Source organism: Dendropsophus ebraccatus, chromosome 2 (assembly GCF_027789765.1).
Source record: "Dendropsophus ebraccatus isolate aDenEbr1 chromosome 2, aDenEbr1.pat, whole genome shotgun sequence".
NCBI classification, from domain to species: domain Eukaryota; kingdom Metazoa; phylum Chordata; class Amphibia; order Anura; family Hylidae; genus Dendropsophus; species Dendropsophus ebraccatus.
This window is the reverse complement of record NC_091455.1, coordinates 57,638,977-57,711,065: the sequence shown is the minus strand read 5'-3', so window position 1 is coordinate 57,711,065 and position 72,089 is coordinate 57,638,977. Positions and strand designations below refer to the sequence as shown.

General features: G+C 40.9%; 1 protein-coding gene across 1 annotated transcript; it reads left to right on the top strand.

Annotated features, from left to right (window-relative positions):
* Positions 1-18,827: 18,827 nt before the first annotated feature.
* LOC138784460 (aquaporin-4-like) lies at positions 18,828-36,102 on the top strand. The gene is made up of 5 exons (XM_069960043.1): positions 18,828-18,856; positions 30,135-30,537; positions 33,402-33,560; positions 34,232-34,312; positions 35,824-36,102. Coding segments are annotated over exons 1-5 (924 nt in total). The 5' UTR covers positions 18,828-18,854.
* The last annotated feature ends 35,987 nt before the right edge of the window (positions 36,103-72,089 follow it).

Sequence of the window (72,089 nt, the reverse complement as noted above, 5' to 3'; positions counted from 1 at the left end):
TACTCGTGGTTGCCCTTAAATGTATACTCAGGCATTGGATACAGCCTTCGGTCCCCTTGATGGGAGAAATACAGGAATATATGGACTTAGTGTTACAACATGAGCTGCTTACCACCCTACAGAACAAGGAGAAGCTGACAAAAAATTTCTTTGTTAAATGGCAGTCATATATACAGGCTTGGGAGTCAGCCACGAAAAGACATCAGCTGATGCACCATTTCAAATTGACCACCTGGTACTGTCAGGCAGATCTCAGTGGGTCTCTAGGGAATCTTAAAATTGATGCCTCCAGCTAACAGAATTTCACTCTTTACTGTACCCTACTAGTGTCTCTCCTGGTGAATTCGCCCAGTGCAAACATCGTACTGTCCCCCCTCCCCTCCCTCCCATGACTTTCTACGCATTAATCTCCTTTTCTCGCATTTGTATCTCACTCACTCTGGGTCACTCTACAGCAGCAAATCCAGACTGGGTATAGATAAACATGTACTATGAAACGATAATTTACTTTAATGGCAGTGTGGACTGGACTAGGTTCTAGGTTTTATGGTTTATGTTTGTAGTTATTGTGTTTAGGTATATAGCTTGGTATTTAAACACCCGCTGGTGGCGGAATATATTTCTATATTTTATGGACAATGTGAGCTATTCTTAGTATCCGAACCTAGAATGAAGCCTGTATGCCCCCGGTTGGGAATCTATGTGTCTCTCGGTACCTCGAAGGGGTTTTTCCTCGCTAATGCAGACGTGCTGTACTACCATGAGACGGCTTATAGTATCGCATCACAAGCTATGGGCACTTTGCTAACTTTCTCTCTGTCAGATGTTATTTGTTGTTCTTCTCTGTCTTGACCGAATTATAATGGATATATGCTCTCTGTTATACTATTGTATCTTCTTGAAAACCTAATAAATTATGTTTAAAAAAAATAAAAATAAAATGTTTTAGTGCTCGCTCATCTCTAGTTGTTATCAGGGCCATATACAGAGCTTCTGCTGCCCTAGGCACTAAACCTGAAGACGCCCCATCTTGGGGAGCGTGGGCGAGCCTGGTTTCGGCCAAATTCATTTCTTTACATGTAGAAACATTGTCTGAATCGCGTTTTTCATGATTTTTAATTGTTTAAAACATAAATCAATTTCCACATTGAATCAATGATGAGAGCCATCAGCATATTGCCTGAGGGAATTCTCACCACAGGATTGGTAGATTGGTAGGTAATAGTAGGGAAAGAAACCTGTTGTGTGAAAGATGTATTTGTTCTAAGTAAATGATATAATATTATGTTATATTATGTTGCTTTCTACATTTATGTTTCTACATTTATGTGACTTTATTATTGCAGTGTTTAGCCTAGCATGTGTGTTTATATTTTGCAACCAAAGAAAGATGATTTTGCCCTTTCATTTAATTTGCTTACTGTATATTGTTCACATTCATCATTTCGTAGAGCTAATGGAATCCTTTTTATTTAATTATGTGAGTGGGTGTTTATTAAAATTGTGGGATGTAACTGATCGTTTTTATAAAGAACTTTTTTTTCAGGAAGTTATCTTGCAGGTATCCTTAAACAACCTTTACAATTCCTAAATCTGTTTAAAGGGGTTCTCTATGTTCAGCTATTTACATGCCATCAATTTCTGTTTGGCTAGGTGCCAAAACCTGTCTATCCCCACCTATTAGTTGTTGGTGCAAGTTGCAGTGCCTGGGAACTAGGGTGCAATGAAGTATTTATTACAAACACTATGGAGTATGGAGCCAAGGTATCAGATATTGATAGCTTATCCTAAGCATAGGCTATCATTATGTGAAGTGGGAGAACCCCTAATCTAATTACAATCATGCTGTCCACTTCTTGTAGATGAGCAGATGCTATTTTCTTAAAGCCCTGCTTCAGGCTGGCACATATACTTACCATTGACGATAGGTTTCCAGTGGCATGGCTTCATTCCAGTGGTACGGTGTCATTCGGGTCCCTCTGATGCCCATGTGACCTCTTTGCCGGCTGGCCCCCAGCTAATGAGGCCAGAAGTCTGACTCTTCAGTGCATCTCTGTGAGAGCGCTCATAGAGATGCATTGGAAACCCTGACTTCCGGTCTTCAAAATCAGTGGGGAAAGAAAAGAGTCAAAAGAGCCGTGACTTCACAGCCATAGCACTGGAAGGAAGCCGTCGTCAATGGTAAGTATATGCAGCAGCCTGCAGCAGGAGAGGAAATATTATAAAAACTGTACCGCTTTTTTAAAAAAGCCACAGGATGTGTAACTAGAAGCCTTATCTCAATATATTTGTTACAGGGGTTTTGTTTAGACAGTATTACTAAAAGAGTAAGGTATGATGCTGGACGTTGGACACTTGTCTAAATTATAACCAAGACTAAGTTGAGTGACTTAACCTCTTAATGAAGGATGACGGGTATAATTATCATGCCGCCGTTGAGAGGGTACAGAGACCGCAGCTCATAGCTGGCACAAATCGTTTGACATCAGTATTAAAATGGCCTGTAAAAGCCATACCTGGTTAAAGGGGAACTATGAGTAGGTTAGATGGATCTAACCTGCTGATAGCTCCCTATTACCCATGGGGCACTGAGGAGGAAGGTACATCTCTCACCTTCATCCTGGGTGCTGTTTCTGTGCAGTTGGTAGTTTAATCTCTGAGGTGACACCCCACTCAGCCAATCACTGACTAACTGAGACAGGACAGCTCGCTCAGCCAACATTGACTGTGGTGATGTGTGGTGAGAAATTTTTTGTCCGTGAGGTACACCAGAGACAAGGACACCGGAGGAGCATGGACTGGTAAGTATTAATGTTTGTTCAGGTTCAGTTCTTACGTTGCCAAATTTTATGCCAAAAATTTGCAAACCTGCCACACATCTTTAATCACCACCTCTTGGGAAAGTCATTACTGGTCAAGGCATATTCCCAGTGGTGTTACCTTGCAACACCAGTGCCTGTTTCAGGGATGAGTAGGACCTGCCTGGTCAGCCATTCACTCAGCCTTTGCTGTGGCCAGTCTTAAAGGGCTATAATTAGTGATATTAGACAGCCAAAGGATAGGACCAAGCCTAGGTGCGCATGTGGCTGATTTGCTGTTCTGGGATTTTTTAGGAATCTGTGCATCTGCTGCAGAAACTATTCTATTTAAATGAATGGGACTATAAATCTGCAATAAATCTGCCTGTGTAAATATACCTTATGTGGCAATTACTGAAGAGTGAAGAAAGTAACATCAGAAATCTTACATTAATATTTAAGGCTATGTTCACACTACGTAAAAGTACGGCTGTTGTTGCCATTGGCTACAACGCCCATACTTTGTACTGGTGAACAATGCCTATTGTTCTATGGGATCCCGGCCGGAGCGTATACACATTGTATGCGCTACGGACGGGATCCTGCACAGGGCCCCAAATAACTGACATGTCAGTTTTCTGCGGCCGCAATTCAATGAATTGCAGCCGTAGGAAACCCTGTCAGTTCACACAGTGAAGCGAGCGGCTCCGGCCGCAAGCTTCACTGTGTGCTATGGGAGGTTTTGATGCGGGCGCACGCTGATATCGGCCAGGATGATGCGTGCAGAGTCTCTCACAATGTGTGAACATAGCCTAAATCTGTATTCACATAGGGGTTGTCATTGCCAAATACAATGAAGGAGACCTGTATGCAGTGTGGTCTGTCCACAATTACATGCTTAACAAAAGATTACATGCTTAACAGTTATGTTAGATATCAGAGTGGAGGTCATGAAGCAATCATTTGTATTATAGAAAGAAAGCTCTCATTGATAATTTTTAGATTTCCTTTTTCTGAATGACTCCTACAGACTGGCCAACAGCCGGGGTCGTAGGATGATTTACGGCTAGTACTACACTGCCTCATTTATTTTGAGATAGCGCTAAAATCTAAAACAATATACTGAGTATATACAATCTAATGGACTTCACACCATGGTTCACAGTGATCTCTATCAAACTCCTCTGGGTGGTCCCATAATAAGTCTATGGGACCATCCAGAGTAACTGGCTGGGGAATGAAGCACATAAGCACTTGCTTCTTCCTGCTCCTTTTACTGATCAGTAGTGGCTTTGGCACTGAGGCCTCGACTAATCATTCAGTTTTTTTTTAACGACCAGGACCCATTAAAGTAAAATGATGTCAAAATATTTAAACGTGTACCCACAATCTGACACCCCCCCAAAAACTGCTTGTATCTTCAGATAGCTGCTTTTAATCCAAGATCTGTCCTGCGGTCCGTTTGGCAGGTGATGCAGTTATTGTCATAAAAAACAACTTTTAAACTTGCAGACCTGTGCCAACCTGGCGTGGCCTAGAGTGACTATGCATTAGGCTGGCATACCCTCTCTGTCCATCCTCCCCGCCCTCTTCATCATTAGGAATGCTCCAGGCAGATTTTCTCCTATTCATCAGCTATGTGAGGACAGCACATGGGCTGGATCGTTAAGGCACCTGTGCAGTGTTGACTACAGAGGAATAGGAAATATCCTGCCAGTGGCATTCCTAATGATGAGGAGGGTGGGGAGGAGGGACGGAGGGGTGGTACAAAGTTAGGGCACAGATACTCTAGGCCACTGCAGTTTGGTACAGGGCTGCAAGTTTAAAAGTTGTTTTTTAGTACAATAACTGCATCACCTGCCGAACGGACCCAAGGACAGATCTTGGATTAAAGGCAGCTATTCGAGTGTTTTGGGGAGGACAGATTGTGGGTACAGAGTCGCTTTAAGTAAAAACAAATATGGTCTGCTAGGGGTGTAAAATAAAGAAGTTCAGTACACTCCACTCTTGATCACTTCCTCTGACTTTTGGTGCTGACTCTCCTGATGATGATCCACACCCATTGTGCCAATCCCTGAAAGCAATTAACATTGCAGCCCCCCTATAAATAATGCACCCTAATGTATAAAAAGAAACATATATTTAAATATAATGGGAGTTTTGTTATTGAATTGATTTGGGGCAATAGCCTTTCCACTTGTACAACAGTTATAAAAGCAGACAGGCAAAAACTTGTATACACAGTAGTTTGAAATGCTCTGTACAATAAAGTCATGGCATCTATCACATCAAACAGTTAACACTGTAAAAAAATTTGAAAGTATTTTTTTCCATTCTAAATGATAATATAAATAATGCCATTATATGATGTCCTTATGCCTTAAACAGGCCCTTTTATAACAAACGCTGCAGCGTTTCATGGACAATATAGTTTAAAATGGAGTCAAACACATGGAGAACTGTCGACTTGCAGCTTCTCTCCAGCTTCTCCCTGCACCACTCAAATTTATTTACAGGTCTATCTCTATGTATATTATTACTATAGGAATAAAGTCTCCACTTGTTTTGTAGTTTCATGAGAATAAATACTGAATAGAACTGAAACCATTAAGTGCTGTGTGGTAGTTGCGCCATCTAGTGGTAGCATAAAATATTTTTATTAAGTGCAAAAAAATATCCTTTGTTGTCCAAAGATACAGTATATATACATTTTTGGTTTCAATATCATGGATATATGGGATTAATATTTGCCTCTTAAGATTTTTAAGCAAGCGAAACTGCAGCGGATTTTTGATATTCTGCTTTTACTGGATGTGTCCAGCATTAGTACCGACGTTCTTCTATGTGCTGCATTTTGCTAAAATGTTCAGTTTCTTTTGATGTTTACACTGTTGATTCTCTCCAATTCATCAGGATCCACAGGTTCTGTTAGAGTTTGCTGCGATCTGTATGAAAATCAATACTTCATAGGTCATGGCTTCATTAAGATTGGATTCAATTAGGAATGCCTAAGGACCTTTTTACTAGGCATATAGGAGATCAGGTCTCCTGTGCATCTGTTAAGATCAAAAGAAGAAGTGGAGAACATTTGAGAAGGAAAGGAATACATGTTTTCTAAGGAAATATCTGGGAATGTTACCTTTCTCCCTTGAGCCACACATTGGTCATTCTTTTGATCTGAAAAGACATAAAGGAGTACAGATCTCCATATGTGATATAATAACGTCTGCTCCTGTTTAGACTTAAGTTTAAGTTTTAAGGTCTACAATGAAATAAACCTTCACATTTTTGGAAAATTGATGGCAATTTTTATATTTTCCCCCCTATGGATTGAACTTGGTTTCTGGACAAATAGTCTGCAGCTGACTGTTTTCTTGAATATTCCATTTCTAGTTTTGACGGGAGACGGTCATGTAATATACTGTAAGGAGGTTAACTGAGGAAGCTAGCTGGGGAGTAGAGGCTACTTGTGATGACAGGCCACAGCAGTATATAGTATTATTAGTAAGCCAAAGCCAGGAATGAATACAAAGCACAGAAGAGCTCAGCCGGAATGGGTTGCTCTCCAGCATATTAATAAATCTGGGCCATTATGTATAAGTAGCTATAATTCCACAGTGGAAATGTGCCCTCATATACTAATGTTAGAAAAATTCAGAGAAGGAAAGGAATGAAGTATATTGAAATAAATTCAATCTTTCTTCACCAGAATGTTTATGGACCGATTGAGAGATTTCTCTTTTTAAATGTATACACATTGAGAAACAAAAGTGCAAATGACATTAAATACTCTTTGTAAAACATGGCGTGGGGTGGAAGAATGTCAGAGTTATATAGCAGTATGTATGTACTTTTCTGTGTTCAAAACAGCATCTAAAATTAGTTATGGAAATGCCTATAGTTTTGTATGGCATTCGAAAAAAAAAGGTCAACTGTGTTTTTATGGATTTTATTAAGTGTCACTGTCATTTTTTGTTGCAGAAATCAATAGTACAGATAATTTTAAGAAACTTTGTAATTGGGTTTATTAGGCAAATATGCCATTATCAAAAAAGCCTTTCCCCAAGTTTCTTAAAATTAAAAATTAAACGACAGGTACACTTTAACCTCTTAGGGACATATGCCGTACCGGTACAGCATATGCCCGCAAGAGGAGTTCAGAGGGGGACCGTGCCGTGACCCCGCTCTGAACTGCAGCGATTCTGACTGCTATCTGCAGCACGAGACCGCGGCTATTAGCGGGAGCGGTCTCATCGCCGCTGCCACTAATTAACACCGTTAGTTGACAGCTGCATCTAACTGTGTTTTTTGCAGCCCATCCCTGGTGTCTAGTGGCGGGATCCCTTGGTCTTACCGAGTCGGGCCTCAGCGTCGTAATGATGCTGATCCCGGCTTGATATTCTTTTGCAATGGTCTGCAGCAGACCAAAGCAATAGAGAACCGATCTCTTGGATCGTTGCTGTTTTATACAGCTACACTGATCTCTATGAGAGATCAGTGTAGCTGTATTAGAAGTCCCCGATGGGGACTTCAAATTACTGTGAAAGTGAAAAAAAAAATACAAAACCCCCTCCCCTAATAAAAGTCTGAATCACCCCCTTTTTCCCAATTTATGAATAAAAATAAATAAATAAACATGTTTGGTATTGCCGCTTGCGTAATTGCGCAAACTATTAATTTATCACATTCCTGATCTCTCTTGGTAAACGGCGTAAGTGCAAAAATTGCGCATTTTTGGTTGCATCAAATCCAGAAACATTGTAATGTAAAGCGATAGAAAAGTCACATATACGCAATCGAGGTACCAATAGAAAGAACACATCATGGCGCAAAAAATGACAACTCAATCAGCCCTATAGACAAAAGGATAAAAGTGCTATAAACATGGTAATAGAGCAATTTAAGTGAACATTTTTTTGCTGTAAAAGGTTTTATTTTTTAAAAGCCATCAAATAATATAAAAGTTATGCAAGTTGCATATCGTTTTATTCGAACCGACTTGAGGAACATTTATAACATGTCAGTTTTTCTGTAGGACAAACGGAGTAAAAACGAACAAAAAAACTAAGAAAAAGCCCATATAATTTTTTTCTGACTTCGCAGCATATTTTATGCAAAAATTAAGTCTGCCATTGCAAAGTACAATTAGTGACACAAAAAATAAGGGTTCATGTGGGTTTCTAGGTAAAAAAAAATGCAACTTTTAAACACAAGGAGGAAAAAACAAAAACTGGCTCCGTCTTTAAGAGGTTAAGGTGCAACTCTACTGAGAAAAGTATCAGGGGAAAACTCAATTCTCAGTATTCACAATAGTTAAGAAAGTAGCACCGACCACAAAAACACCAAAAAAGCCATCAAAACACTTTAAAGATAAATGTGAACAGCGCTCCAATGTGTGGGGTCTGCAAGACTTAGGTAAGTGCAGGGGAGTAATGGGAAGACTCTCACCTAGTGTGGTTGTGTAAATGCAAGGCACAACTCTCAATGCTCACATGTGTGTGGACCGCAGCCACTCCCAGAAACCAAACCGGTATTACATGAAACATAAATCCTCCACTCCAACCACTGGGTAAGATCGGGCGCTGGTCCAAGATAGGCCAAAAATTAAATGATGAAGATAAAAAACTATTTATTAAAACACAACGCGTTTCGAAGTCGTGCTGACTTCTTTCTCAAGTGTATAACGAAAGAATGTTTTTCAAGATCTATAAAAAGGGTGGTTTGCACATGCCCAGTAGCAGCCAGAATACAGGTGATGTCTAATTACATACATAGTACCTCCCAGCAGGGGGTAGATCAAGTTACAAGTAAACCTGTTTTCACTTAGTACATAAAACACTTCTACAAAAAGGGAATAAAAAGCAAGCAAACCAAAAGAGATAAATACAAATATAAGAAAAATATATATAAGAAAAAAGTTATAAAAAAAAGAAAAAATCAAAACACTTTGACCCAGATTTATTAAAACCGTCTAATTCTGATTTATAGGGACAGCCTTAGGGCCCTATTTCACCGGACGATTATCGTTCGCATAATCATTAACGAATAACGATCTCAAACGACCGCTATTGCGAAAGACCTGAAAACGTTCACTCATCGTTACTATACGATAATCGTTACTTATGATGGTATTTGCGAACGCTATTTCTTCGCTATTGCGTTCGTATCTACTGCGAACGACCGAACAACGTCTTATTTAATGCGAACGATTTGCAAACGTTTTGCGAACGAGCAACGATAAAAATAGGTCCAGGTCTTATAAAGCGATCAACGATTTCTCGTTCGGTCGTTAATCGTTAACTGCATTTCAACCGTACGATTATCGTTTAGATTCGAACGATTTAACGATAATCTGAACAATAATCGTCCGGTGGAATAGGACCTTAGGCTATGTTCACACACAGTATTTTTGCTCAGTATTTTGGTCCTCATATTGCAACCAAAACCAGGAGTGGACTGAAAACACAGAAAGGCAATGTTCACACACTGTTGAAATTCAGTGGATGGCTGTAATTTTATGATAAATAATGGCCGTTGTTTCATAAAAACAGCCGATGTTTTAAAATAACGCCAATTATTTACCATTAAATGATGGCCATGCACTAAATTTCAACCATGTGTGAACAGAGCGTTTCTGTGTTTTCAATCCACTTCTGGTTTTGGTTGCAATATGAGGACCAAAATACTGAGCAAAAATACTGTGTGTGAACATAGCCTTAAAGTGCACAGATTTATCAAAATTAATATGGCTGATTGATGTCTGGTACATTTTAAAAGTCCACATACACACTTTTCTACTTTAAGTGTAGTGGAAAATCACTGCCTGACCCCTTTGTTTTCAAAGACATAAACTACCGCCAAAGCAGTCTGGCTACAGTTTACTCCTCTCCCTTAGAGAACACAGAAACGCCCTGTGTATGGGGAGGACAGGAGACATAACTGATGACCAAAGATTATTTAGCATCAGTTATTGATGTTATATTGATGTTTTTTTTGCTTACTTAAAATCGACCAATTATGCTGAAATTGTGGCAAACCATGAAGCGCTGAGAGGTAAGTATACAGTAAATTCATTGTCCTCATTGTTTTTTTACATTCTTGTTACCATATAGCCATTTTTTCATAGCCATAATTGCTACGTACCACAATGCTGGTGCATTTGAGGGCACAGCTGTAGTAAATCTTTCCCTTAATATCAGACATCTAGTTACAAAGTATCCTTAAATACATAACGAAATGCTTTGTGTGAATCCTGCCTCAATGTAATCTGTGTGCTGATCCAATGTTAAGGTAACGTTATAGAACATAAGGTAACGTTATAGAACATTGCCTAATACATTGCCTCTGCTTTAATAAATTGGATGGGAGATAACTCTCTAAGCTTGTCTGTGACCCCGCAGTGTTTTTGTAGGGTCCCAATGGTTTGCCTAATAATGGCCCCCAGATTTCACCTGTATAAAAGCCTATTATTATTATTATGGTCAAAGAGGATGTGGGGCTGTTTCTTGCTGTTATTTGCATTCATATCTATATACTGTGAACGATGAGTGTTTAGGCCATGTTCATACACAGTATGAGACCGGCTGTTGAATGGCCTGTCTCTGAAAAGAACATCCCGGCCAGTACTGCCCGCATCAGAACTCCCCACTGCTCACTATGGAGCGTGCAGCCGGAGCCGCTCGCTCCATAGTATGCACTGACAGGGTTTTCTGCAACCGCTATTTATTTATTTTTTTTCATTAAATATTTTTTACATTTTTATATTTTAAAAAGAGATTTTTTTTTTAACAAGAAAGGTAGATGGAAAACAGAACAAGCATCCAATAGTAATAGAAGTAACATAAAACCATAATCGTGGCCAAGAAATTACAAACAGGTAACATGACCATAATAGTAATAAACAATAGGTATAAGTGTCTCTATTGTAGACTGCCCAAGCATTTCTGTTTTGTCAATAGGCAGTAAGTGAACAGTTAACTAACAAATGAAACAGGGCCATTGCTGATATTGTAAGAAAAACACAGTAATATTAGAAAGAAAGCTACCTAAAAAGATAGGCAGATAGGGAAAAAGGGGGGAGGGGGGGGCTGCGGCCGCTATTCACTGAATAGCGGCCGCAGAAAACTGACATGTCATTTCCTACGGCGCTGCAAGACATCCCAGCCGGAGCGTATACTATGTGTCCAGCTATTTGAATGGATTCTGTAATTTAGGTCACAAATGCATCCTCTGATGCAGATGTAAACTTGGCATACACACACCTAATAAAAAAACACAACAACATGATATATGGTCTGTGAACTTGTTGTATATAACAGACTGAACTCTCCGGGGCTCCTTACATCATAATTTATTATGATGTAACTCCGGAAGAGTGAAACACTACACAGCTGTGTCCGTTCAGCAGCATACTGCTCTAGCCATTCAGGATCTCAATGCATCATAATAAATTGTGATGCAGGGAGTCCCATAAGAAGTGATATACAGTACAACTGTTCATACAAAGACATCACTTTTATGTGTAATAATAAGCTACCTAAAACACATTTTAAGGTATGTTTCTTGATATTGTATTTTAGCAGTGTCTGGTAGGAAATTAAGAAGCCATAACGATGCATGATCACTGCCGTCCCTTCAATCAGCTGATCAGCAGTATTGGAAGTCTAACCCTAAGGATAGGTCATCTTCCAGGACTAGAGGGAGAGTGGTCACTGGTCAATAGCTGCCCAATGTTGCCGCCATATCAGGCAGGTATTGGATGTTGTGTGTGGGTGAAGTTTCGCCTCCGCACGATGCCTTCAACATGCACCCGCCCACCTCTCATCTCAGAAGTTATGGTCAGAGACAGAGGGAGGAAGTGGAGTGTTGGAGACTTCCATAGGTCTCCCCTCTATAGGTTATAGTGGACTCAGCAAACCCATCTTCACTTTGCTCCTCTGTAATCTAGACGGCTTTTCCTGATAATAAACAGATAATAAATTAGGAAAAGAGACTTTTTTTGCGTAATAAAACCTATAACAGAGTTACTTAAAAGGGTTATCCAGCGCTACAAAAACATGGCCACTTTCTTCCAGAGACAGCCCCTCTCTTGCCTCCAGATTGGGCGGGGCTTTGATGCTCAGTTCCATTGAAGTGAATGAAGCTTAATTGCAAACCGCACCTAAACTGGAGACAAGAGTTTTAAATGACAGTTACACTTTAAGCTAGCAGTTTCCATATGATATAATACAACATAAAGCATGCCCTAGACCTGTACATGAGAAAGTAGCATTCTATATCATGTAATAGTACATGTGTTTAAAATATGGATACTCGAGGCAGCTAAAGTGTGTACTGTTTTATGTCTACACATGATGAAATGTAAAGCATATGTACCTAAAACATAAAGACAACAATAATGAGGTTAAAGACTTCAATGGATTTCAGTTGTGATACTCAACTGTAAAAATGACTTGTACAAGGAATGTACTGTATGATTTAGTAAAACATGTCATTGAAATAAGGCATCTAAATGTGTACAGTATAATGTTAAGACCTGCGCTGAAATGTAAAACATATGGTTTAAATATGAGCAAAGACTATATTGGACTGGAATAGCAACTTAGGGCCCTATTACACCAGCAGATTATCTGACAGATTTATTTAAGCCCAAGCCAGGAATGGATTTGAAAAGAGGAGAAATCTGTCAGATAATCTGTTGGTGTAATAGGGCCCTTAGAGTAAGTGCTGCCTGCATCCTTCTCTGGTAGCCAGGCCTGACCAGAAGAGGCCAGATGTGTGGAGAAGCACAGAACCAGGCTCAGGTTAGTATTTTAGGGGGCACAATGCCATAATATGTCTTTGTAGGTAACACAGTAGCGTTTTTCATCGTTTAAAGAGGCAAGTGGCATGTTTTCTCCTGCAGGAGCAGCCAGATATTCATTTTTAATTTTAATTTTAAGAGCCATAACTCTTTTTTCCATGTACAGAGCCATACTATGGATTGTCTTTATGGTACCAATTGTACCTTGTAATGATACTCTACGGTTTGACAATGACACCCACCCTTACACTATGTTCCCACACAGTATTTTTGCTCAGTATTTTGCAACCAAAACCAGGTGTGGATTGAAAACACAGAAAGGCTCTGTTCACACACTGTTGAAATTGAGTGGCCGGCCGTCATTTAATGGCAAATAACGGCCTTTATTTCAAAACATCTATTTATTTCATGCTTTTTTTGAAGGAAAAAAACACTATTTTTCACTTGAAGCAGATGTGCTGTGGACTTTAGCGACAGTAGATGCATATCAACATGCAACTTTTTCCAAACCAGTACTACTGGAGACGACAGGTACAGTAGTTGGCTGCTTCATTTGGGTGATGGGTCTTGTTACATTTGACAACACTACACTGTACCCAGAAGTAAATAGACTAAGGCCTTATACACATGTTCCGTGTTTCATGGACAGTATGGAAGTTGGGAAATTGTTTAAATATTCGCAGTACTGCAATGAAGCAGCCGCACATCCCTTTAATATAACTTCATGACTTAGTAAGGGTATTACTGTATAGCTTACAAGCAATACATTCTTCATATTCTTCATATAACATTAACTAATGATACAAGTGTATACAGTTACTGCATATAAAGGGGTATTCCACTCAAACATAATTTTTCATATGTTGCTTCCCATGGTGAGACTAACAGTTCTCTATTCAGTTTCCTTCTCCCAGTTCTGAGCTGCTGCTGAGGACACAAAGAACTGTGTGTGAGTTTTTCTATCCATCTTCCCTCCCTCTGAGACAGCTGATGTAAACAAGCCGCTGTCAGGCTTTGTCTGCTACTTATAGCCTCTTTGTAATAGTGGGAGGGTTATGGTGCGTTTACACAGAAAGATTTATCTGACAGATTTTGGAAGCCAAAGCCAGGAATGGATTTGAAAAGAAGAGAAATCTCAATCTTTCCTTTATGACCTGTTAACTATTTATAGTCTGTTCCTGGCTTTGGCTTCAAAGATCTGACAGATAAATCTTTCAGTGTAAACGCACCATAGCTAGTCTGAAGTCAGGTTGCTAATGAACCTAATCCTCCTAGCATTACAAAGTTGTAGATGGGGACTTTTTCACAGCTGTCTCAGAAGGGAGAGGGAGATGGAGAGAAAAACTCACACAGTTTTTTGTGTCTTGAGCAGAAAGCTGCAGCTCAGAATGCAACGTGAATGCATCATTTCATTGAAGTAATTGATTATATCATTCCATTACTGCATCACTTTACTGCAGCTATTCGGTAATTGTCGTCCAGCCATCCTTCATTGGGGCAATGCAATGAAACTCCAATGTTCTCATCACAATGTAAGGCCTTAATCACACATTCAGTATTGTTTTCAAGTCCATACAGTCCTCCCGCTATCAACCTGTACAATCCGCTAAAAATTACGGATTTTGCATCTGCATTGCATTTGTTCTTCCGGAAATCCATCTTGTTTTTTTTGTTTTTTTTACTGACTGCACAATACTAGTTAATAAAGTTGAGTAGGTTAAAAAAAAATAGTCACTTCAAAAAGCTGATGAAGTGATAAGGCACTCACCATACTTGTCTTCTTAAAAGCAGATAACATGTTTATTTCAAATTAATGCAGGTACATAGACACAGACATGTGGACGGGCGACAGTCTGTTTCGCGTGCGTCCCTGCACGCTTCCTCTCGGCCCTAGGCTCTAGCCTTCATCAGCTTTTTGAAGTGATTTCTGCATGCTCTTGTATGGATGATTGAGCACCACCTGGTCACACAAGTCTTCAGGCAGTGTTAAGATGGTCCTCTGCGGTAGTGCCGAGATACTACTTGTGTTGCTGTTTTTAAAACAAAACTAGCACCAGCATGCTCAACCGCTAAAAAAAGTCACATGATCGCTTGTCAGCCAATTTACTTTGCCATTTCTGGTTTGCTTTACTGCAGGGGTGGGGAACCAACGGTCGGGCATTAATAAAATCATTTGATGGCCACATACTGTGCGCAGCAGTTAGTAGCGTGGGTTTGCAGCACCCGGGGCAAGGCAAAGTATTATTCCCCTAGTGCCCCTGCTATTGTAGTTAACCCTCTTTGATGCCCCTTGTACCTGATGTGAATCCTTAGTGATGCCCAGTAGCCAGAGTTAACCTCCAGTGATGCCCCTGGTATCTGTAATTAACCCCTTACTGATGTCCCTGGTAGTCTAGTTAACCCCCAGTGCCGGTCCCTGGTAGTCTAGTTAACCCCCAGTGCCGGTCCCTGGTATCCTAGTTAACCCCCAGTGCCGGTCCCTGGTAGCCTAGTTAACCCCCAGTGCCTGTCCCTGGTAGCCTAGTTAACCCCCCCAAGGCATGTCCCTGGTAGCCTGGTTAACCCCAGTGCCTGTCCCAAATAAAAAAATAAACATCCCACTCACCTTTCCTCGGCTCCCACGCTGTCCAGGTCCTCTTCTCTCTCCTCTAGTCTGCGCCGGTCCTCTCCTGCAGGCGGCGCGCAAGGAAATGATGTCATTGTGCGCGGCCTGCAGGAGAAGGAAGACGTGCGGCGCTCTGGTGGGGCAGGGGACGGCACTCACAGCATCCTCCTGTGTCTGGCAGTTGTCACTGACACAGGAAGATGCTGTGTATGCCGGCTCCTTCCCCACCAGAGCAGCGCGCATATCACAGGGGAGCCGGGGGTCGCAGGGGCTGGATGCGGCCCGCGGGCCTGAGGTTACCCACCCCTGCTTTACTGTGACACAGTTCTGTTAATTAATGCTCCTGCAGCTCCTTCTTCCTGGTTGTGGTTGCTTAGAAACACAACCTTATGACCTATGAACCATTTTTTTTTTTTACGGAAATACTGATGCCAAACAGGTTACAATCTATAAACAATAGCAGATTAGCAGATCCATTGATTTCTATGAGAGGATCCGTAAAAACATCTGGTTCTGCTCTAGGACATGTCCCTTTTTTTCAGCACTACTTAAAGGAGACCTGTCACCTTTCACCAGAGCACGCGTGCCGGCTTCTGACTGGGATATCTCCGCCCCGGGACCGGCTCCGGCAGCGGGACTCGGCGGGATCAGGTAAGTATAAGGGGATCTAGCTGGGGGTCGGGAGCCTGTCACCCCACCACGGGGGGTGACAGGTCCTCTTTAAAGTGTGAATAGCCCAATAGACATCAATGTGCACCAACAATACGGATCTGTAAATCACGGGACGTGTGAATAGGGCCTTAGGCCTCTTTCCCATGGTGATAGTTTGGTCGGTATTTTGCATTAGCACAATACTTCCAATCATAGTTTTTCATTGTAAATGATACTCCACCGACCCAGCTATGGCTATGTATAGGTGACCTGAAGTGACCACATTCAGAATGCCCGTGGTCTGGTGTCCTGCCCCTCAGTAACAGATCCACTATACACGAAAATACAGAACAGGTGGCTCTCTCCATCCCCATTAATGGGAAACCTAATTTCATTACAAGCAAATGTCGAGACCACTGAGAAAGCATCAAGAGACCTACTAAAATTCTTTATTTCAGCATCCATCTTAATGTTGATTTTCGCTAAAAAGGAATGTTTATGTATATTTATTTGGGTAATAAAACTGTACGGCCATAACAAATCGGGTCATTTGGACTCATTAGGATCTTTTCCTCACATTAATTTCTGTTTTTGTTGGTTCAATAATACCAGCTGTTCTGTCTTGGACATTTTATCGCCATAGTAAAACTGCATGTTTAGATTTGTTGTTTAGCAATATAGACTTGCGTCTATATTCCACTGTTTACCTGTTTAGTGTACCTGCTATGCCATCTAGTGTTATAGATATAAATTACATAGAAAGAGACTCTAGTAGTCCATACTTATTTACTTGTACATTATTATTGTAGAATGGTATATACAATGTTTAATTACCTGTCAGGAAAAAACAACTGCCCGTGAAGTGCCATTTGCATGGATAGCCAAAGCAAGGCCAGGCATTATGTGAATTGTACTTTTGCAACATCTGAAGACCCGCAGGTTGTGCATTACTGATTTAAAGTCACTTAAAAAAAAACATTTGACATATGCTACAGATATGCTTAACGTCTTGATCTGCATTGGTCTGGGTGATGAGATCCCCACCAATCCCTAGATATGACCAGGAGAAGCCATCAGTTGTGTGCTTTACTCCCTGTATTGCTGCAGGCTCTATAAGTCTGTGGAGCCCACCTTGTGCACCTAGGCAAAAAAGGATAACAAGGGCTTCTTTGGATCTAATTATTGTAGAAGAACACCAAATACACCAAATTGTAGAATGAACACCAAAGCCCCAAACTTTTGACATGTATCATTTTTAAAAAGAAAGGTTGCATATAACTTTAGACCTGCGGTCTGCATCAAGGGAGGATGGTGACCTTTGTTCCTGGTACCCAGTGACATCACCAGAGCCACCTAAGCAGGAGAAGTGACTGCTGCTCGGTGTTTGAGAAGATGTAAGGATGATTTTTTTTTAATTACTGTATGTTCACACAAAGGGGGATTTAACTACTGGGGGGACATACCTGCCAACTTGGGGGCATACCTACCACAGCAGTGGTTGGGGCTGGTGGGGTTACCAAGTTCAAAATATACCATGGTGCCACTTTTAATCCTGTTAATGTTGCTGAGCTTTTTCTGGTGAATACATGATTGGTCCATTTTAGTTAGTGATTGACCATGCAGCCTCTAGATGGAAGATTACAGAACCACCAGCACTCTCCTAGACCTAGACAACATTTTAATTTGTACTTGCCATTAATCACTAATTCACAATGATATTATTATTATTATTATTATTATTATTATTATTATTATTATTAATAATTCTTTTACTTATAAAGCACAAACCTGTTCCCCAGCATCTACATAACATTTAATGGAAGATTAGAGCCCTAATGAGTGGAAGACTTTTACAGGATAAGGCTATGTTCACACTACGTATATGTCCGGCCGCATATTTTCGCGGCCGGACATATACGTGTTAAACTCCGGCCGGGGATTTACGTAAGTTGCGGCCGGCTATGTATGGTCCGCGAACTTACGCCCGCAGTCTACTTACGCTTCCCGAGCGCCCTACGTAGCGATCTGACAGCAGTCTTTTACTTGGATATCTTCGGCTAGCCCCGGACACCCCACAGAACCTTTTGGATCGGCAAAGAAAAGTGCAAAAATGAAGAAATCACCACTACGTACGGGACCGCATGTTACGCTACGGTTCATTCTTTACGGCGCCGCGTACGATCCTGGCGTAAGTTCTTACGTAGTGTGAACTGTGCAGCCGTAGATTGTATACTTTCCATTGTATGCAAACTACGTAAATCTCCTGTCGCTTATTAACGGAACGTGCTACGTCCGGAGACTTACGTAGTGTGAACATAGCCCCCTTAGCTAAGGGTCATTTTCTTAACTTGATCCTCAGCACCATTTTTAGAAAATCTTCATTTCCACACTAATTTCCCCACCATGATCCACCTTGCCCACCCCCAGTGCTCTGCCGTGATGTCACTCTGACACCGATCACTGCATTCAAGCATTCATGCATTGAAGTGGCAGTGGGGTGGGTTGGTGCATCAAGGGCAGTAGTCCCACCCCCAGTGCTCCAAACCATCAAATTTGCATATTGAATAAAGTGAAGATGTAGGTAACAAAATCCCCTTTATCCTCAGTGCCCCTGGCCCTATCGGAACATAACAGCAGGTTAGATTCTTCTAACCCCTGAATAAAAACTGCCTGTATTAATGTGGTTTGTGCTGTTCTCATACATCCGCTAAACCGTCACCTGCATTTCAGAACATACCCTTATGCTGCTGGCTGTATCATATATTGTGGTGCATTTTTTTTTAGCATAGATTTATTATTCTGGGTTCTAGTAGAGCTGATTCTCTGTGCTACCTTCAGGACATCAGTAACCATTTTAGATCTACTCTAGTTGTGGTTTTGATATTTTTGTACAGTTTTCTGGTTTCTATTTACAGTGTTGTTTAGAATGCTGAATCCTTTCAAGATTTTCATGTGTGCTGATGAATAACACAATTCATAAAAATCTCTACAATATTCTATGTAAGTTACTCTAGGCTAATTCTAGGTGTTAATTCCATAGAGATTACTCCTGTTCATAAACAGACAAATGTAGCGTAGCAACATAGCAAGGCGATAGCTGTAATATGATGCTCGGTGCATATGGGCTGGATTTACCTGTCATTCCCTTCATCCATGTGTATCTATCTATATCTGCAAGCAATTACTCTGCAATTCTGTATGTATAATGTAATGTATTACATTGGTTCCCGAATTTCCAGAAAATGCAATGTCACTGTACAATAGATGAATAAGTAGAATACCTCAGTTTTTTGGATCAGGTTTGCTGAAAGAAGGGACTAGAGTACCTACGTGGCACTGGATACATGATACAATAAAATACATTATGTAGCAGTTGGTTTTGTAACAGAGAAACACTATGCTTCGAGTCTCTTGTTATAACATACAGATTATTACAATTGTTGATCTATGTTTATCTATATATATTTTATTTTTTTACTATTAGTAGTACAGTATATATAATTTTAATTTCATAAATCAGTGTACTCCAACTAGTGATTCTACAACTGTTGCATTACTACACCTCTTACCATGTCCAAATAGAGTTGTAGCAACAGTTGGAAAGCCACAGGTTAGGAAACAGCGCCATATGCTGTATAGTGACACATACATCGTCCATAAGTCACGGAAGTGTGAAGCAGGTGTAAGCTGGTAATGATTTACTGTAAGGTGCGGTGAAGGAAAGGAGACAGATACAGGTTGTGGGAGGACCCGGTGATCTTCTGATGCTGTCCTATGTAACGTTAATAGAAAGCAGAGAGTCTCTAAGAAAAAAAAGGGCAATCAAATTGCAGAACGGCAGAGAAATACGCAAAGGTAACACAAACAGAACATACAGTGTATTCTTCTGTATGATGTTTATTATTATGTTACTGAAATTTTTTACTTGTAAAGATCAATATTTACAGATAAAATATATGTATTTGTTTATCCAGAAGTAGAATTCTTTACTGCATGCTGCAGAATGTTTTATAAGGGTGCGTTCACACGTAGCAGATTTGATAGAGCAGATATCAATGTTACGAAATAACTGAACACAGCATCCAATCTGCACCATGAAATCTGCTGTGGACCCTATATGTGTGAAAGCACCCTAAAGAATAGTTTAAATTTATATAATGCCCTTGATGTAGTAACACTATATACAGCTTACACAGTCTTTAACAATTTCACTATGATGTAGATCATGGGTCTCCAAACTGCGGCCCTCCAGCTGTTGCAAAACTACATTTCCCATCAAGCCTGGACAGCCATATCCAAAGCTTTAGATGTGCATTCATGATAGGAATTGTGGTTTTGCAACAGCTGGAGGGCCGCAGTTTAGAGACCCATGAGGTAGATAAAGGTAGTAACTATTACTTTGGTGACTTAAATATTAAAGACGGAATGGACTATGAACTACGAGTGTAGAAGCTGTGCTTCTATATAACGGTTTTATATCATATTATTATATCATTATACATATATTATATTTATTTACAAATAACACATTTGGTTAGTGTGAAATCCTCACTGAAAATCTATAGCAGTCTGTATAACGCAGATGAATGGTGTTCTATGTAAACCCATTGATGCTATGTTCCTACAATGTTTTTGGCCGTGTGGCAGACGTTTTTTTTTTTTTTGGACAGCTGTGCAATTCTTTATGTGCGGACGCACCCTTTGGCTATGTTCACACAACGTAAGTTCCGTGGTAATCACGGCCGTTGTTGCAGTAAGGACATGTTTTTTTCCCCCTTGTTTTAAAGCTGTAATTTGCTGTGTGTGAACCTAGCCTAAAAGGGTATTCTGGCAATGCAATTATTTTTTTTAATAATGGACTCTAGATACTAGGGGGAAAAAATTGTGGGGATTTTTAGGGGATTTTGCTTCCATTTCCAATTTCAAAGCATCCTAATACCAAAAAATGGTAACACCAAAATACCCCCTTTTAGATCTTGCATGCAATCTTGCATCCAAAATTTACAGCAATCTTTTAACAAAGCTTTTTTTCAGCTTTCGTCTGGTGTCTTTTCACTTTAGTGTATATTCCACTGCAGCTTTCTTAGGGATTAGGGTACAGATTTTAGTCTCTGCTATGTGAGCGGTAACATGTGGCCATGTCAGCATGTAACACACGAAACATATGCACCTGTTTTCCACTATGGAAGACCATCACCTAAGTTTCTCCAGTTCCCCAATTAGAGTAAAATGTTGCAGATATTTCTGTGACAATCCCATTCATCTGAATAAGATTTGTAAAAATCTGGAAGAAAGCAGCTTAACTTTTTCTTTTTATAATCCTGGATATCCACTTCAGATGTAACTGCTAAGATATACGCAAATACATGGCTTCTTCTAACAGGCATACAAAGGAATTGAGTCAGACAATTCCAGGTACACCAGATTTATTAAGTGGCCTGTGCAATGTAATAAATTAGGCATACAGTACAGCTGACAACTGATCAATGGCGGCCCCACCACTGCGACCCCCAGAGCGTTGTTTGTGGAAAAACCTTAAAATGTGGACAAAAGACTTCAGGTCTGCTTATGGAACAACTGATTTACATCAAACATTTTTAACATTGTAACCTAATTTTTTTCTTCAATGTGTGTATTACAAGTGCAGATGGGCTTTTTCTGATGTCCAGATGATAGATCCGCTGTGCATGGACAAATTGTTATTGTTGAAAAAAAAAAAAAAAAGATTACATATATATATATATATATATATATATATATATATATATATATATATATATATACACACACAGTATATATATATAGCACACATCTACAGAACACAACAAGAAAACTTTATCAAAAAGTTATATGAAATAAACTGTAATACAGTAATTTTTTAACAACCAATCACACATGACTGTGCTCTTAGAGGGGTTATCCAGGGTGAGAAAAACACGGCCACTTTCGTCCAGAGGCAGCACCACTCTTGTCTGGTGCAACCCAGTTCCATTAAAGTGAATGGAGCATAATTGCAGACCACTCCTAAACTGGAGACAAGAGTGGTGTTGGGATATTGGTTTGAAAATTTTTATAATACTAATAATAATAATAATATAGACATGTATAGCGAAACCTTGGATTACAAACATAATTCATTCCGTGCTTGCAGTCCAAATCACTTGTATAACAAAGAAAATGTTCCCATAAGAAATAATTGAAACTCAGACAATTTGTTCTACAGCTCAATAATAATGTATGCAAGGTGTTCTGTATCAATTAAGAATACTGTAACAGTAAAGAAGGGGTTAATCAGTTAACACACACTCTCTCCACACACAACTCCCCAGGTGGTTGCAAATCTGCTGGTGCTGGTACCTGGTGGTACTAGTGTCAGCTGCTTGGAACAGCTATCCATGAAGGGGTTAATTCAGGGGTCAGAGGGAAGCAGTGGTCATACACCATCCAGCGCCACGTGTAGGCCAGATGGCGGCGACACGTGTGCGGCAGCAGTGGGAAATGTCCGGAAGAGGCCCTGGGGAGTTGAAGCACTTACTGCTTAGGTTACATCTGTGCATGCGGGATCTAAGCTTCCTGAACACCAGAGTAGGGGGGCATTGTAGCCTTACTCACACTCAAGCCCCTATTACACGGGGCGATTCACAGGAGCAAGCAAGCACCGACCTGTCAGGTCAGCACCCGCTTGCTCCTCATTCTCCGCTTACTGACTGTGCTATTACATGCACCAACAGGGAGGGGGGGCTGTCTGAGTAATCTCTAGATCGTCCGGGCAGCCCATAGAGGATAGTGGCAGTCTGCTGCTTCTCCTATTGCATGGAGTGGCGGCAGCAAATCGCTGCTCTCTAGATCGCTGATGTTTTAACATGTTGAAAGACAACGATCAGCCAACATTGTGCATGTAGGCTGATCATTGTTTTCTATTACACAAAGCAATTATCGGGTTTAATGGCTGATATTGGCTGAATTTGTGTAATAGGGCTTTCAGTCCTAGAGTTGAGATAAGGCTGAGCTGTTCTCTTCCAAAGGAGGATGGAGGGGCACCAGAGGAAATCTGTAAGGTGCCTGATCACCAGCAGAGCTGATCAGGTAGCGGTGGGTTAAAATGAGAGTACCCATTACAGTATCAGGATGGGTAAACATGGGGGCTCCTACTATGAAAACTTGCTCAGTTACAATTATTTTAAATTGTTTGCTTGTCTTGTAAAATGCTCTTAGACCAAGCTGCTAGTAATCCAAGGTTTCACAGTACATAGATTTCTGGCACTTAAACACAACTGAGCAAGAAGTTATATGAAATGGACTTTTATAGTATATTAACCTCTTAACAACCAATCACACACATGTACATGACTGTGCTGTTAAGGTGTATGAAGTGGACTTTTTACTTCCATACACAATGTACTGCTAGCCGCACCTCAGCAGAAATGCATGCACAGGCATCCAGGATCTACTGTTACACATGCACAATACGTTTTACTGCATAAATCCTTGATTTGACATCACCCCACAAGTACAAGTCTGAGGGGTTGAGATCTGCTGTTTGCAGGGCCATGATGCTCATTTGCTTTGACCTCACAAGGATTGGGGGGTTGTGGGTGCACCATCTTGCTTGCAGAACACTGGTAATGTGCCATCGTCATTACACAGTGGTGGAAACACCTCATCGGGATCATCCTCATTGAGATGGTGCTGCAACTGGATCATTTACAGGAACCCTGATGGTTACTGAACTCACCCCGTTCTCCTGTGACAGACAACAGGACGTTGGCTCCTGCTAAAAGATGCCATAAAGGCCATTGGTGTTGCTTTGTCTGGGGCAGTTTTCTTATTCCCTCTCTATGGTAAATTCAACACAGAACCTGTTTGGCAAAGTTTGACATGCAATTTGCCAACAGTGTCATAGTTAATGGATAGTCTGGTAGGATGGCCATCATTGAAATTCACTGCAATGATTCAGGTACTGCACCTCCCGGAGATTAGCACATCCTCTCTTCACCTATTAATCTTGCAGCCATATCTGTGTGAAAAAAAGCAAACATTGTCAAAAACTTTGGCAGGAATAACGATATTTATATTAAAAAAGTATTTCTGGGGGGAAAAATGTTTTTAAATAAACCTGTGTGAAAAAGTTATTGTCAATTGCTTCTTTTAAAAAAGTTTCTGTCCTGCAGTACTTATCAGAATGCTGTATGTCCTGCAGGAAGTGGTGTATTCTCTCCAGTCTGACACGGTGCTCTTTGCTGCTACCTCTGTCCATGTCAGGAATTCCCCAAAGCAGCAGCAAATCCCCATAGAAAGCAGTTCCTGCTCTGGACAGTTACTGTCTCAGACAGAGGTGGCAGCTGAGAGCACTGTGTCAGACTGGAGAGAATACACTACTTCCTGCAGGGCATACAACAGCTGATAAGTACTGGCAGACTTGCGATTAAAAAAAAAAAAAGCAATTTACAAATCTCTATAAGTTTCTGATAAAAGGTGTTTTAAAAAAGAAAAAAAAACAAAAACATTCTCCCTTTAATACCTTATATAATGCCACCATGTCCACGCTGCCCCTCACAGATTTGCCCCTTTCCTCTTGCCAAAATGCCACACAAACAATGTTTTCAATTTATTCAGGTGTCTCCATACTTTTGGACCACCCTTTATAGAATATTATATTGGACTATTTGGGGGAAACAAATGCTGAAGAAGCGCCCAGATTTTTCTTTCTGTGTGAAACAAAGACTGGTATACTTTCCTCAGCAACCAATCACAGCTTAGTTCAGCATTTATATACTTATGTCTACAAGCCAGAGGTAAAAGTCTGACATGATTGGCCCCGCCTCGAAATCCCGCCGTGCTCAGTGTCTCGCTGTGAGTGAATGAGAGGGCGCGTGTGCGTCTGCTGCCGCTGCTCTCCGCAGGCGCATGCGTCCTCTTATTCACTCACAGCAGGACACTGAGCGTGGTGGGATTCCGCCATGGAGAGCTCTGCCGAGAATTCCGCTGTTCTTGCTCAGTGTGAATAGGGGCCTTAGGGTGGGTTATCTGTGAGAAATTGAAGAGAAATCCGCTCTCATTTCAGCTTGAAATTCCTCCTATAAAATATGAACAGAGCAATCTTCCATTGTGATCAATGGGATTTCCGTTCTGTTGTTAACACTACAGAATTTCCGAGCAGAATTTTCTGCCGCAGATCCACTTTCTGCCCAAAGAAATGACATGTCAATTCTTTGGGCATATTCTACTAGAGGAATCCTATAGAAGTCAATGGGGGCTTAAATTCTGCTTGCATTCTGCTTGAATTCCGCTCAAATTTGGCTCCAATTCTGCTAAAATTCTGCTCCTATTCTGCCAGATCTGATTAGGTGAGAAATTTCAAGCAAAAAACTTTCCTCTACAATTCCTCAGTCGGTGGCTAAGTGCTCAGATCGGAACTGGTCAGGAAAATGAGTGGGGTCTATGTGAGTGAGGCGAAAAAATAAACTTACATAATGCGCACGCTAAACACTGACTTTCCCTGGCTCATTCTCCTCATTGGTCAGGGTCTGAACATGCAGACCTATCGTAAAATATTTCTCTCTGACAGTGACAGTGCTCATTTAAAGGAGAAATCCAGCAAGGGAAAATATTTTTCACCCATCCCTGTACCTCTACAGTGCTGTATTGCCGCTCCAGGAACTGTTTGATTGGCTGAGCGTGCAATTCATAAGTCGGGAAGGCATTTTTACCCTTGTCGTGACACCATCAGACCTTCAGGCTGCTGTCCTGGAGCCGATGTAGTGACGCGGCCATGTTAAGAGGTAAGTAAGGATTCTGTGTTAGGTTTCCCCCTGCATCTGCCGGGTGTCAAAAAAATGGCAGACTTCTCCTTTAATGATTTCTGGTAAAGTGAAACCTGAGCTGTGATTGGCTGGTATGGGAAGATTTTTGTTTCACACAGAAAGATAACTCTGGGTTATAATGTTTATTTATTTAAAACTTGTTTTTTAAACATTTGGTTACTTATGGTTTGAATCAGTGTTTTTTTTTTTTTTCTTAAAAGAAAAAAAGGTAGAAGGTCCACAGCTTCATAAGATGAAAAGGTTCGGAATCTTTATTTCATATCCTTAAAATGGTCATACAATTTAAAAAAACAAAAACAAAAACAAAACAGGCTGGCGTGTTAAGGGAAATCAGTCTTTTAGTCATGGCAATGATACAATGCATTTTTTACACTTATATATAATTTTAAAGAAGGAAAAGAAATTAGCAAGCTAAAGTATGCCCCAAACAAGGCGGGGCAACTCAGTCATGTGGTAACAGTCATGTGACAACCAAATACTGACATGCAAGAATTATAGCCATTACAGAGAGCTTTATACATATACTGTACATAAGAGAGACACCACAGGGTAATATGAACGAATACTGTTAGAGTACATTAATAAATATACATTAGGACCCTTCTGTAGTTCATCCTTGCTGGGACAGTCGGAGAATCCGAAACACCTCTTTTTTATGGAGGGCATATACCCAGTCCCCTCCCCGTTTAGGACAACTCACTTTATCTGTAGATTTAACTGATAACCCAGATAGATCTCCAGCATGAGCTTCAACTCAATGTCACAAAAGACCCGACATGGACTTGCCACATGAACAAGTCTGTGCAGAGTTTACATCAGTAACATGTTCAGAAATCTGTATTTTTATTTACGTTTAATTAATCCAACATATTGGATCTTACAGAAAGTACATTCTGCTACATATACAATATATGTGGAGTTGGAATTCATAAACATTCTTATGGCCCGAAACTATGGAGAAAAAAGGATTGCATTTATTCACAAGCATACAAAGAGACCAGCGAGAAGAACCACCTTTAGGCTGGGTTCACACTACGTATATTTGAGTCAGTATTGTGGTCCTCATATTGCAACCAAAACCTGGAGTGGATTGAAATCACAGAAAGGCTCTGTCCACACAATGTTGTAATTGAGTGGATGGCCGCCATTTAATGGCGAATATTTGCTGTTATTTTAAAACAACGGCTGTTATAGTGAAATAATGGCAGTTATTTACTGTTATATGGCGGCCATCCACTCAATTTCAACATTGTGTGTACAGATCCTTTCTGTGTTTTTAATCCACTCCTGGTTTTGGTTGCAATATGAGGAACACAATACTGACTGAAATATACGTAGTGTGAACCCAGCCTTAGGGTACAAACCCACTTGACGTATTTGCTGCGTGAATCAGTCTTAAAAATAAGCAGGCAAAACGCAGGTTGGCTTTATACAATTGTTCTGCGTTAAAATACGCAATTGCGTATTTTTGAAGCGTGAAGCTACATGCGTTTTTCGCACAGGTTGTTAACAACTGATGCTTTGCTAACAACAAGCTTCACGCTTCAAAAATACGCAATTGCGTATTTTAACGCAGAACAATTGTATAAAGCCAACCTGTGTTTTGCCTGCTTATTTTTAAGACTGATTCACGCAGCAAATACGTCAAGTGGGTTTGTACCCTTAAAGAAGCCTTTCAAATGTAACCAAGTGTGATGTTGTTCAGAGTTATTGCTTAACACGCTCGGTAATAAAATATTACCCAATGTCTTAAAATTGGTCTTTTTTTCACAGGTTTACCAAGATGACTTTTGTGAGAAAATTTTAAGACCAGGTGTGAAATGTTTTGCCTGAGGGGTCACATTGGGTAATATTTTATCACTGAGCGTGTAAAGCAATAACTCTGACAACATCACACTTGGTTACATTTGAAATGCTTCTTTAAAGGTGGTGCTTCTCGCTGGTCTCTTTGTATGCTTGTGAATAATTGCAATTCTTTTCCCTCCATCGTTTCGGGCCACAGCTTCCAAATTAGAACATTACTGAATAGCAACTCCACATATATTGTGTATGTAGCAGAATGTACTTTGTGTAAGCTCCAATATGTTGGATCAACTAAACGTAAATTAAAAATAATGATTTTCGAACATGTTGCTGATGTAAACTCTGCACAGACTCTTTCATTTGGCAAGTTCATGTCGGGTCTATTGTGACATTGAGTGGAAGCTCATGCTGGAGATATATCTGGGTTATCAGTTAAAGCTATAGAAAAACTGAGTTGTCCTAAATGAGGAGGCGACTGAGTATATGCCCTACGTTTCTGATTCTCCAACTGGGCACACGTGTCCTAGCGGGGTGAACTTTAGGAGTGACCTAATGTATATTTATTAATGTACTGTTAATATACTGTAACTGTATTTGTTCATATTACCCTGTGGTGTCTCTCTTATGTACAGTATATGTATAAAGGTCTGTATAATGGCTATAATTCTCGCAAGTCAGTATTTGGTTGTCACATGTCTACGTCACCTAATTACTGTGTTGCCCCGCCTTGTTTGGGGCATACCTTAGCTTGCTAAGTTTCTGTCTTTCCTTCCTTAACATTGTATAAAAATGTAAAAAAAAAAAAAAGGAATTGTATCGTTGCCACGACTAAGAGACTGTTGTCTCGAAACGCGTCCGGATTTTTTTTGTATGACCATTTTAAGGATATGAAATAAAGATTGCAAACCTTTTAACATATGAAGCTGTGGACATCCTACTGGGAAGGCCTAGATATATCCACCTGCTCTATGACTACTGAGGACCACCAATGACATATAAAGAGCGCACAGTGAGATGGACTTTTTGTGTATATTTTTAGTGTTTTTTGAAGTTTCTAAACTTGGTAAGCCTCAATGCAAATATACTCCAGTAAATGAGATTAAAGGAGAAGTCCGGCAATTTTTTTTTATTAAAGTATTGTATTGCACCCCAAAAGTATACAAATCACCAATATACACTTATTACGGGAAATGCTTATTAAGTGTTTTTTTCCCTGCACTTACTACTGCATCAAGGCTTCACTTTCTGGATAAAATAGTGATCTCACGACCCTACTCCCAGAGCTGTGCGAGCTGTGGCTGCTGGAAAGGATGATGGCAGAGGGACGCTCAGTGTCCCTCCAGTGCCCTGTGTCCCTCAGTGTCCCTCTGCCATCATCCTCTCCAGCAGCCACAGCCCGCACAGCTTTGGGAGTTGGGTTGTGACATCACCATTGTATCCATGAAGTGAAGCCTTGATGCAGTAGTAAGTGCAGGGAAAAAACACTTTATAAGCATTTCCCATAATAAGTGTTTATTGGTAATTTGTATAACTTTTGGGCGGCAATACTATACTTTATTAAAGATTTCTCTTTTAAAGTGTCCTCATGATTATCATCATACACATTTGATGCACAATAGTTCTAGTAGCCCCTAGACATGTCATGTACCCATACCACAGATAGAAAACCTGGGCTTACACCATTCACAGGTATTGCACGTCAGAAGAGTAAGGCCGGGTTCACACTGAGCAAAACTAGCGGAATTCTGCGGCAGAATTGTCCGCCGCGGAATGCCGTTAGCCTCCCTTTCATAATGTGAGTCTATGGGAGGCGCACGCTGCTGTTCTCACAGCGTCTCTCTGCACTGAAGAATGAACATGTTCATTCTTCAGCGCGGACAGAGCAGGAACGTGCGCCTCCCATAGACTCCCATTATGAGAGGGAGGCTAATGGCATTCCACGGCGGACAAATGTGCATGGGGTGATACGGTGAGAAAACTGCTGGACAAATAAACATTCAATTGACAGCTATGGAAAGTGTATGGCAGTCTTATGATGAAAAAGAAATGAAAGCACAGTGCTCTCTTTTGTGTTCCCTCACCAATCTGGTGCAGACGCTTAGATGGTCCAGCGCGTGGCCGCTGCAGCCAGTGACATGCCATATTTGAGTGCTGATGTCAGTAAAAACGGTTCCAGATATCCACAGTGCACATTCAGGGCAGACCCATAGGGAGCCAATTATATATTGCATATTCATAATTAATTACTTTTTAAACAGGGAAATAAATACAAGAACACTCATTTTCTTTACATTCTTAATACTTCAATGGTTTAAAATTTTGATACATTATCCATATATTAAAGATAATCCCGCCAATTGTCACAAAATGGTTCAACAGCAGTGTAACCATCTGGACAGTAATCTGTTTTAACATGTAAGTACTACATGTTCTACTAGTCATTTAGTACCATGTGTTGAAAAGCTTTATGCATTCCGTACTACAGATGTTGGCCATAAGATAGCTATTCTCATTGCACATGCAGCATCCCAGGAATGTCTATACCTTAAATAATGTAGACTAGATTATCACATTTTACCACTCAACAACAGATGCAAATAATTTTAGTACAGTCGTGATGAATCTCATAACCATGTTCTCTCCTGTGCCAGGAATTCCACGGATACAATCAAAATGGTGGCTTTTAAAGGTGTATGGACACAGTCATTCTGGAAAGCTGTCTCTGGAGAATTTGTGGCAACTATCATTTTTGTTTTCCTTGGTCTTGGTTCAACAGTCAACTGGGGAACTGCAGACAACCCCCAACAAGTGGATCTAGTACAGATATCATTGTGCTTTGGGCTTGGCATTGCTACAATGGTGCACTGCTTTGGACACATCAGTGGCGCTCATATAAATCCAGCTGTAACTATAGCCCTCCTGTGCACGAGGAAGATAACACTTGCCAAATCATTATTCTACATCTTTGCCCAGTGTCTTGGAGCAGTTTTAGGAGCTGGACTACTCTATCTCTTAACACCACCCAGCCTTACTGGAAACTTGGGTGTTACAATGGTAAATACATACAACAGGGACAAATAAATGTTATAATGTATTGTTTTGTTTGCTAGTCAACATTATATAGATGGAAAAGTGTAAGAGATATAGCTTAAAAGGAATATAGCACCGGGTACATTGCTTTGTTTTTTTACATTAACAGACCAACATCGGCACCAGACGGGTACGGCACCAGTCTATCCTTAAGCACCGTCCCAGAGCACTGGGGGCAGGCACACTGGCCCCAGTATGAGGAAACACCCTCCTCTCTGTGACATGGCTTCACTAGAATCACAAAACAACTTGAAATGAATGCACTGAATAAAGCTTATAGCAGCCTCCACAGTACCAGACTGCACTGGTCCAGTATGCCAATTGAATCCATTAAACAAAGTATGGAGGAAAGGAAAGTCTTCTCACCATTCGCTGTCATCAATGCTCTGGCAGGAACCACAAGGCTCTGTAACTACTTGACTTTCATTTCTTTATTCGGAACTACAATGACGCATATAGAAGCTCACAGCTGATGCAAACTTCAAACTCGGACGCGTGGTGAGGTTGATGTAGTTCCGAATAAAGAAATGAAAGTCATGAAGATGTTGTGAGTATTCTTTGCTCTATAGTTACAGTGCCTTGTGGTTCCTGCCGGACCATTGATGACAGTGAATGGTGAGAAGCCTTTCCTTTCCTCCATATTTTGCTTATTGGATTCAGGTGGCTCCACTATAGGGATGGTCCGAACCTGCCGAGGTTCGGGTTCGGATGAACCCGAACGCTCAGCATCGGATTCCCACTGTCTGCCCGCTCCGTGCAGCGGGCGGATACAGCGGGAGGACCGCCTGGAAAAATGGGATACAGCCTATGGCTATGGCTGTATCCCATTTTTCCAGGCGGTCCTCCCGCTGGATCCGCCCGCTGCACAGAGCAGGCAGACAGCGGGAATCATTACCGAGGGTTTGGGTTCGTACGAACCCGAACCGAACTCGGTTCGGACCATCCCTACTCCACTAGAATCAATGGAACTGCATCACAGAGGGGAGGGGAGATCATCACACTGGGGACCAGCAGGCCTGCTCCCAGAGCTCCGGGGTGGGACTATGCTTGGGAATAGACCGGCTCCATGCACGGGAACCAGGTGGTGATTCAAAAAAAGGACCATGTCACCAGCATCCCGGCGCTGGTCTGTTCATGTAGAAAAAACCAAAGTGGTTTACCTGGTGGTACATTCGCTTTAATCATATATTATATGACACATAGAAGATAAAGAGTAAACATAAAAACAAACATTTTGAGTCATTAAGGGATTAAAGGGGTATTCCTATTTCAGCTAAAATAATTATACATGCAGGGCTTTTTCAAGTTAAATAGTTTTGCAAATACATTCATATAAGTTAATTAGAATTAGAAAACCACATTTAGGCTAAGTTCACACTACGTAAGTTTCCGGCCGTAGCACGTTCCGTGAATAAGCGGCCGGAGATTTACGTAGTTTGCGTACAATGGAAAGTATACGATCTATGGCTGCACAGTTCACACTACGTAAGAACTTACGCCCGGATCGTATGCGGCGCCGTAAAAAATGAACCAGACCATTGTTTCAGGACGGAAATGCTGTAACTTACGCCCGTAGCATAACATGCGGTCCCGTACGGAGTGGTGATTTCTTCATTTTTGCACTTTTATTTGCCGATCCAAAAGGTTCTGTAGGGTGTCCGGGGCTAGTCGAAGACTTCCAAGTAAAAGACCGCTGTGAGATCGCTACGTACGGCGCTCGGGAAGCGTAAGTAGACTACGGGCGTAAGTTTGGGGACCGTACGTAGCCGGCCGCAACTTATGTAAATCCCCGGCCGGAGTTTCACACGTATATGTCCGGCCGCGTAAAATATGCGGCCGGACATATACGTAGTGTGAACATAGCCTCATGTAATACAGCTGCTTTAAGCTGCAGTCACACATAGCAGTTATTTTTTTTAAATCAGCCACTGCAGTTTTTGAGTCAGAAGTGAATCAGGGAGAAGTATAAGCTCTTCTTATATAACTTCCTTTATATGGCTATGTTTACACAATGTCAATGTTTTGCTATTTAAAAAAAAAACTTCCGTTATTGCAATTTAAGTGACTGCAATGTAATGCATTGCAGTCAGTGGGAAGATGGACGTCCAGTGCACACAATGCATTGAATAACGGACGATATCGCCACAGACGTCAAAATAATAATCATGAAATTATTTTCGGACGTCTTTTGCAAACGGCAGACATTTTTTATTAGTTGTTCACACACAGTTTTTCTTTTGTCACCGTTCTTTCTTCGTTTTTACTATTAAATTCAATGAAGCCGCAATTTTCAATTAAGCCGCACCCAAATGCCAATTAGTAATCCCAAACTAGAATAATATACCAACAGCTCTTATTGTACTGAGGGGAGGCCAGGCTGCTAAATGACGTCCGTTATTTTAGACTCAAAATAACGGATGAAATATTAAACGGAGCTGAAAAAACGTTGTGTGAACATAGCCTATTTCTTATTAATTTTGAGTCCACTTCTGGCTTCAGCTCACAAGCAGTTTCTAAAAAAGACTGCACATTTCTTTGTTGGGTGTTTTCTTTATGGGTACAAACCCACACACCGTATACACAGCAGATACGCAACAAATACGCAGCAAATACGCAGCAGATTTGTTGGTACAGATTTGATGCTGTGTTCAGTTATTTAGATATAATCTGCTGCGTTTTTGCTGCGTATTTGCTGCGTGTTTGCTGCGTATTTGCTGCGTATCGCAGCAGTAAATACGCTGCTTATACGGCGTGTGGGTTTATACCCTATAACAAATGTTGGCTAAACATATCTGCAATGCTTTTACTTTATTATCTTTTGCCATTAGATAAATGAACGACTCTCCATTGGTCATGGACTCTTAATAGAAATTATAATTAGCTTCCAGTTAGTTTTTACTATATGTGCAAGCTGTGATCCAAACAACAAAGACAAATCTCTACCACTTGCCATTGGGATTTCTGTCGTAATTGGACATTTATTTGCAGTAAGTGGCAGTATTTCTGAACTTACCTCAATTGTATATATAGCATTGATCCACTATAGTATTGGTCTACTAAGGAGAACTGGAGATGTCAGCATATCATCGGTATTCTTATTTTATTACTATGTGCTCATCTTAACTAGGTATTTCATGTCTGATACCAAGAGCAAAGGATTGCAGTTTCCATTTATATATAGTGTTGATCCACTAAAGGAAACTGGAGATGTTAGCACATCATCTGTATTCTTGTTTTACTGCTGTGTTTTTAATTTAGCATAACTAGATATGGAAAACATGTTAGATGTGTTCTTCACATTGTTATTTTGCACATTGCAGCTAGATGTTACTTAAAAAGTCTATAATACTGTACTTTATAGAAAATATATGAGTTCCACACAAAAAGTATGTGTTTAGGAAATGGTTCCAATAAAGTAGTAAACCTTTATTCCATTAAATGGGCCCACCCTGGTGGTGTAACCAGGTATATACGTCGGTTCATCTTTTTGCCCATGTCCTGTTTTATAGCAACAACAGATGTCAGAACCAAGATGTGATTGGGGCCCTAACCCAAACTAACTCAGGTGCTAAGTAGATATTACTGCTGATTGCTCTAAATATATATATATATATATATATTTTTTTTTTTTTTTTTTCTACATTGCCTATCTTTTCAGATAAACTACACTGGAGCAAGCATGAACCCAGCGAGATCTCTTGGCCCAGCTGTCATTATGTGGAAGTGGGAAAACCACTGGGTAACTGTTTTAATTTTTACAATGTAAATGGTCATAGTGACTAGTTTGCTCTTTAAAGGGGTACCCCGGTAAATTGCATGTAAATTGCACCCCATACTTCCATGTAGGTTATAGCAAAAGTGTAAAGAAAAAAGAAGTGGCACTCACCAATTTAGATACTTGTGCAGATTACTTTTTTCAAAATGCATGGACATGACCAGGGCGGACGCCAGACAGGTGCAGGTTACAAGCTCGTTTCACGCTGCTTTTTTGATAATAAACAAATTATACTTACCCATGACTGTGCCTCCTCAGTGCCACCGCTCTCTGTCAGCCCTCGGTCTTTATTCTGTGTGATCATAATTTGGGATTTACCTGCTCAGCTAGTTACTGGCTGCAGGTGGTTCATGCAGTCTGTACTAGGACCTGCCAGTATTTTATGCAATACAGATCATAGCCCCAGCACGGACCCATAACACCTATTGGTGTGTGTGTATGGGGCCAAAGAAATGAATGTAACAAAATAACAGACAAATGAATGTACCCTATAGTTGATGCTATGTCTGTGCACTCAAAGTAGGGCGTGCAAGTTAAAGGGATTATCATGAATACAGGAATATCAATTGCACACCAATTGCCATCAATTTTTATGTTTTTATTTTATGCACTTAAAAGATTTTTTTACAGTTTCCAACACAGATAGCGAGGATTTTTTAGTTTTGGTGTACCATATCACTGGACGTTTCGATCATTTACGACCTTTGTCAACATGGTATACTGTGCTCAAGAGTTATAGGAGACACTGTGTGTGGGAACTGCATAGAAGCCATCACTTACTCCTAATAATAATAATAATAATAATAATAATAATAATATAAAAATTTATGGCAATTGGTGTGCAGTTGATATTCCTTTATTCGAGTAAATGTACCCTGACACTTCCTTCTCCCTGTCGCTGGTAAGCTTTCCTCCACCCTGCTCTCTACCTCTACAATCCTTATGATGCTATAGAAATTTACCATATCCTATCATTGGTGCACAGCGCCAGGAGACGCATGCAGCTCTGACAGCGTCAGGAAAGGTGCATGCATGCTTCAATAAATACCAAGGTTGGCCTGCAACTTTGTCCTTTTTTTAAAAAAAATGTTGGCCCCTTGTGTATTTGAGTTTGATGTCCCTGCTATAAATTGTATATTTCCTATGGACTGTAGGCCAAAAGGACACTCTTCTTGCACATGCCAGGTCATTGTCTGAATCTGGATCCTTCCTGGCTTATACACAAAGCACAATGTAACAATATTATAACTGTAAACCACAGTGAATAAATGTACTTTTCTATGAATTATTAAATAGAGGCCATGAACTGAGATGCTGCTCCTGGGCAGCTATGTACATTCTCCTAAATGAATTCCTTAAAAGAATATTCCAATATTACTGAGAGGCCTGCAGAAATAGAAAATATACAGTTAATACTGTGATGTTTATAATGAACGGGGGTCTTCTTAGTAATTTCCTTTCCTTGTTATTTACAGATTTACTGGATAGGACCCATTATTGGAGCGATCTGTGCCAGTGCTGCCTACGATTATATCTATTGTCCTGATATTGAACTCAGGCAACATTTGAAGGAAGCTTTTCAGAAAGCCAAACAGAAGACAAAAGGAAACTACCTTGAGGTAGATGACATCAGAAGCCATGATGACAATGAAGACTTAATCCTTAAAACAGGAACCGTTCACGTTATTGACATTGATCAACGAGAAGGGAAGAAGGGAAAAGACTCTGAAAGTGAAATATTATCTACTGTATAAAGTGCAACATCATTGGATATACATTTTTTTACCAGAATGAAAGCAAAACTAAAATATCACATATGTACTTCATATAAAGAGAATTATATGCACTTCAGTGGGGATTTGAAGTCACAGAATTTATCCACCAATGTTCACAAGGAAACGTTTCATCTCATTCATGGAGTTGTTAGCAGCGAAGCAGTGCTGAAGCCATATATAAAACCATTCCACAGCCATCAATTCATTGTTGATCCATATAATTCACATATATACATCTCCAATATACTTGATAAATTGACTAAAGAATAAAATTTATCAAAGTGTCAAAATGAATATGATAAGTTTCCAAATTAATATCTTGCGTAAAGATGTAACCAGGGTTTACATTTGTGTCAGGGAGATACTGTATGTTAAGTCAATTAGAAAGTTTGACTTTCAACACACAAGAAAAAAAGGCTAGTAACAACAACACAATAATAATAATAATAATAATAATAATAATAATAATAATAATAATAAGAAGAAGAAGAAGAAGAAGAAGAAGAAGAAGAATGATGTGTATAGCCATTAAGTAAACTAAGTGCATGATCCGTGTTGCACTAACACCAGTACTACAATGAATGACTGTAAAAATAAGCACTGACTGGGGCAATTTATCTGCTTATTTATGCATAACTGAATGTGCATATATAGGCAAGCATGTCAGAGCTAGAGGGAAAACAAGATGGTACAGTAAGGCGCTGTGGTACTAATTTGCACATTAAGGCTATGTTCACACTACGTATATTTCAGGCAGTATTTGGTCCTCATGTCAGGTCCTTATAGCAACCAAAACCAGGAGTGGATTGAAAACACAGAAAGGCTCTGTTCACACAATGTTGAAATTGAGTGGATGGCCGCCATAAAACGGTAAATAACTGCCATTATTTCAATACAACAGCCATTGTTTTAAAATAACAGCAAATATTTGCCATTAAATGGCGGCCATCCACTCAATTTCAACATTATGTGAACAGATCCTTTCTGTGTTTTCAATCCACTCCTGGTTTTGGTTGCTATACAGCCTCAAATATACGTAGTGTGAACCCAGCCTTAGGGTATGTTCACACTGAGCAAAATAGGTGTAATTCCGCAGCGGAACTCTCTGCCGCGGAATTACGGCTGCCTCAGTATGTCATATGTCATTTGACTGGAGAGCGGCAGCTGCGGAGGAGCACGCGCTCTCCCATTGATGGGCTACAGGAAACTGAAACAGGTGGGATTCTGCGGTGGAAAGTTCAACCGTGGAATTCCGCCTATTTTACTCAGTGTGAACATACCCTTATTTAGGAACAAATTATTCCAAAAACAGTGCCACCAAGAAAAATAAGAACACTGGTACTGGAATGGGGAGGTAAGCAGATAAAGGGAGATATTAGTAGGTTTCCCATTAATGCAAAATCATAAGGCCATTGGCAATCAATAAAAAAGCAAGAATATACCTGTCCTTGATGTTGATGTTTTCTAGTTAAGGGAGTGTATTATAAATATTTCTTATATTGTATATATTTATTCATGCCCCCTCTCTCCAGCAATGGGTTGCCTGACATGGTTTTATTTCCTCATTGTTTTCTTAAAGATAAGATAATGATTAAGATTACATATGATATTATAACAAGTGACCATTTGTTTAATCTAAGAGTCATAAAAATTCCATTAATAGATTTTTATGCTTCTCAAATTTGGAATGTTCCAATCTATTCAACTAGTAGGCGCCAACAATATTGAGTTTCTTAAAGTGTACCTGTCATTAGAAAAAACTTTTAACATGCCACAGAGACATGCCAAAAGTTTTTGTCAGTCGTGTTCAGATCGCAAGCCATAAGGAGGATGTGCCAGGAGAAGTCCACGCTTCTGTACTATCCTCTTGCTTTGTGTCTGTTCAATCTGGCTTACATTATGTGGCTTTCCAGGACACGTAACACGGAGTAAAAAAGGCAAAATTCTGTGGTGGAGCTCCCTGCTGCGGAATGCTGCCTGCCTCAGTGTATCAATGGGATGGCTCATGAGGAGAGCGGTGGATACGTGCGAACCATCCCATTGAGACACTGAGGCACAGAGAGTTTTACTCCGTGTGAACAGGCCCTTAAGAGAGAACACACTATGCACAGACTTCCCCCTGTTGATCTCCAGATTAGTTGTGGTTTAAACACTCAGACCATGACTGATCAAAACTGTTGACATGTCTCTGTGACATATCCAAACTTTATTTTAATTTTAGGTACACTTTAGGCTAAACTTTATCGATCACTATAACGGCAAGAGAAAAAACTTTTGTAGGGCAAAGAAACCTAGCCGATGCTTGAGGATCCCAACAGCTGTAAGATTTCTGACTGATGTCCCCCACACCTAGGGAAATGTTCTATCAAACCTTATTTTAGTGAACACTAATGATCTCATTCTTGCCTTTAAAACGCAATGTACTGTACATGCTCAAGCATACGACATGTTAGCTTCTATCAGTATTGTGTTGTGTTATCAAATCATGAGGGAGGGTGCCAATAGTCAACCCCCCTCTGATCTGATATTGTTAGCCTATCATGAGGACAGACCATTAATATTACAGCCATGAACACAAATAGAAAGAAATGAAAATAACAAATGTCCGCAGACTGCAGCAAGCACTCCCATATAGAAACATGACATTTTTGAAATATGTAAAATAACATAAACCACAATAAATATCCTGCATAAAAAAGGGCCTAGAGGATCAAATAAAGTAATAGCAGTTTAGGAGCGGTATCTAAACAATTAGGCTGCACAATGTGTTTACTGCCAGGAAGGGAGACATTTGTTGAAACAATTTATGATTGTGAGCCTGGAGGAATAAAACACAATAACTAAAGTCATGTAAAAGGATGATCGTGTAGATGTAACAGTCAAAGCCAAATGAATTTCCATTGGGAAAATAATAATGATGACGCTGCTGTACATATTCCTTCACAACTTGCCCTGTAACTTGTTATAAGGTTTTAACAATTATTAAGAAACCAAAATAAATATTTATCAAAGAATTGTAAAGATTTTCTCTCCCAAAGACAATAATCACACATTCTAAAACACTGAAAGAGAAAGAGAACTTCATATAATATACTCTATAAGGTAGAATGGTAAATTTCTTTTAGTTTTTTTGACTTTAAGCCTAAGTTCACACTACATATAAATTCATTAAACAAGGGCCATAGTTGCAGGTTTGCAACCGTGGCGTTATTTAATGAATTTACCTATCACATTCATCACTATGGAATCCCGGACGGAGTGTAAACACTCTGGGGGAGATTTATCAAACTGGTGTAAAGTAGAACTGGCTTAGTTGCCCCAATCAGATTCCATTTTTCATTACTCACAGACTCTTTGGAAAATTAAAGGTGGAATCTGATTGGTTGCTAGGGGCAACTGAGCCAGTTTCACTTTACACCATGTTTGATAAATCTCCCCCTCTGTATACACTCTGGCTGGGATTCCTTGCGGCCGCACCAAAATTGACATGTCAGTTTTGTATGGTTGCTATTCATTGAATAGCAGCTGCACAAGACTGACAGAGCATATAATGTAAAGTGCGGCTCCGGCACTGTCTGCTATGGGTAATTGGAATGCGGGCACACCCAAATGCGCCCGCATCCCAATAAAAAATAAATTAAGTTCATCCGGCCGGTACTGCAGTACTGGCTGGGATGAACTTCACTAACATCGGCCGTTCTGTGACACAGCCGTGTCACTGAATGACCAGTGTCATATATAGTGTACACCCAGCCATAAACAGTACAAACTCCCCTCTAGAGTTGAACAAATCTGTAGTAAGATTTACCTTAGCCAAATCAAATAAACCGGCGGTCAGTTAATTTAGACTTTTAAACATTGCTTTGATTTGGAACTGTTCCACTTTCCTGGAGAAGCCTGAAATAAGATTTTGGACTCATCTCATTTTAGACTTCCCTGGAAAATCAGAACACTTGAAGACAGAGGGACCTTTTACAAGACTAAGGGCCCTATTACACCAAACAATTATAATTGTTTGGCCATTACGCCCGATAATCACTTAGTGTAATAAAAGGCAACAATCAGCTGACATGCAGGATGTCGGCTGTTCGCTGTCTGTCTAACATGTTGAAAGACATACGATTAGGATAACAATCTGCTGCCATTGCCCCATGCAAAAGGAGCAGCGGCGGCAGCAGACTATCTCCTACGGGCTCCCCAGATGATCTTAAGAACGGCCAGGGAGCCCCTCGGTGTAGGTTTAGTACGCTGGGCGGAGGGTCGGTCCTATGGCCATCTGGATTCACTAAGAGGTGTGCCTCATTAACTTTAATAATAGATCTCTTATACCCAAGTCAGGAGAAATCCACCATTCAATGCTGGTGGGGTGGGGAGAAGCTGCAAAGGTTCTTCTCAATCAGGGCCGTTTCTGCCATGAGGCAAAATGAGTTTATTGCTCAGGAAGCAAATTTGTGGGGCGGCAGATTTTATGGATGGGCCATAAATTATACTGTCTGCTATACACCACAGACTTCATTGACCCCATGACCTGCGAATGATAGCTGGACACAGATGTAGAGTGCAAGGAAATCAGGGCTGCAAACATTTTGCAGGTATTGTTATATGGGTGGTGGGGGTGTTTAGAGAGGTATGGGCACGGGGGGGGGGGGGGCTGATGAAACGGTATGGGCACTGGGAGGAGTTGCCATTTCAGGTTTCGCCTCAAGCAGCAGAAAACCTAGAAACGGCCCTCTTACCAATGATTTATGGTTTGGGCAGTGTGCATGTAATGACTGGTTCCCTCTGATGTTTCCTGATTCCTGGACCTGAAAAATGTTTTTACATTAATAAAAAAAACCAAAAAAAAAAACATGGTAATATCTCTCAACTAAAAAATAGAGCTGAAGAGTTAAAGCTGGAAAGCAATAAAATAATGCTTATGATTTGGAACCTAAAACCCTCGCTGAGAGGAACAGTAAAACTTCATAAATTCAGTCTAGGTTTTTTTCCTAAGTAAATCCACAGTAAGTGAATATAAGCACGCCTGGGGTAACCATATATCTATTCTGAGGTAAAGATATTATAAGGCAGACAAGAAGCACCAGGTTGAATTTTTCTGATGACAATCTTTTTTGTTCTTAACACAGAGATCAGATAAGAAACCAAATGTATTTACTGTCTTCATAGGATAGATGGGAAAGATACAGCAGATCATCTGCATAAAAGGAAACGCTGTCCTCCCTTCCCTCATGACAAATGTCCCAAATCATTTAGCCAGAGGATTCATTATAATTAGGGATGAGCGAACCGAACAGTTACGAACTCAGTACCGAACCGAACTTTGAAAAAGTTTGTTACGAATCTGTCAAAAATAACAACAGCAACGCAAAATTGTACTTTTTTCACAGAATACACCAGGATACAAGGGACTATTACTCCTATAATCCCTTGTATCCTGGTTTTCTGTGAATATCAAGATGTGTGAGGTCACCCCTGTTAGGGTGAGACCTTAAATTATTCTCCTCGGATATACGTGGGTGCTGCCTAAACAAAGGTGTAATGTGACAGCTGTCTGTGAGTATCAACCAAGGCACATGAAAGCAACTTCAATGTTCAAAATTATCGAATTTACTGAGGTAAAATCAGTTCATATCTTTAAAATCAGGTTAAAAAATAGAAGAACCCCGTTTAGCTACAACAACAAAAAGTTAATAAAAAAAAGTCCAAAAAACAGTCCCATCACTGTCCCAGAAAAAAAAGTAAAAAAAAAAGCCCCAACACTGTCCCAGAAACATAAAAAGTCCAAAAAAGTCCCATCAGCTGTCCCATTGCCTGTCCCATCACTGCACAGTTGTGTAGAAAAATGTTGGCGACTCATTGGGAACCTTGTGTCCAAGACCGTGCACCCCAGTGCTGATGTCTGGTCCTTTAATTATGGGCAAGGGCAGTACATGTCTGTTATTGCCCATTGGGTCAACATTCCCCCAGAAGACTACCAGAAAGTTAGCCCATTCTTGCCACTGTCACCTCCCCGGTGCTTTAGGGGGCCAGTTCTGCACAAGTTCTGCCTCCACCAGCTTGCAACCATCCACCGCTTTGACTGCAGTCCAACCTGCCCTGGTGTCTTACCAACGATGTCAGGCCCGGCGCTCTCAGGCTGTCCTCCATTTTGTGAGTCTGAGTGAACGGAGCCACAGTAGGCAGGAGCTCCTCCGGAACCATCAGGGAGGAGAAGGAGATATATGAATGGCTGACCCAAGGTCAACTAACAGTGAGAAGTGTTGTAGCCGACAATGGGAGGAACATTGTCTCTGCAGTGCAGCAGGGAGTCATACACTTTGTATGGCACATGTGATAAACCTCATAGTGCACAGGTTTCTTCGAACATGTCCTGCCAATTGTTGATCTCTTTTGAGGATGCGACTCTGTAAGCAGGCATCAAGGACATCATCCCACTCGTCCGTATTCTGGAAAGTGCGGTAACCAACATCATCAGCGAGTAATCCCAGGCCACCACTCCAAGGCTGACCATCCTCCTCCATGAATAGTCTGTTCGCAATCATACTGGCCTGAGTGCAATCAGGTACTGCCTCCTCCTCCTCAAATAGTTTCTTTTCAATCATACTGGGCTGTTTGCAATCAAGTGCTTCTGCCTCCTCCTCCCCCTCCACCACACTGGGTACAATACAGTGCTTTTACTGCTGCTGGTTCCACTGTCAAATGTCTGTTTTCCACCCTACTGGGTCCAAGGAACTTTGTGTCCTATGTCCCATGTAATCACTTACACCTTGGTTAATGTTTTTTCACTATTTTTGCACTTTGATTTTTTTCCACTTTTTTCATTGTAATAGCAACTGCAACTAAATGAAACTATACCTTATCAGACTCCCACTATTGTAGCTGCAATTATTCAGCCGTTATAGCAAGGTTCGTTTTAGGTTCAGTTCGTCCGAATCCAAACTTTATGAAAGTTCGCCGGATCAAACTAAACCAAACTTTTCAAAAGTTCGCTCATCCCTAATTATAATAACAATCAAACATACAACATAGAGGGGGCATGTACAGATAACAGATATTACATATAGATAGCTTTCAACATCAATAGCGTGTGGAGTTGCTAGTTCAACAGTCATTAGCTCACACAATTGTTCCACATGATTGTATGATTGCAGGGTGTAAATTATACATGAATTATCCTATGTGACATGGATTTTTAGTTGTGAAAGGTAAAAAGTCTTAGGTCAGTCGTGCAACCCTTCATTGTTATGTTTAGATGTTTAATAGCTAATATTTCCTGCACCCAGGGCAAAGGTTCAGTTTGGCACCAACCACCAGCACACACACTTTAGGAGTAGAGATGAGTGAACCTCAAGCACGCTCAGGTTTGTCCAATTCGCGTTTTCTAGGACTCCCTAGGGTGGTATTAGGATGGGTACTCTAAGGGGACGGGTCAGATATAGGGGAAACATATGGCTTTATATCCCTTCCCATAATTAAAGAACTACTTAGCATTATGTAAATGGACTGGAGGGCATAGTCACAGAACACAAAGAGGGACATTTACTAAGGAGTCTAATATGTGCAACTATTCTAATGGGGATTGGTGTGTATTTTGTTCCAATATCTTGGGACTGATTTATTAACACGTAGCACTGCCATAGTGAATGTATCTAAGTAAAAAGTCGCAAAAAAGTAGCAAAAATGCAAAAATTGCGCAAGCATATTCACCTGGTACTGACCAGACGTAAGCCTGCACCTGTTTGTGCGACTTTTTAATAAGTTGCAAATGATAAATTGGGCGCTAATCCCGGATTATGCAAACTTTTGGGTGAATACTCCGAACAGGCAGATAAAAAAAGTTGCATCTAAAAAATATTCGCCCATCGAATACTGGTTCATTAATAGAACTAAGACCAAAACTGGGCAAAAAGTCCAATTATTCACCTAAAAATAGGCGCAAAGCCCTTGATAAATTCCCCCATAGTCTTACATGTATTACTTCTCCAATTATGAATTTATTGGTTTATTTGACCCAAGTGCTTTCATGCTTGGTGCTAGGATAGAATAAATAGGGTAAAATCTTTTATTGCCCTGTGTGTTGACTCTTTAAATTTCTCCATGTCGGGAATCTAGGTCACAGAATCTAAGCTTTTTCATCTTGATGTACAACTTTAATATGAAGCCTTGTGTTTCAGTTTCATGCTTTTTTTATGTTATTGATTCCTTATAAACATGCATATTGTTCTATAAAACATGCCTATAAAGTTAGGATAATAAAATTAACTGGTAATATCAGCAGAATAAAATGCCTGGTATAGGAGTTCAATCTCCACTTTCTTGATATAGAGCTCCAAGTACACTGCACAGCCATAGATGTAATGATTTCATTTCACCACTAGGGGCAGATTACATCATACTGTTTTGCATTGAACTCAATAATAACACAAAATGAGATAACCTTCACCTAGAGGCAGCTGCCAGCAGTCCAAATACTATGGTTTCATTCCATCTAGGTATAATGTATGGATCAGAAAAAAGTACTCCAAACTTTTATAAACATAAGCAATGAGCAACAGAGTGTTAAAGAGCTTAGCCAGCGAAAATTGTTTTATTTCAAATCAACTGGTTTCAGGAAGTTATATAGATTTGTAAATTTACTTCTATTAAAAAATCTTCTCTTCTCATACTTATCAGCTGCTGTATGTCCTGCAGGAAATGTTTTCTTTTCAGTCTGACACAGTGCTTTCTGCTGACATCTCTGTCCCAGACAGGAACTGTCCAGAGTAGTAAAGGATTTCTATGGAAATTTGCTGCTGCTCTGGACAGAGATATCAGCTGTATCAGACTGAAAAGAAAACAGCAATTCCTGCAGGACATACAGCAGCTGATAAGTACTGGGAGACTTGAGATTTTTAAAGAGAAGTAAATTACAAATCTATATAACTTTCTGAAACCAGTTGTTTTCAAAGAAAAAAATTTACGCGGGACAACCCCTTTAAAAGATGAAAAGTGGCTAGTCATTTATATATTATGTGTAGGCTAAATATATTTTTCCAAAAATTAAAAAAAAAAAATTGCATATGATTCCCTTTCCAATTCAGTCTCAGCACAATTTATATTTTAGCTGGGTAAAATGTCAGCAAAAAAAGCCTCTAAAGATAAATGGGGGGGGAAATTATTGTCTACATGTTAGGTTTTTTCCCCCCTTCGTTTAAATGTTAGTAACAGAGTTTTCCAGCCAAAATCTTGTTTTTCCTGCCATCACATCTGATTGCCTTGAATTGTGACAAATCTGTTGGAGCAGCACTGTTGGCTATGGTGTACTATGAAATCAGGATCATAGTAGAAGCACAACTCATAAGCTAGAGCTCCTGTTTAGCACAGGGACTACAAATCGGAAGTAGTAAATTATGCCTTTCATCTGATGAATACATCTGAAATAAAGCTGGCGGTGTTACAGATGATAGGGGGTTTCGCACAGCACGGAGGAAAAGTATAATCTATATGATGAAACTGTAGAGTATATGTCTGTGGAATATACCTGGAGTCACCAAGTTATCGGGATAAAGGGGTTATCCAGTGCTACAAAAACATGGCCACTTTTCCCCCTCTCGCTTAATTGCAAACTGCACCTGAACTGGAGACAAGAGAGGGGGGAAAGTGGCCATGTTTTTGTATCAATTATTTTGGCTTGCCCCTTGGAAAGCACTTTGTAGAATATTTTCTTGGCTGTACATTGTGAGCAAAATTATTTTCAGAAGAAAAGTGGATCTATTCACATCTATCATGGAAAAAGTTAAGTAGGACGTTGATGATTTATTTATTTATTTATTTTAACTTTTTGCGTATAACAAACCACCAGGAGGTGAAGGGCAGGAGATGGGGTAGGTCAGATGTAAGATGATAACTCTCTTGCTATGTGGATAAAGGCAGTGCTCTTAAAGGCAATCAATCAGCTTAATTGGTTCCCAGCAGCATTGCATAGAGCTACTGTGCAGCTCATGGAGCATACCAGCCACGGCTGCAGCAGTTGCTTTATATGAGTGCGTTCCCACGTACAAGATCTGCAGCAGATTTGATGGCAAATGATTCAAAGCAAATCTGCACCATCAAATCTGCTGCAGATTATGTATGTGTGAACCCACCCTAAAGGTGAAAAAGACGTTTTAGAAAAGGACATGAAGAGCACTTTAAGGGAGGTGATATATTACACATTTGCAAATTAATTTTTAATTCTTTTTTTTTTTTTTTTTTTTGCCTGTTTTCTAGATGAAATACATTGCTATAAGATAGGCCACTTGGTGGTGACAGGTATACTTTGAAGAGGTCCTCCAGAGAAAGTGAATTGTTTTAAAATCAACTGGTCTCAGAAAGTTATACAGATTTGTAAATTATGTCTATTTAAAAATCCCAAGCCTTCTGGTACTTATTAGCTGTCGCGTGCTCTGCAGAAAGTTTTATTTTTATTTTTTTTTTCAGTCTGACACTGCTCTTTGCCACTACCTCAGTCTGTGACAGCAACTGTCCAATGCAGGAGAGATTTTCTACAGGGATTTGCTACTGCTTCAGACAGATCCTGTCCCCATACCGGTATGTGAAGATTCAAACAAAGTTACACACTGTATATTTTTTTCTCTCTTAAGTTAGAATACTTGTCTTAACAAAAATGAGCCTTGATATGGCAATGTTGAATAAAAAAAATAGTTACAGTTCTTCCTGTGTGCTCATTGTTTGTGTTTGGGTCCCAGGCACACTGAAAATGGTTTTGTTGTTAAGTGATGTATTCTCTTTAGTAAACACTAGAGGTCACTGAAGGATTTGTAGTTTCTAACCATGTAGCTACATTTCTCATTTTTGTCTTTTTTTTAGGCGCAGTTCACATTGTAATTTCCATTTTTTTCCCCATTACTGGAGCAGAAACCTACATAAAGAGTGCAGAACTTTTCACATAACACACATCAAGTGCGCCTAACAGGCCCAATTCACCTGAACTCATAATGGTTCCATCTGGTTTTCTTAATAATGCTAGTATTCTGTTTCCGCAAGAATGTGATCATGTCCAAACTTCTCACTGTGAATGTTTCCTTAAAGATGTCAGCTAACCATTAAGTGAAATTATGTGTATGCTGCGCCTATCATCTGATCAATGTGCTTCTGTTCGAAACAATTGGAAAAGATTTTATTCAATCATATGGTTCCCTTCAAACACCCACTGTCAAGGAAATTTAGTATTACATGATAGCCTTGAAACTGTGTAATGGTATGTGGACACTCCAGGCTCTCCAGAGTCGGCTCACAGAGGGGGATCGTGAACGGGGACAACATCTTTAAGTGATAATGAGCACATAACACCAGGTCCCTGGACTAACTGATCATAGATATTCAAATATATATATATATATATATATATATATATATATATATATATATATGAAAAAAATAATAATAATATATTTTTTTATTATTTTTTTTTTACTTTTACCACTAGAACATTTATGTTACTCCGTCCTAATTTTGAAACAATAGCTTTAGTAACAAGAAGACGTACGAATATTTTCCCACAATCTTTTGGCTTGTTGGAGAAGAGAACTAGAAATGAGACCTTTGCTCCAGTTGAGTTGTGTCTCTGGCTGAGTGCTATAACTATTTACTGCAGCTAATGTAAAAGTCCATTGTTACGTTCACCAAATACCAAAGACGGGCTTAGGCATCATCCAGCTGTATCTGTACAGTTTGGGCTAAAATGTCACTAGCATTACACTGTATACACTAGAAAGCTGGAGGTGCACATACAAGGAGATTAGATGGATGTGCTGTATTGAGGTCGTGAGTGTCAGCTGGCAGATATAATGATGTGAAATGTAATAGTACATAACCCCAGCATTACATCAAGTGCTGCATGTTCTGCAGAATCCTAGATGGGTTTTACACGGCTCTAGAAAGGTCTCTATGTTGAATAATGGATGAAAAGAATGCCATTCCGACTGCCACCTTAGGCGATAGAACAGTTTGGCATGAGAATGAGAATATGAGCTGGTGGGAAACAAACACAAGGGAATTAGATTATAAACTCATATTCTCTGGTGTAAATAAAGTGGACAAATACCGCGGCAAGGTTTTGTATCATGGAAATGAAGATACATGAAAATGTATTGTTAATGTACTGTGCATTTAAAGTGTAACCCATTGTTTCAAAAGATTGTTAGATTAACCCTTCAGTGGTGACAAGATGATTTTTTGGCTCATACTCCTGATATTGAGTCCCTGAGACCCCCTCCATAGCCTACAGTTATTTCTCATTCTCAGTATTTCAAAGGGTGGGACCAGAGCTGGGCTGCTTGCCAGTAGTACATACACAGGGCTTCCTTTTTCTTACTTCTTTGATCAATGATAGGATAGCTACTCCTGTCCAGGGGCGGACACAGACTGCACAGGGCCCCTGAGCAAAAAATATGCTTGGGCCCCTGTACAGCTGAACCGGCTGCACAAGCGAAATGTCCACCACTGCTCTTTTCAGCTGTCATGACATGGTGGTGGTGAAAGTGCACTGCAGAAGCTGCCACTGTGTTGATTTACAAAGTACAGTGCTATAGATGGCATACGAGGGGAGAAGGGGATACTGATGCACTGGCTTCATAAGGTGTTATATGAACAAAAATGAAAGAAATAGCTGCATAGCAAAGAAGAGGTTAAACTAAGTCCTGAACTACTGCTGCAAATCAGAATGGAGGGGGGAGGACACACTGCGGGCATACATCAGTAGGTATAGTGGTAAATACACAAAGGAAAGCTTCCTAGAACTTTATGAGTTAAAAGGGAAAGCATTGATTTACCTTTCAGGCACAGTTTGGATTATCTCCAGCAGGCACAAGTACTTATCTTGCATGTATAAAACCCAGGTGCTCTCTATAACAGGCAGTGGACAGCAAATGTATTATGTATCATGCATCACATAAACATCAAATGGCAGGAAGTTGTTTGAAATTAAAATTAAAAATACCATATGACCATATAAAGACCTGACATGACCTTTACACTCACACACCTATACACTCACCGGCCACTTTATTAGGTACACCATGCTAGTAACGGGTTGGACCCCCTTTTGCCTTCAGAACTGCCTCAATTCTTCGTGGCATAGATACAACAAGGTGCTGGAAGCATTCCTCAGAGATTTTGGTCCATATTGACATGATGGCATCACACAGTTGCCGCAGATTTGTCGGCTGCACATCCATGATGCGAATCTCCTGTTCCACCACATCCCAAAGATGCTCTATTGGATTGAGATCTGGTGACTGTGGAGGCCATTTGAGTACAGTGAACTCATTGTCATGTTCAAGCAGAAATCGAGACTCATCAGACCAGGCAACGTTTTTCCAATCTTCTACTGTCCAATTTCGATGAGCTTGTGCAAATTGTAGCCTCAGTTTCCTGTTCTTAGCTGAAAGGAGTGGCACCCGGTGTGGTCTTCTGCTGCTGTAGCCCATCTGCCTCAAAGTTAGACGTACTGTGCGTTCAGAGATGCTCTTCTGCCTACCTTGGTTGTAACGGTTGGCTATTTGAGTCACTGTTGCCTTTCTATCAGCTCGAACCAGTCTGCCCATTCTCCTCTGACCTCTGGCATCAACAAGGCATTTCTGCCCACAGAACTGCCGCTCACTGGATGTTTTTTCTTTTTCGGACCATTCTCTGTAAACCCTAGAGATGGTTGTGCGTGAAAATCCCAGTAGATCAGCAGTTTCTGAAATACTCAGACCAGCCCTTCTGGCACCAACAACCATGCCACGTTCAAAGGCACTCAAATCACCTTTCTTCCCCATACTGATGCTCGGTTTGAACTGCAGGAGATTGTCTTGACCATGTCTACATGCCTAAATGCACTGAGTTGCCGCCATGTGATTGGCTGATTAGAAATTAAGTGGTAACGTGCAGTTGGACAGGTGTACCTAATAAAGTGGCAGGTGAGTGTGTGTATATATATATATATATATATATATATATATATACAGTGATGCCTTGGATTACGAGCATAATTCTTTCTGGGACTGTGCTTGTAATCCAAATCCACTCTTAAACCAAAGCAAATTTTCCTATAGGAAGTCATAGAAATGCAGACAATTGGTTCCACACCCCAAAAATCATGATTTATTATTCTGAATAACATGTAAAACAAATGAAACAAACATTCAGAAACAGCAGAATATGTGATATTATAAGTTATTGTACAGTAATGGAGAGGATGGGAAAAACAAGGGCGGACAGAGACTGCAGGGAGCATGAAAGAATGAGCAGGGCAGATGCAGGCACATACATGCAGCACTCTCTGTCCGGGGAGAGAGAGGTTACAGCTATGGAGAGATTACCTCCACAGTCCTGTCCCCTGGTGTAAGCCCCAGCCTGAAGTGGATCTGCTATGATTTGGAAGCTGAGGGAGACTTTCTGGGTCAGAGTACAGTGCTGTAGACCCCGCTATGCAGGCCATGCCCCTCCTCCACTCGCCCTCCCACCCAGTACAGGGAGCTCTTAAACCAAAGCAATGCTCTTAGACCAAGTCACAATTTTGAAAAATGGTGAGCTCTTAAACCAAAATGCTCTTAAACCAAGTTACTCTTAAACCAAGGTACCACTGTATATATATATATATATATATATATATATATATATATATAGCAAGCCTTATGATCATCTGATCTTCACTGATCAAGCTTCTGAAACCTCTAACCAGGTGTTATAATTGGTGGAAGTTTCTGCCAACTATACTGTGTCAACCACAGGAGTTTTGTAGTGTTACATGCTGGCCTTTTAAATTAATGTCATCCATATACTACACAAGTGTCCTTATTGTGGTGCCCAACGCTATTGGCTGAAGCTGTTTTTGTTTACTTTTGGTTTTGTTTTTAGTTTTTTTTTTATTTAGAACAAATATGATAATCTTGTTACTCTCTGGTGAGTAACACATAAAGCTTGTTATGTCCCTCCACTACTGTCAGGATATATGGAGCCTAGAGGAAGGGTAATTAGAAGACATCTGTATATAGATGTAACCCATTGGCCATGTTAACTACTGCAAGCTCTGCTTCTCTTTTTCTGAAGTGGCTATCGCTTATAGTCAAGAAGAGACGAGACTCCCTAAAAGGACATCCCCTTATGGAATTCATATTTCCAAACAGGCCAAAGGAAGAGGGGTTCTCTTCATGAGATAATACAGTGGTGACTTGGATTACGAGCATAATTCGTTCTGGGACCATGCTTGTAATCCAAATCCACTCTTAAACCAAAGCAAATTTTCCCATAAGAAATCATAGAAATGCAGACAATTGGTTCCACACCCCAAAAATAATGATTTATTATTCTGAATAACAGGTAAAACAAATGAAACAAACATTCAGAAACAGCTGAATATTTGATATTATAAGTTACTGTACAGTAATGAAGAGGATGGGAAACACAAGGGCTGACAGAGACTGCAGGGAGCATGAAGGAATGAGCAGGACAGATGTGGGCCCATACATGCAGCACTCTCTGTCCGGGGAGAGAGGAGTTACAGCTATGAAGAGATTACCTCCACAGTCCTGTCCCCTGATGTAAGCCCCAGCCTGAAGTGGATCTGCTATGATTTGGAAGGTGAGGGAGACTTCCTGGGTCAGAGTACAGGGCTGTAGACCCCGCTATGCAGACCATGCCCCTCCCCCATTCACGCTCCCACCCAGTACAGGGAGCTCTTAAACCAAAGCAATGCTCTTAAACCAAGTCACAATTTTGAAAAACTGAGAGCTCTTAAACCAAAACGCTCTTAAACCAAGTTACTCTTAAACCAAGGTACCACTGTACTTTTAAATAACATTTGATTGCATAAATCCAATATTAGAGGAAATGTCTAAGGTACAAAAAATGGTGATTGGTGAATGGTGATTGAAACACATTACCTGGAAGGGTAATAAAGTCATACTTGCCAGATTCCTGTTGACCATGGGATGATCTGCTGGAGTTATCTTCTAATTGGCTAAGCAAGCTGTCAGTCATCTGACAGTCAGAGCCGAAGAACAAGAAAGAAGAGAAGAAAACAAGATGCCGACCAGAGCTCCGGGGACTAGGGATGGTCCGAACTTGCCGAGGGAGGACCGCCTGGAAAACTGGGATACAGCCTATGGCTATGGCTGTATCCCAGTTTCCCAGTTTCCCAGGCGGTCCTCCCGCTGTATCCACCCGCTGCACGTAGCGAGCAGACAGCGGGAATCATTTCCGAGAGTCGGGTTCGTACGAACCCGAACCGAACCAGGTTCGGACCATCCCTACTGGGGACTTGTCAATAGGGGGAAATTCAAATGAAGATGAACCCAGAGTGAGGGTAAGTATGGAAACTGTGTTTGTGTGTGTGGGTGTGTTTTTTTTTATTTTTTTTTACTTTTGTTTACATTCATGGCCAATAGTGTTGGCACCCCTGAATTTTTTCCAGAAAATGAAGTATTCCTCCCAGAAAATGATTGCAATTACACATGTTTTGTTACACACATGTTTATTTCCTTTGTGTGTATTGGAACAATACAAAAAACAGAGGAAAAATTGGCACATTTGACATAATTTCACCCAAAACTCCAAAAATAAGCCGGACAGAATTATTGGCCCTTTTTCCAAAATAACTTTGTTTCAAGCATGTGATGTTCATTCAAACTCACCTGGGATAAGTAACAGGCACGGGCAATTTATAAATCACACCTGAAACCAGATAAAAATGATAGAAGTTGACTCAATCTGTGTGTGCCACACTAAGCATGGAGAACAGAAAGAGGAGAAGAGAACTGTCTGAGGACTTGAGAACCAAAATTGTGGAAAAATATCAAAAATCACAAGGTTACAAGTGCATCTCCAGAGATCTTTGTTTCTTTGTCCAGGATGCACAACATAATCAAGAAGTTTACAACCTATGACACTGTAGCTAATCTCCCTGGACGTGGACGGAGGAGAAAAATGGATAAAAGGTTGCAACGCAGCATAGTCTGGATGGTGGATAAGCAGCCCCATATCAAGTTCCAAAAAAATTCAAGCTGTCCTGCAGGCACAGGGTGCATCAGTGTCAGTTCAACTATCCGTCGACATTTGAATGAAATAAAACGCTATGGCAGGAAACCCAGGAGGCCCCGACATAAAAAAGCTAGACTGCAGTTTGCCAAAATGTATGTAAGTAAGCCAAAATCCTTCTGGGAAAATATCTTGTGGACAGATGAGACCAAGATAGAGCTTTTTGGTAAAGCACATCATTATACTGTTTACTGAATACGGATTGAGGCCTACAAAGAAAAGAACACAGTCACATATGGTGGAGGTTCAAAGATCTTTTGGGGTTGTTCTGCTGCCTCTGGAACTGGGTGCCTTGACTGTGTACTAGGCATCATAAAATCTGAAGATCTGAAGAGTCGCAATTTAGGGCCCAGTGTCAGAAAGCTGGGTTTGTGTCCTAGGTCATGGGTCTTCCAGCAGGACAATAACCCAAAACGTACTTCAAAAAGCTCCCAGAAATGAATGGAAACAAAGCGCTGCAATGAGTCCGGATCTAAATCCCATTGAACACCTGTGGAGAGATCTTAATTAGGGACGGTCTGAACCCGCCGAGGCTCGGGTTCGGATGAACCCGAACACTCGGCATCGGGTTCCCGCTGTCTGCCCGCTCCGTGCAGCGGGCGGATACAGCGGGAGGACCGCCTGGAAAACTGGGATACATCGTATGGCTATGGCTGTATCCCAGTTTTCCAGGCAGTCCTCCTGCTGTATACACCCTCTCCACGGAGCGGGCAGACAGCGGGAATCATTACCGAGGGTTCGGGTTCGTGCAAACCCGAACCGAACTCGGTTCGTACCATCCCTAATCTTAATATTGCTTTTGGGAGAAGGCACCCTTCAAATATGAGAGACTTGGTGCAATTTGCAAAAGAAGAGTGGTCCAGAATTCCAGCTAAGAAGTGTAAAAAGCTTGTGATGGTTATAGGAAGCAATTGATTTCAGTTTTTTTTTTTTTACAAAGGGTGTGCAACCAAATATTAAGTTGAGGGTGCCAATAATTTTGTCTGTCCAATTTTTGGAGGTTTGTGGGAAATTATGTCAAATCTGCCTTTTTGTCCTTTTTTGGGTTGTTTCAAAGAAAATAAACTTGTGTATAACAAAACATGTGTAATTGCAATAATTTTCTGGGAGGAATACTTCATTTTCTGGAGAAAAAGAATTAAGGGGGGCCAACACTTTCAGCCATGACTGTAAATAAAAAATTCAGCCCTGTCAGTACTTATCAGCTGCTGTATGTCCTGCAGGAAGTGGTATATTCTTTCCAGTTTACCTCGGTGCTCTTTGCTGCCACCTCTGTCGTGACAGGAACTGTCCATAGCAGTAACAAACTCCCGTAAAAAAACTCTCCTGCTCTTTACAGTTCCTTTGATGGACAGAGATGCACTGTGTAAGACTGGGAAGAATACACCACTTTCTGCGGGACATACAGCAGCTGAAAAGTACTGGAAAAAACTCAGGAGTATCCCTTTAACTCTTCTAAGGGAAAGGTAAGGCTGGACACATTTATATCAATGCCAAGAATCCACTCCTCCCCCCCGATTGTTGATAATGAACTGTTGCAAAAACAGCTAAGGATAAATAGTAGCGCTTAGAACTTCACAAAGAAAAACAGCCTAGTACAGCTAAACAGTTTTTTATTTCTCACAAAAAAGAACCAGCCACCATAGCCTCTTGGTCCCATAGCAGCGGTTATGTCTTCCACCACTGTCTTTATACCCATGGTTACAGAATTATATGGTTATTAGTGTCCAGGTTACATTTTCACTGAGGCTGGGTTCACACTACGTATATTTCAGTCAGTATATGTATATTTCAGTCAGTATATTTCAGTCAGTATTGCAACCAAAACCAGGAGTGGATTAAAAACACAGAAAGGATCTGTTCACACAATGTTGAAATTGAGTGGATGGCCGCCATATAACAGTAAATAACTGCTATTATTTCAATATAACAGGCGTTGTTCTAAAATAACAGCAAATATTTGCCATTAAATGGCGGCCATCCACTCAATTTCAACATTGTGTGAACAGATCCTTTCTGTGTTTTTAATCCACTCCTGGTTTTGGTTGCAATATGAGGACCACAATACTGACTGAAATATACGTAGTGTGAACCCAGCCTCAGACTGTAAAAGCATAGCATGAATGTTATAATTTGATGCCTGTATTATGACACAGAGCACTTATATTACAGCATATTAGAAAATTGCATATACTTTTATTATGAAATGAAAAAAAAAATTACTCTTTAATTGAACAAACATAGCCCTAAAACCTCATGCATTGTTGGAGTGCTTCTTATTCTTTTTTCTCTTGACAAACACATGACCACATTAACTCCTGGCCCTTTTGTATACCAACCTACTTAAGAGTTCGGAAGGAAAAGATTAGCGGTAATGGCTAAGAAGCAGCATTTACACTGTATTATGAGTCTTTCATCCATTTTTAAGAATAAAAATCCAATACTTTCAATAGGTGCAGTTTTCTCTAATAGCAATCACTTTGACACATAATGGCTTTTCCCTTTAATCTCGCAGGAGAGTGGATCAATGGGCCGGCCTCCACATTTTACTACTGTATGCAAGATTTTATCTCCAGGTATAAAATAATTGTATCAGCTGCAGTTAGTGAGAATATAAAAGATATCCGCACATAAAAACTGTACAGATTCTGCTGATCTCGTATCACTCAACCCCAGTTTTCCCTTTTTTTTTAAAGCCTGATGTTGTTTGTTAATGTGCTCTCCATGGGAAAAATTGCTTTACCCAACCTGAAATTAATTACCAGGCTCATTTCATGGTGTGAATTACAACATCCAGTTCGTAGGAGCTTTCAGAATCATTGATCTCCGCTGTCTAATGAATATATTACAGTTTCACAAAATGCCCAGAAGATATTTAATTGATGGGTTTAACTTTTCTCTGGTGAGGGGCCAGCATTGGTGTCAGCACTAACTTAACTGTGGTCTAATAGGGCAGGAGCCTTTATATCCACTCGTCACAGAGCTGCTTAATCTGCAGTCTATGATCAGATGCTGTCGACAATATTTTCCACATTGTCAGTGTGGGATCACCAGTTATATAGGTCAGTATCAACTCAGAAAATTAAACATAATTAGGAACAATCAATCTCCATTTTATTTCTATAATTATATAGATTGACTGAGGTTATACTGCCAAATACTTGTATTACAATATCCATTACTCCAGAAAGTAACAGCAGAGATCTGCAATATAATGCAATATAAAGTTTAACAATAAATGGCCACTTGGCCAGGATTAAAGAGGGTAGTAAAGGGTACTGTAAAAATTAAAAAGGCATACTTACCCTCCTGATCCCCTGCATATGATTGTATTTCCTGCATATTAACCATGTCACAGGAAGTGGTGAGGAGCTGAGACCAGGCACTGTTGGAATGGCAGCAGTGAGGGTCCAGGAAGGTAAGTATGCTTTTTTTTCTCTTTTCATTGTTATAGCACCCTTTTTTCCATAATTTAAAAATCCCTTATTAAAGGCGTTATCCAGCATTAGAAAACGTTTAATATACACCAGCTGTTCTATAGAAAATAATAAAGAGCCTATGCTTACTTCTCTGCACTCCCCCAGTGTCCTCCTGGGTGTCTTCAGTGTTCCCCGCTGACTGCTGCTGCCGAACTTCCGATACAAGCTCATCTCAGGGGTGATAGCCCGCTCAGCCAAGCATTAGCCGCGGTGCGGTCCTGTCTCAGTCCATGGTTGGCTGAGCTGGCTGTTACTGCTGAGACAAGTTCGTCTTGGAAGGGGGCGGTGGCTGTGGTCAGCGGGGACACAGGAGACACCGCAGAATGAACGCGGAGAGTTAAAGCGCAACTATAAAATATTTTGACCATTCAGTTTTAGTTAGCTTAGGTCATGATAAGAATTTTTCCAATATACATTAATAACCTAAAATGAACAGTTTTTTAAATACATAAGGCTGATTAAGCCCTTATAGCCCTCTCTGGCTCTGACTTATTTCTGCATTCCTGCTGGACACGCCCCCTCCCTGCAGATCCGTCCTGAGTGTACGGACTGTGACAGGAGGATCAGATAACAGCCCTGACACAGACAAACAAAACCTCCTCCCCCCCCTCCTAGCAGCACGTTCTCCCCCTTCCCCTCACAGAGGTGACTAAGCAGAGCTAAGGGTGTTGTGATACCATCTGCTGGAGCTCTGTATCTAATCTTACATTGTGATACTGTATGTTGGGGCTGTATCTAATCCCACTTTGTGTGATACATCTGCTAAGGTGCTGGTCAGTGAATGGAGGGATGCAGCCAGGGAGATGAGGGATAGGCCACGCCCACATTCTCTCAGCCAGAAGAAAAATTAATTTATTCTTCTCAGCCAAACAACTGGGGATATCTCAGCGAGCGTACACACTATCAACACAGTTTAGGGCTCTTTTTAAAGGGTAACACATGGGCTTTTTTGGCTACTGAAATTATAGTTACGCTTTAAACATAGGCTATTTATTATTTTATATATAAGTTTTTTTTTTGTTGTTGTTTTACACCTGCTCGCCCAAGGTTTCCACTTTTTGGCATACATTCAGATTTTCCATAGAAGTTTAGCTTAAAGTGTACTGGTCGTTTCACAAAACTTTTCACATGTGAAAGGTTTTGATCGGTTCAAGTCTGAGTGTTCACACCCATACCAAGTGGGAGAACAAGGCAGGGGATGACCACGCTAAGCGCGGTCCTCTGCTGGCTCTGTGTCACATGATCAGTCAGGCTTTATAGAGCTCCATTATAAGTCCTACTGATCTCCCGATCGATACAGGTCTGAGCACTAAGACCCGGACTAATCAAAACATGACATATCTCTATGAAATGTCAAAAGTTTTTGAAACAACAGGTACACTTCACATCACTCTGCACATGAGAGGTTCATGACCTGCAAAGCATCAGCTGCTGAAAATGGTGAATGGTTGATTTCCTCCTGCCGTAGCTTCATTTGGTAGTTATTGGAGAAAAGCTATACCTTAGCCCTAGAAAACACAAAAAACTAACTTCATGTTATGTTGGCAGAAATGTTCCATGATTAAAGCTATGTGTATTTCAGTTCAGTACTACAGCTCACTTATCCATCACTTTTATGTGACAATATTGTGGGATATTTTCTGTCGCCACAGCAGGATGTTCTCCTTATTTACATAAAGCGATAGATCTAACGCTGCTTCACACTTCCTCAGCAGGAAAAGGAGCACTTTCAGTTCTACTTCTAGTCTTTGAATCTAAATGACTACTTTATGTGTTGAGCTCAAGTAACTTTATTCTGAACATAAAATATTCAATACCAACCTATTGCAGGTGAAACTAACTATAAAAGTCAAAAGACCTATCACAGGCATTAGGGTTGTGGCTTATTTTATTTTTTTTCAAATAAGGTTTGGTTTACACTTCGTCTTTGCAGTCCGATTTTTTTTTACATGAAAAAAAAAAACGGATGAAAAAATGGATGCATTTGTGTGCATCCAATTTGATCCAGTTTTCCATTGACTTCTATTATTAAAAAAAATGATCAAAAAATGGATCAAAACACTTCCGTTTTTCTATTTTTACCAGACACACAAAAATAAAAAAAAATAATAAATAAAACTTGTTGTCTGTCATAAAATCCATCCTGTGGCACTTTAACCCCTTAGTGACCGTCCTTATTCTGCTGCAATCAGCTTTTTACGGCGATGGCAGAGAATAAGGCTGCAGGGCCGGGACGGCCCCCACCCCATCCCCCCAGCTACCGGAGCTGTCCCCCCCCGACGATCACCGCTATTAATGTTATAGCGGCGGCCGTCTGTAAAGGGGATTACCGGTGCCGCCACCGCCTTTCATCTCCCCCCCCCGCCATGAATCCACGGCGGGGGGAGATGAAATAAGTGTCCATCAGACCCCAGATCAGACCCCCTAGTGCCCCGTTAACTAACCCCCCTCCCCCGGCGGCCATCATTTCCAAGATGGCCGCCGCCATCGCTGTGAACAGACTAATGTCTGTTCACAGCGATGGAAAAGTTAAAATGAATGAAAACCCCATACTCTCCGCCACCGGAGGTAGCGGAGAGCATGGGGCAGTGATCGGGGACCCCCCTGTGGGGTCCCGGTACAAGCGATCAGCGGTATATACTATATGCCGCTGATTGCTTGTGCCATGTGCATCCCGGCACTTTTTATCCCCTGTCACCATGAATGATTGGTGACGGGATAAAAAGTGATGTCCCCCCCCCCTGTCACCCCCGTCCCCCAGTCACCCCCCCTTCCCCATATACGTTACCTGATCCTGGAGCTCGTTCCTCCTCGACGTCCTGGCTGGTTATGAAGTGTGCATGCGCTCCACAACCAGCCAGCTCTGAAAATTTAAAGTGACAGAGACCAATTTGGTCTCTGTCACTGAACTATGATTACTGTGATAGAAAATATCACAGTAATCATAGTAATACAGTGAAAAGGAATGTATAAAGTACAAAAAGTGACAAACATACAAAAAAATAGAACACACGCTTTTTATTATAGTAATAATTGCAGTTTACTCCCAAATTACCCCTAACCCCCCCCCCAGATTACCCGTAACCACTGCACGTTGCCCATAATAACCGCACGTTGCCCGTAACCACCGCACGTTGCCCGTAACCACCCCAAATTGCCAGTGACCCCCTTCCGATTGCCCGTAACCACCCCAAATTACATGTACCCCCCCCCCCAGATTACCTATAAGCACTTCAGTTTATCAGTAACAATCCCAGATTGTCTGTAACCCTTCCAGGTTGCACAAAACCCCCCCAGGTTCCCCGTAACCATCGCATGTTGCTTCTGACCACGTCACAATGCCTCTGACGACCGCACCTTGCCTCTGACCCCCGCACGTTGCCTCTGACCACCGCACGTCGCCTCTGACCACCACACGTCGCCTCTGACCATGCCACGTCGCCTCTGACCACCACACGTCGCCTCTGACCACACCACGGCGCCTCTGACCACCCCAAATTGCCAATGACCCCCTCCAGATTGCGGTGCCCATGCCAGATTACAGGTACCCACCCCAGATTGTCTGTAAGCACTGCAGGTTGCCCTAACCACCCCACGTTGCCCGTATCTACACCAGATTGTCTGTAAGCACTGCAGGTTGCCCGTAACCACCCCTCGTTGCCCGTAACCACCCCACGTTGCCTGTAACCACCCCACGTTGCCTGTAACCACCCCAGGTTGCCGTAACCACAGCAGGTTGCCCGTGACCACCGCACGTCGCCTCTGACCACACCACGTCGCCTCTGACCACGCCAAGTCACCTCTGACCACCGCAGGTTGCCTATGACCACCGCACGTTGTCTCTGTCCACCACAAATTGCCAATGACCCCCTCCAGATTGCGGTAACCATGCCAGATTACAGGTACCCACCCGAGATTACCTATAAGCACTTCAGTTTATCCGTAACCACCCCACATTGCCCATAACCACCCCACGTTGCCCGTAACCACCCCAGATTGTCTGTAAGCACTGCCGGTTGCCCGTAACCACCACACGTTGCCCATAACCACCACACATTGCCCGTAACTACCCCACGTTGCCTGTAACCACCCCAGGTCGCCGTAACCACAGCAGGTTGCCCGTGACCACCCCATGTTGTCCGTAACCCCCCCAGATTACCTGTAACTACCTCAGGTTGCCCATAACCACTCCAGACTGTCTGTAACCACCCCACATTACCTGTAATCTAATTTTTTTTATTTTATTTTAGTAACTGCGCTATTCTAATAACCATTACTAACTGCGGTTTTGCTCCAGTAAATTGGCGCTCCTTCCCTTCTAAGCCCTGCTGTGTTCCCATACAGTTGTTTATGCCCACATATGAGGTACCGTTTTACTCAGAAGAACCTGCGTTACAGATTTTGTGTACGTTTTCTCTCCTGTTCCTCGTCAAATTGAGAAATTTCAAACTAAATCAACATATTATTGGAAAAATTCGAGTTTTTCATTTTTACTGGCCAATTTTGAATACTTTCCTCTAATACCTGTGGGGTCAAAATGGTCACCACACCCCAATATGAGTATACAGGGGCTCTGCAAACGCACCTGGCGCTCAGAAACTTCTTCAGAAAGATCTGCACTGAAAATGCTAATTGGCGCTCCTTCCCTTCTGAGCCCGTCTGTGTGCCCATGCAGTGGTTTATGCCCACATATGGGGTACCGTTCTACTCAGGGGAACCTGCGTTACATATATGGTTGTGACATTTCTCTCCTGTTCCTCGTGAAATTGAGAAATTTCAAACTAAAGGAACATATTATTGGAAAAATTCGAGTTTTTCATATTTACTGTCTACTTTTGAATACTTTCCTCTAATACCTGTGGGGTCAAAATGCTCACCACACCACAAAATGAATTCTTTGAGGGGTGTACTTTCCAAAATGGAGTGACTTATTGGGAGATTTTACTCTGTGGACACTACAGGGGCACTGCAAACGCACCTGGCGCTCGGAAACTTCTTCAGCAAAATCTGCATTGAAAAAGCTAATTGGCGCTCCTTTCCTTCTGAGCCCTCCTGTGTACCCATGCAGTGGTTTATGCCCACATATGAGGTACCTTTTCACTCAGGAGAACCTGCGTTACAAATTTTGGGGTACTTTTTTTCTCTTGTTCCTCATAAAATTGAGAAATTTCAAACTAAAAGAACATAATATTGGAAAAATTTGAGTTTTTCATTTTTACTGTCTAATTTTGAATACTTTCCTTTAATACCTGTGGGGTCAAAATGGTCACCACACACCAAGATGAATTCTTTGAGGGGTGCACCTTCCAAAATGGGGTGACTTATGGCGAGATTTTACTCTGATGGCACTACAGGGGCACTGCAAACGCACCTGGCGCTCGGAAACTTCTGCAGCAAAATCTGCATTGAAAAAGCTAATTGGCGCTCCTTTCCTTCTGAGCCCTCCTGTGTGCCCATACAGTGGTTTACACCCACATATGGGGTACCATTGTACTCAGGAGAACCTGCGTTACAAATTTTGGCGTACTTTTTTCCTCTTGTTCCTCGTGAAATTGAGACATTTCAAACTAAACGAACATATTATTGGAAGAATTCGAGTTTTTCATTTTTACTGTCTTCTTTTGAATACTTTCCTGTAATACCTGTGGGGTCAAAATGGTCACCACACACCAAGATGAATTTTTTGAGGGGTGCACCTTCCAAAATGGGGTGACTTATGGCGAGATTTTACTCTGATGGCACTACAGGGGCTCTGCAAACACACCTGACGCTCAGAAACTTCTTCAGCAAAATCTGCATTGAAAAAGCTAATTGGCGCTCCTTTCCTTCTGAGCCCTCCTGTGTGCCCATACAGTGGTTTACACCCACATATGGGGTACCATTGTACTCAGGAGAACCTGCGTTACAAATTTTGGGGTACTTTTTTCCTCTTGTTCCTCGTGAGATTGAGACATTTCAAACTAAACGAACATATTATTGGAAGAATTCGAGTTTTTCATTTTTAATGTCTTCTTTCGAATACTTTCCTGTAATACCTGTGGGGTCAAAATGGTCACCACACACCAAGATGAATTCTTTGAGGGGTGCACTTTCCAAAATGGGGTGACTTATGGGGGTTTTTCTCTCTGATGACACTACAGGGGCACTGCAAACGCACCTGGCGCTCAGAAACTTCTTCAGCAAAATTTGCATTGGAAAAGCTAATTGGCGCTCCCTTCCTTCTGAGCCCGGCTGTGTGCCCATACAGTGGTTTACGCCCACATATGGGGTACCGTTGTACTCAAGAGAACCTGCGTTACAAATTTTGGGGTGCTTTTTTTTCTCATTTTCCTTTTGAAAATGAGAAACTTTATTCTAAACGTATATATTATTGGAAAATTTTAATTTTCCATTTTTTTACTGCCTAATTGTGAATACTTTCCTCCAGCCCCTGTAGGGTTAAAATGCTCATTATACCCCTAGATTAATTCTTTTAGGTGTGTAGTTTCCAAAATGGGGTCACTTATGGGGGTTTTCAGGATACCAGACTTCTAAATCCATTTAAAAAAAGAACTGGTCCCTAAAAAAATCAGTTTTGGAAACTTTCACGAAAATGTGATAATTTGCTGATACATTTCTAAGCCCTATAACACCCTAAGCCCTATAACACAAAAAAGTAAAATATGTTTACCAAATTATGCCAGAATAAAGAAGACATATTGGTAATGTGACTTAGTAACTAATTTATGTGCTACGACTTTCTTTTTTTAGAAGCAGAGAATTTCAAAGTTCATAAAATGCAAATTTTTTTCATAATATGTTGATGTTTTTCACAAAAAACACACAAAGTAGTGACCGAATTTTGCCACTAACATAAAGTGCCATATGTCACGAAAAAACAATCTCAGAATCGCTAGCATACGTTAAAGCATCACTGAGCTATAAGAGCATAGAGTGAGACAGGTCAGATTTTGAAAAATTAGCCTGGTCATTAAGGCCCAAACTAGCTGCAGCACGAAGGGGTTAAAAGGGTTGTATTGTATTGTTGTCTTAAAACAAATGTCAAAGGTCAACACCTTAAGAAAGATGGAAATAATGCCTAGGTGCATGTTGTTTGTAGCTGCAATACCAGTGCAAACAATTTTTCTGTCTTTTTCTATCACATGTGTAAAGTATTTAAAGGAGTGGCAGAGACACTTCAGGCTCCATGTTATAGCGTTATAGCTATAGTATAGTATTTATTATATTATATCAGCATAAAACGCTAGGCTTAAATCTATCCCGTACTATGAGCACCACACTAGTGCTGCCATAGTTACAGTGTGTGTGTGTGTGGGGGGGGGGGAGGGGGGCAAGCTTGGTGAACAGCCTAAGGCACTTAGTAAAATGAAGTAGCATCATTCGCTTCAGCAGGCACAGTGTCTCCGGGTTGGTCATCTTCTTATCTTGTTTCTTCTTTCACCCGAACCCAGTTTAAGTAAGACAGGGCATTGTCCAGGCTGGAAGTGCCATCTTGCCACATTACAGCTAGCGTAACAGCAGATCATACATTTACATGTGATTCAGCCATCTAGTGGAAGTAATGTATTATGCATTTTAGCCGTTTCCTCCACAGAGGGACTCCCCAAATGGCTCATAGAATAGGAAATAAATGGAGGCCTCCCCACTGGAACTCGCACAAGTCGTAGCAGTACAGGTTCCGCCCCCGCAAACGCATTTAATTAGAGCTTCAGTTGTGTATGAGTGAGTGCTGCTGCTCCTGATAGCAGCACCTTTTATTTAAAGGCGAAGTTGAGGTAAAGGTAAAAATAGATTAACCAGTAGCAGAAGCATATAGCATTGCTTACCTGTCTAACCCAGTTTTGAAACTACCAAAATTCCAGGGGGCCTTTACCTCATCTGTTCATCACCGTACCCCACCCTGCACATTCCCTGCCCCAAACTGTTGCAGAACATCTAGGCTGTGTTCACACATTGCAGTTTCATTGTGTTACTGAATTAATTGCAGTACTTTTCATTGTGGTCCCACCCACACAGTACACTGTTACTACTTATAACACAGATATTGGAATAAAGTAAAGAACTTTTTGAACTTTTTTCTTATCTCCACGCACGTATTATGATCGAGCATCTTTTATCTTTAAAGTTGAGCCCCACAATAGGGACTTTTTCAGATATTATCTTACATAAAATATACTGTTTATGCCTTGTTTTTGTGCAGGTGGGATTGGCAGTGCCGGCTCTGATTCTCTGTACCATTTAGCATCATTTAAAAGGGAACTCCGGATAAGAAAAACTTGTTTTCTATTAAAAGTACATTAAAAGTTATATAAATGTGTCTATACAATGTATTACCATATCTGTGTGGTTCTGCCACACTGGTAGCTGATAGAAATCCAGGAAGTGAAGAAAAATGGCCCCTGTGCCAATCAACATTGTCTCCTGCTCCTTCGGCTCTCCCACCATAGGAGATAAATATTCCATGCCTATGTCTCACATTGTGTGTGTTTGCTGAGGACAGACTGATGATTTAGACAGGGGACAGGGCGTGATGTCACAGGAGGCTCGGCTGGATCATCCAATCCCCTGAGTGATCCACCATCTCTGAATGGCCAGAAGCAGGTGCAGCACTAATTTTACTGATTGTGATGGGTGGGGGACTGTGATGATCAGCATTCAGGAAAGCATTGCATTCTGGGAACTGCTCAACCAGGAAGGACAGAAACACAATACAGAACAACCCCCCCCCCCCCCCCCCCCCAAAACAAAAGGATTTTTGGTAGTTTCAAAACTGGGATAGACAGGTAAGTAATGCGTTATGCTTCTGCAGAAGTTTCATTTTTTTTAACCTCTACCTGGAGTTCCCCTTTAATTGTGTTTCTGCATCATTTTTTTGTAAAGACGCTGCAGTACTGCAATAAAACTGCAGTATGTGTAAACATAGCTCTAATTTTACTGCAAACTTTTGCAGTAAAGTTTCAGTGACGTTGCGGCACCTGCTTTTATCACTTCTTGCCTGCTCAGGTTAGGCTGGAGAGGCTGGTCAGAGATGGTGAATCACTCGGGGGTGGGAGACAAGATCCAGCCAAGCCTACTGTGACATAACGCCCTGCCCCCTGTCACATCTGCATCAGCAGCCTGTCCTCAGCAAACATACACAATAAGAGACAGGGTCATGTAATCTTTGTCTCCTAAGATGGGAGAGCAGTGGGACCAGGAGACAAAGTGTATTGGCACAGAGGCCAGTTCTCTTCACTTCCTGGGTGTTAATTAACTGCCAGTGAGGCATAACCACACAGATATGGTAATACATTATATTTACATATCTATATAACTTTTAATAGAAAATAATTTTCCCCTTTAAGAAAAAGTCTCTATTCTCACGATCAGTAAGGGTCCCAGAGGTGGCTAGTAGAAATGAGTGCAACTCAAGCATGTTTGAAGCCAATCATTTAGCATTTGAATACCAGTGGCTGAAGAAGTTGGATGCAACCCAAAGAACTCACAGCCTATGGCTATATCCATGTTTTCACAGACTCCTAATGGTTTCATCCACCGGTATTCAATTGCCGAATGATCGAACTCGAGCATGCTTGAGTTGTTCTCCTCTCTAGTGGTTATGTATTGTTTATGGGAAAACCCTTTTAACCCTTTTTACTTACAGAGACGCTGTCTCTTGTCTGTACTGCTTTAAATTGTGAGAGATTGAGATTTAAACTCCTTTCTATTATGCAAACTCTCATTATGGCATCTTAAAGCAAACTGTTATATTTTTTATACATGAGGGCTAATGTTATGTATGTCAGTGTGCTGCCAAAAACCGCCAATATTTTTATATAGTATATTCCAGTTTTATCTACCAGAATCAGACCAGTATTAGGAATGGTAATAATAATCTGACCTTGTTTGTTATTCCTGCATAAAATTGGAATTGCTGCCTTTTTTATGATTCATTAGACCTGATGGAAACTTAGCTTAATTACTATGGAACATAATGCTAGAGCAAAAAGAAAAATGTGCATGAACATTCACCTTTATCCATTCACTGGACTTTGCTGCATTGATATGTCCCAGTAATGTTAATGCTGTATATGCTAATGAGCAAATGAGGAATTAACAGCAAGGTACTCATTTACATGCTAACAGATTTATACTGTATGAGTTATTGCTTATCTATGCCACTGGGGCTATTTAACAACAAGCTAATACAATTTATGAGTATGAGATGTAGTGCACGTACATGGTGAGATGAAGGTAAAATATGATGAAGTGGCTTGGAAGTAATGTTATCTCTGTAAAATGATATGCCGCAGTCTTCTACTATGCCTCGGGTTCTTTTCTATGGAGATATTTTAATATCTTGTATTGAGGGAGGCCAAATGCCTAAAATCTCAGCATTAATGTATTTATATTATAGTGTTTTATTCAGCGGTGTAACCTGAACCTCCAGAGCTGCAATGCAAATCTAGAACAAGGCGCTCTACCTACAAGATCAAGTGCAACTTGCAATAAGATTCATATTGTGCATCTGTATTTGAACAATTTTTTCCATATGGAAGTGTGAATAAGCCCCAAAATTGTAAGACAATATTGCTGTAATCTTCTCTTATAAGACCTACACAGGCTACACAGCAACTTGTGACCGTGCGTCTTAGGATCTCAATGTCATTGAGTTTCATCACAGCTAATTATAGTAAATGTGATTGGACGTGCAAGCTAACCGGTGTGGCCGTTAGTTACAATATTAGGAATGCAGTATGTGCTGCCACAGATCGCCTTGTTGCCCTAGCCAGAAGATAAGGACACACAAAACTTATGGCCACATATGCTAACATATTTAAAGGGAATGACCTATTGATTTTTTTAGGACTAGTGTCTCATATAGTGGTCTTAAAGGGGTACTCTAGAGACAAATTTTTTAATATTACTTTATAACGTCCATAAAATAAATGTATAGTTTTTGCTTACATAACTGCTTCTATTGAGTAGCAGCAGTAGGGAGCGATACAGGACCCTCTGCTGACACTAAGGGTCCTTTTAAAAATGCAGAGTTCTTGTCCTTGGGGGTCCGCAAATGTGCAGTGTAAGGCTGGGTTCATACTACGTATATTTCAGTCAGTATTGTGGACCTCATATTGCAACCAAAACCAGGAGTGGATTACAAACACAGAAAGGATCTGTTCACACAATGTTGAAATTGAGTGGATGGCCGCCATTTAATGGCAAATATTTGCTGTTATTTTAGAACAACGGCTGTTATAGTGAAATAATGGCAGTTATTTACTGTTATATGGCGGCCATCCACTCAGTTTCACCATTATGTGAACAGATCCTTTCTGTGTTTTTAATCCACTCCTGGTTTTGGTTGCAATATGAGGTCCACAATACTGACTGAAATATACGTAGTGTGAACCCAACCTCAAAGCACAACAAGCAGGGGGATGGAAAAAACTTTTTTTTTTTTTTAATTATTTTTTTTTAATTTCCCTCCTCCCGTTCAGACTTGCCAGTAAATCTGGTGTCTTTTCCAGGGGGGTGGGGGTTATGGTGGTATTAATCAGGTCTGGTATCGCCAATAGGTGGGTGAAGATGGGGCGTCTTCAGGTTTAGTGCCTAGGGCAGCAGCAGCTGTTAATACAGCCCTGCTTGTGATCCGGCAACTTTCTCTCTCTGGTCCTAGCATTGGCTGTATCTTCAGGCCACCACCTTCTACAGAATGATTGACAGTGGCGGAGCCTGAAGATACAGCCATCTCAAGGATCAGAGAGACATGCCGGATCACAAGCAGCAAAGCTGGTATGTATAGACTGCTGCTTGTGATCAGCTGCATATTCTTGGTCTGATTGCTGTCTCTTTTACAGAGGTCTCTAGCGACGCTTCTGGCAAATAATCGGCACGTGTAAAAGGGCCCTAACATTCGTATTGGGAACAACAAATCCATTGAGATGAATGAGATGATTACAGAGATTTCTGCAACAAAACTGTTACGTGAATAAACCCTTTAGACTATGTTCACACACTGTCGTTTTGTGACTGTCTTTTTGGACAGCAGACTTTTCAGGATCAATATTTGCAGCCATCTTTGCCATCAAAATGACAGCTGCAAAACAAATATTGTGTGAACATAGCCTGATTAGGAACCTCCCAACTACAGTTCCAAATATTTTTAAAAGATACAGAGAAAACAGGTTTCCCAACAATCATGGGGGGTTGGTAGACCTCTAAAACATCACTATGAGATATTTGGTGCTTGTTGGTAGGTGCTGTCAGTGCTGTTGATGTGAAAGGATCAGTGGAAGAAGCAAATCAAATAAAGAATTAGCATTAGAATACTAGAACTGGACATTGTATGGTAGATTAGAGTTTTATAGACTGATGAGCTCAAATTATAGACAGTAGAGAAATTATTTTTCTACTGCTGTCTTTAGAGGTTAATATAGACTACAACCTGACACTGTCGGATTGTGGTGAGGATAATAGCTTCCCAAATTTGGATGGGTTGTAATTTCGGAATGTTCTAAATAAAAGAGGTTAAAAGAGTTGTATCTATCTATCTACCTATCTATCTATCTATATACACACACACAGTGGTGTCTTGGATTATGAGCATAGTTCGTTTTGGGACCGTGATTGTAATCCAAATCCACTCTTAGGCTATGTTCACACTACGTAAAACTACGGCCGTAGTTCTCGCCGCAGAACTACGGCCGTAGTTTTGCGGGGTGGAACATAAGCTTACTTTCAATGGGATCCCGGACGGAGCGTACACACATTGTATACGCTCCGGCCGGGATCTATGTTCAGTGAATTCCGACCGCAGAAAGACCTGTCATTTCACACAGTGAAGCGAGCGGCTCCGGCCGCTTGCTTCACTGTGGGCTATGGGAAGCCCTGATGCGGGCACGCGCTGAGTTGGTCCGGCTAGAGACCGGCCGTTCCGTGACCCGGCCGGTCTCATCCGTACTGTGAACATAGCCTTAGACCAAAGCAAGGATTTTCCCATAAGATTCACATTGAAATGGAGACAAATGGTTCCATACCCCCAAAATATTTTTTTTTTATTCTGAATAACATGTAAAACAAATGAAACAAACATCAGAATATATCATATTATAAGTAACTGTAGAGCAATAGTAGAGCAATCAGCATGTGGAGTATAATGTATAGTAAGTGAATAAACCTGAAAATACAGCAGAAGTTTGTAGATACAGGATGGAAGAGCAGATCTCCATAATGCAGTAGTGTAGTACCCTAGAGGTCTGTGTGGTCACATGACAGCAATGGGGAAGGGGGGGGGTGTTCAGCATGGACCAATCAGGAAGTGACAATAACAGAGCTGTCCAGGAGGACAGTTACAGAAAGTGTGAATGGCTGAGTGTAAGTGTAGGCACAATATAGCAGCAGTGTGTATAGCTGAGTGTAAGTGCAGGCAGATTATAGCAGCAGTGTGTATAGCTCAGTGTAAGTGCAGGCACATTATACCAGGAATGGAGAGGATGGGGAAACACAAGGGCTAACAGAGATTGCAGGGAGCATAAAGGATAGAGCAGGGTATATGTGGGCACATACATGCAGCGCTTTCTGTCCGGGGAGAGAGGGGTTACAGCTATGAAGAGATTACCTACACAGTCCAGCCCCTGATGCAAGCCCCAGCCTGAAGTGGATCTGCTATGTTTTGGAAGGTGAGGGAGACTTCCTGGGTAAGTGTACAGTGCTGTGGACCGTACTATGCAGACCATGCCCCTCCCCCACTCACTCTCCCACCCAGTACAGGGAGCTCTTAAACCAAAGCAATGCATTTAAACTAAGCCACAATTTTGAAAAACTGTGAGCTCTTAAACCAAAACGCTCTCAATTCAAGTTTCTCTTAAACCAAGGTACCACTGTGTGTGTGTGTGTGCGTGTGTGTATATATATATATATATATATATATATATATATATCTGTATATGCAACGAAGACAATGGAAATCTATTAGAACAATGTCTAGAAAAAACTGTCAGGGCAGTGAATCAGTGCAACTTGGGGACTATAATAACATCTGGAGTTTGTGATTTGTGCTTTATTGAAAACAGTAGAAATATGGAATAAGTACTAACACATTCTAATTCATCATTCAACGCTGTCTGGAAAATGCTTTACTGAGAACGCAAGTTACTAAGACTATAAGATGTAAGGAATGTTTCACTTTCGATCTAATGTCCCAGCTAATTATAGTTAGTGCTGAAATTCTTTATAGGGGTTGTCCAGTAGCGCTGCATTTCACCCTGACACTGAACGTTTCTCTGTCCCCCTGCCTTAAAGATGTGGAGGAAAGGGTCTTTGTTCCAGTCACCTTGATTGAATGGAATCTTCAAATATTTATTTTAAAGCTAAGTACAAAATGTAATGTTTCAACTTTGAGTCTTTGTCAAGAATATATTAACATTACCAAAGTGCTAGTACACTCATGGCCAAAAGTGTTGGCACCCATGAATTTTTTTAAGAAAATGAAGTATTCCTCCCAGAAAATGATTTCAATTACACATGTTTTGTTATGCTTAAGTTTATTTTCTTTGTGTCTATTGGAACAACACAAAAACAGGGCAAAAATGGCAAATTTGACATAATTTCACACAAAACTCCAAAAATGGGCTGGACAAAATTATTGGCACCCTAAACTTAATACACCCTTTGGAAAAAATAACTGAAATCAACTGCTTCCTTTAACCATCAACCAGCTTCTTACACCTCTCAGCTGAAATTTTGGACCACTTTTGTTTTGCACATTGCTCCAAGTCTTTCATATTTGAAGGGTGCCTTCTCCCAACAGCAATTTTAAGATCTCTCCACAGGTGTTCAATGGAATTTAGATCTGGAATCATTGCTGGCCACTTTAGAACTCTCCAGCACTTTGTTTCCATCCATTTCTGGGTGATTTTTGAAGTATGTTTGGGGTCATTGTTCTGCTGGAAGACCCATGACCTAGGACGCAAACCCAGCTTTCTGACACCGGACCCGACATTGCGACTCAAAATCCTTTGGTAGTCTTCAGATTTCATGATGCCTTGCACAGTCAAGGCACCCAGTTCCAGAGGCAGCAGAGCAACCCCAAAACATCTTTGAACCCCCACCATATGTGACTGTAGGTACTGTGTTCTTTTCTTTGTAGGCCTCATTCAGTTTTCGGTAAACAGTAGAATGATGTGCTTTACCGAGAAGCTCTATCTTGGTCTCATCTGTCCACAAAATTTTTTCCCAGAAGGATTTTGGCTTACTTACATACATTTTGGCAAACTGCAGTCTAGCTTTTTTATGTCTCTGTGTCAGCAGTGGGGTCCTCCTGGGTCTCCTACCATAGCATTTCATTTCATTCAAATGTCGACGGATAGTTGGAGCTGACACTGATGCACCCTGTGCCTGCAGGACAGCCTGAATTTTTTTAGAACTTGATTGGGGCTGGTTATC

Coding starts and splice junctions, on each gene's coding strand:
- LOC138784460 (XM_069960043.1), top strand. Junction 33,561..34,231: donor TAATTGGACATTTATTTGCA/GTAAGTGGCAGT, acceptor CTATCTTTTCAG/ATAAACTACACTGGAGCAAG. Junction 34,313..35,823: donor GGAAGTGGGAAAACCACTGG/GTAACTGTTTTA, acceptor TGTTATTTACAG/ATTTACTGGATAGGACCCAT.